A 72,089-nucleotide genomic window follows, 5' to 3' on the forward strand; every position below is an offset into this window, starting at 1 on the left:
GAATCTTTAGATTGATTGCATATTCCCTTGGAGAGAGCTAAGATGTCCAAGTATCTTAGGAGGAGACATATCCATGATGTCCTTGACCTTTTTGGGGTCAATCTCAATACCACAATAAATCGTAGGAGCTTTCTAGATGTAACACCAAAGACACATTTCTTATGGTTGAGCATGAGATAGTACTTGGCCAACTAATCAAACACTTTCTCAAGGTGAGATAAGTGATCAAGAGCATTAAGAGACTTGACTAGGATGTCATCAACATAATCCTCAAGAGTTTAATGGATAAGATCATGAAAAATGACTTTCATGGCTCACTGATAGGTTGCCTCAGGATTCTTTAATGCAAATGGCATCATGTTATAACAAAATGTTCCCCAAGGGTAGAAAATATTGTCTTTTGTTGGTTTGCCTCTATTATCTAGATCTGATTGTACTCAAAAAAGCCATCCATGAGAGATAAAAGATCATGACCTATGGTAAGATTAACAATCATGTCTATATTTGGAAAAGGGAAATCATCTTTAGGACAAGCTTTATTGAGGTCTCTAAAATCTTTGCAAATCTTGATGTCACTAGAGGTTTTGGTGATAGGTGCCATGTTAGAGATCTAGTCTGAATAGTTAATTGGGTTTATGATATTTGCATCTAGCAATTTTTTCTAACTCCGCTTTGGAATGCATCTTGTAGAGATTTTGCTTGACTAGTGGTTTAACTTGTGGATCTACAACCAAATTGTGTACCACTAACTTAGGATCTAAACCTGACATATCTTGATAGGACCATGCAAAGAGACCAATATTTTCTTGAAGTACCTTAATGAGAAGGTCCACTTGTTCAGGTGGTAAAGATGTTACAATATTTATGATTCATAGTGTCTCTATTAAACTGATTTTGATTGGTCTAGCTTACTCTATTAGGATTGATGAAACTGTAGACCAAAGATCTAGTGTGGGAAGGATGAGATATTCATCCTCAGGTGCCTCAAAAAGGTTTTCATTGTTGAATACTACTTATATTTTCATTTCATTTTTTTAATGATCTAATCATTCCCTAGAAGAGTTTTCACTAGGGGATACTTTTTCTTTTCTTTTTTTCTTTTTGTTTTCTTTCTTTTGTTCATTTTGTGACTAGAGATTTCCTCCTCCCCAAAATAAACTTTTGGATCCAACTTGTAGACATAATCTAATTGCAACAGTGGCTTTTTGTGTGGTTTTTTAGCTCCCATGAATTCGAGGGGTACATGATCCATAGAGAACTTTTCAACATGGATAAATCTTGGTTGGGCCCAATCAATGAGTTTGGGATGAGTGAGGGGTAAGTCTATGAGGTTATTGGATAGTTGATAGAGCATAGAGACTCCTAAGATAATTTCATCAAGGAAAATCTCATCATAGGCTTTCTTTTCAACTTCCTCAGGGATGTCTTCAACATCAACAAGATTGTTCTAGATATTTATAAAACCATGACCATCTTTTGTGGTGCATCTAGTTGTAGGGAGTACATAGCCTAAAAATTTATTTTTCATCTCTTTATTTTCTTCTATATATTTTTGGATGCATGATTCCTCATGACCTAGACCACCTCCTTGTTAATGCCTTTTTTTAGTAGCAAGGCGACGTGACTATGGATATTTCTTTTTGAAACAGTCAAGGAGTTCTTCACCTTTTGGAGGTGGATCTTTGTACAATCATTTACTAATATCAAGAGTTATTTCCACTCCATCATGGATCCCATTAGCAACAAATGTGGTAGTTTTAAGTTGTTTGAGTTGGGGAGTTGTGTCTAGCTTTGGCCCTAGATAGGTTGGGCACCCTTGAATATGTATGTCAAGAGGTAGAGCACCAACAAAAAAATCATTTGAAAGACTATATTCCCCACAACCATGGAAAGAGTGGAAGCTAAAATGGTATCTCAATGATGACAAGTGTCAAAGGAGCTAACCATGGTGCTGCTAATATCAGTTTTAGGACAATGATTTTCATAGGAGACTTCTACCACATTTCAATAAGAAAAGGGTTCATGTTTAGTGTGGATGGTTATCATAGTTTGATGATGTGGAAATTTTACACACTAATGATAAGTAAAGGGAACTGCTTGCATGGCATGAATCCATGGGAAATTGAGGAGTATGTTGAAGGGAAGATTCACTACATGACAAATTGTCTCTTGAGTGGTGGGGACAACTTTGATAGGTAGAAATATAGTTCCTTTGGTGGTCCTCTCTAAGTTGTCATAGGCTTTGATAGTGATGAACTCATTTAGAATATCTACCTTAGTGTATCCTACCTATTTGATGAACTTTAGGGTACATAGTTTTAACATCGACCCATTATCTATCATGACCCATTTGAAAGAAAAGTTGAAAATCATGATGATGATGTGAAGTGGAAGGATATGATCTGGCTTGGAGTTGGAATATCAAAAGGTTTGAAGGACAAGGTGCATGATGCAAAAAGGTTTCCTACCAAGTTTTAGAACATAGTGGTATTGATATTAGTGGGAACACAAGACTCGTAAAGGGCATTGTCAAGGATTTCTTTATAAATGGGACTAGTACATAGAATATCTAAAATAGAAATTTTGGTTCATGTGCTTCCAATGTGTTCCAAGATATTATACCATGGTCATGATGGGGGTTTTCCTGATGAGGTAGTCATAGATGGTTTGGCTATGTTAAGTCAAGTTCTTCTTGTAGTTATTTCACATTGGTTATCTAGGCCTTTGATATTTATCACATTTATAGAAGACTTTTTCTATGATATGAAGCTAATCAAATTAATATAGTCTAAGTATGCTGATGTGTAGTTCTATGATTTATCAAAATTATCTCTTGATTTGTTTTGCACATTTTTTGGTTTGTTGGTGGTATTAGGAGTGACATTATTTATAGGTGTTTTTCCTGTGTTCTTAGCATGTGGAGGAAATGCATTTTGATATATTAGTAACCCTACATTTGGTGATGCTTGTGCCCCCACTTTGATCTCCTTTTGGTTGATGAGATCTTGTATATAGTCTTTGAATTACATACATTTAAAGGTGGGGTGCACTTTAACATGCTAAAATTTGAAAAACTCATTTTCTTTATACCAAAACACCCTTGATTGGTTGTGCTCTAATGGTTTCATTTGAGGATGTCAGATAAGATTATCCTTGGCCAATTTTTCAAAGATAACATCAAGTGGCTCTCCCAAAGGGGTGCATAGTTGAGACTTCCTTTGGATAAGTGGCCTTGTCCTAGCAACAATAGTAATTGTGTTGGCTTGATTTTGAGTGTTTTAGAGTGCTTGTGTATCATGCAGATTGTTTTGTAGTGGAATCTATTGGAATGCATTTTGATAGGTTGGTTGTTTTTGTTGGGGGCTTTTTTGATAGGTGGCATTTGGTGTATAAGGTGTTGCTCCAACTACCTAAACATGTCAACTATCTATGGCACTGTTAGTGACTATGTTCTTGTTTTTGTTTCAATTCCATGGTTTATCATGGTATTTCCCCCACTCTTGAGTGTTCTTCTTGTAAATTTTAATAATCCCATCTTTGATAAGTTCTTCTTCAATGCCCATGCCCTTTTTTTTAATATCTTTGTATGTTAGGAGGAAATTCATTATCATATGATGAGGAAGATTTAGATGAGAGTTATCAATAAATATTTTGACAAGGTGATCCTCTGGGATGGTGCAAGAAACTCAAGTGGTAAGAATTTTCCATCTTTCTAGATAATCAACAAGGCCTTCACTTGATTTTTGTTTGGTATAAACCAAATCAACAATGGATAATTTAGTCTCCACTAGGTGGGCATATTGAGCTACAAAGGTTTCTAAAAGTTTTACAAAAAATTTAATGGTGTCATAGGGTATTTGATAGAACCATCCCAGAGTAGGACATCCTAAGCTTTTAGGTAAAGAAAAGTGAGAAATACATCACTATAAGCCACTTATTGGAAGTGCATGTAGAATTATTTAACACAGGTGACAAAATCTCCCTTTCCCCTAAATTTATCAAATTTAGGGACCTCAAGATGTTTGGGAAGAGGTATAATTGTTATTGTTCTATCAAATGGATATGGATAGAAAGTTTCAAATTTGAAAGTCTTGGTTTTTGTTCCATATTTGAGTTCTTTGAGATCATTTTTCATCTCTTCCCATTAAAAATTAACATGTGGTGTGGTTGGTGCCCCTAGTGTAGGGTATGCAATGGATGATGTAGGTTGAGATGGATAACCTTGTCTTTGATAGTGTGATGGTTGGAATATAGGTTGTGTGACTATTGGGATAAGAGTTATGGTTTGTGGGAATGGTTTTCGGGCATATAGTTGCACCTACTAGGTAGATAGTTCATACTAGCATTGCAGTTGGGGTGTATATGTATGTGATTGGTGTTCAAATGAATAACTTTGCTTAGGTTCCTAGACATACTTCTAGTGTGATGATTATGGTTGGAAAGGTAGTAGTGGAGGAAGTACATGGGGTATACTCTAAGAGTGTACAACTTTCCTAATATATGTTGGTTTTTCTCCTACTTGAGAAAGCAACTAGGTGTTAATGGGTGCTAAATAGTTGGTGTAAGGAATGGTTCTTATGCCTAGTTATTGTAGCAGTGGGATTGGTTGGCTAATTCCTAGGGGTAGCATAGAAAAATAGTTGGTGATGGGTGGTAATGAGTAGATTGATGGTGGGAGGGATTGATGTGTTTTGAACATAGGTATGGATGAAGTATTAAAGGGAAAACTTGTGGCAGGTCCTTGTGCTTGCCCAAAACTCCAAGGTTTGAGGGAAAATGAAGTAGCAATCTCCAACATCTAAGGGAAAATGAAGTAGCAATACTTTGGCTAGTGGTTAATAGTTTGATAGTGATGTTGGGTGAGATTGAAGATGAAATTTTTGACCCTAATGAAGGCATTCTTGTAGTGTATTGAGATGTGGATTGGATGTTTTGTTGGGTAGAATTGGTTGTGGCACTAGTGAATGGATGTCATGTGGAAAATGGAGGAAGGGACGACATAATATTGCTAGATAGAAAAGGGATGTATTGAAAAAATGGGATAGGGTGATGGAAATATTTTTGGATGTAGATGGTATAGTTGTGGTTATTTGGGATGTGGTGTGGATTAAAGATTGAGTGATGATGGGATGATTTATTTGTGGGATAGGAGAACTAATTTAGTTTGAGGCAATATTTGGATTTTTAGGCTCTATTTGTGTTGATTGATATCCTCCACTTAGTAAAAAGAGGGGGTCATGAGGTTTAGATGGCCCCATAGGTGGTGGTGTACATCCAAACAAAGGATGTGTATGATCTATAATGTCAATGGGTGGTGGTCTTCAACAATCAAAGGCATCAATATCATCCCTAAAGAAATTTTGCATGATGGTCTCTCTATTTTGATCTATAATGGTATTAACAATGGTTGTGTGAATAGGTTAGTTCATAAAAGCATCTACATCCAGTGTAGGACCTGATTCTTCTAGATTTTTTGGTGGTAGATCATGTGGTGTTGAGGAGACTGTGGGATATGATTATGTACCAGCTGAACTACTACGAAGACTAGGATCCATGTCCTTCATCTTCCATATTTTATTACTGAGACATGTGGTAGGTGGCATGCAATGATAGTTTTCCTAAGGAGGCAATGCAAGGTGTAACGATAAATGGATGGATGATTTTATGAAAATGCTCTGAAGTATATCACAACAATGATGCAAGGATACTCTAGGATGTACAAAGATGTATAATATATGTACAAGGAGGATCCTATGTCTAATGATATGATGCCAAATTGATAAAGATGACTTTTTCCCTATGGGTAAGCTTGAGATATGAGGGTGATGTCAACTCTAACATAGACTGATGACCTTTGGGAAGACAAAATAATGATCAAGTGTGGAGCCCAACCTTTTTCTCAAGGTGATGAGGGACACACATTAAAAAGCTAGATTACCCCAAATAATGCTTAGTTAATGAATAACCAAGATAGTGTGATGGATGTAGGATATAGGGTATATAATTCTCAACAATGGGACACTAAGTGTTTTAAGTATGATGGGGATGGTGTAGGACTTTGATCTATGATGTGTGATTTAGATGGGTTTGGATTTCTAAAACATGGTCAAAGGATGACAAAATTAAAATGCCTACGGAGAATAAAGACCTATATGAAGACCTAAATCTATGATGGATACCTAAGCTATGATATGATAAGTGTAAAAAAGTGTGTGGAAGAAGGAGACCCTAGTCAAAGTGGGTATAGCTAGTGTAGTCAATAAGGTTGTGATTGACTCCATGTCTTAAGTTTAAGTTTTGAACTTTATGGTCCCACTCAATTTGTAAAGGAACTTCAACACCTTCCTTCTCAATTTGATCTAGTTTGGCAAGCCATAGATTAGGTGTATTCTTTTTATGTTCTACTTCTATCTCTCTATACACTTTTGTTTGTGAAAGCTTGACCTTTTTGAACTTGGTTTTCGGTTGCTCTAACATAAGGTATTCTGAATAGGTTTATCACAACTTTTGGTTAAGGTAGTGGCTATGCTAAGTATACCTTTCACTTTAGGTTGGATGACATAGATCTCTTGGATGGAAAATAGGGTCTAAGTAGGTAGGATGTGGTGTTTGAAGGTAAGGAATGAAGTAGGATAAACTAGACTTAGGGTTGTTGCAAATAGACTTCCTATCAATTGTTTTTAAGGATAGTAAAAAACAAGCTTTCTTTGTTTTGAAGGAAATAGTGAATTTTTATCAAAAGATGGAGTAACAACTTTTTTTTTGGAAGAGGTGAAGTAAAAACCAACTAGATCTAGAGTTGTTGTGAATAGACTTGCTAACACCTTGATTAGCATCTCAAAAATCCCCAAAATGAATGCTTGACTATGGAAAATTTTATTTTATATTTTTTAGTTAGTTTTTATATATGTAAATCAAATTAGAATTTCTCATATCATACTAAATACAATAGATGAGAGTTGATAGGTGTAGATGCCAAAACTCACTATAATCAGAAAAATGCAGTTGCCAAAATAACATTTACTAGGAAAACAAAACATAGACGCAGACACCAAAACAACATAGACCATAAAAATTGGAGATGATAGAACTACGAAGATGAAAAAACTCAAAATTTTCAGAAAAAAATAGATGCAAAAACTCGTAGTTACTAGGAAATCATAGACACCAACCTTATTATTGTAGGGAAGTCATAGTGTGAATCCAACAAGTGCAGACAAAAAACTACTTACATAGATACCAAAATAATGGATATTATGAAACTTCAATATGGAGATGAAAGTACTTTAGAGATGAAAAAATGATGGAAATGATAGTGTTGAGATGACAAAATCTTAGAGATGAAAGTATGGAGAAAAAAACAATTTAGAGAAAATAGTATGGAGATGCAAAAATTTAGAGATGACAGTGTATTTGCGCAAATGACACTATGCATAAACACAATGGATAGGTCACAAGTTTTTTCTAGATTTTATTTTATTTTATTTAAGGATATACCTTCTTCCAAAATGTGTCCTCCAACCTACACAAGCAATCCACTTCGCAATGCAATCAAACAACAAATAACATTATATTGTTAGTGCAAAATAGATTAAAACATATGAACGAATGACCCATAGTGGGGTTCCAATGGGTATCCCAAAATGTAGAGCTATGGAATTTAGTATGCTAAGAACATCAAATCTAATCTAATATTCACAACTAAATAACAAGAAGTACATATAATAAAATGAAGGGAACACTATGGAGGAAGGAAAACCAAGAATCGTAAGCTCCTTGAGTGTAGCCTTGATAACTTTGATATGTCTAGAAATTGAGGGATGTATGCTTAGATGTGATCAAGCTTCAAGTGTTAGGTTTGTGATCAAGTTTGGAGATGGCTAAAAGATTCAACAATGGTGGTGTGTGTGGATTTTGACATGGTAAGGATGTGAATGGATATGATGTGGTGGTTGATGGAGCATTATAAGTTTGTATTAAAAGATGATGATTTGTGAGAGGGAAAGGGCTCAATTTATAGGCTAATGGGTGGTTTGATGGATAATTGAGATGCATGATTGAAGTTTTGGTTAAGGAGGGATAGGATGCAAGGAAGCAGGAGCACATGGATTGTGCTTCTTCAAAGCTTTAGCCATGTGACAAGTGTCACAAGGGGATTGGATAGTCAAAGTGGATTGTCAAATGGATTAATGAGGGAGGAGTGTGTAAGAGGGATGTAAGAAGTAGTTAAGGGTCATTACGACATATAAAAGCCATAAATTCTCTTAGATAGGAATATAAAGAATAGGGATGACTTTTGACTTTGGTTTGGGTTAGAAACTCTTAACACATGCTTAAAGTTGTGCTCATGTTTAGGAGAGAGATTTGGCTTATCTTAGGATGGGGGTTAGGAGGTAAGTGGCTTAGCATTGATGGGATGGGTTAGTTAGCTACCTAAGCAAGGTTAGCAAGGGTGAATGAGTTGGTTTTGGATTTTGGGATTGATTTAGGGTTTTGGGATTGATTTATTAAATGTTTTATTTGATAAATGGGGATGTGGGATTAAATCAATAATATTTATTCTTTTAGTTAATTTAATAGATGAACAGGGATTAAATTGATAAATTTATTTTGGTTTATCATTTGATTTTATGAATTGTACTATGCTTAATTTAATTAATTAATTAACTAGGGGATGAAAATTAATTAATTAAATATAAAATATTTAATCAATAATGTCTTAGAGGATGACCAAATATGATTTCTTTGCGATGTAATTAGATTTAGGTGTCTACAAATGGAATAATTATTCAAAGGAATCATCTCATATTAGTCCTAGTTAGCAAGCAAGAAGATCAAAATCAGCATTTAAGACACATTATGATCACCAAGGTGGATGATAGCTAAAATAATGTTTAAGACCTTACCAAGAAAAGTCAAGTTACAAGACCTATCTGAGCTCAAATGTAGATGGCAAGTTTGGAGTTCTTACTAAGTATTGATGAAGTATACTAAGTTGAAATGTATCTATCGAGTTGATGAACTTAACTGAGCATCTTATGTCTATTGAGTTCAATAGGTTGTCACTGAGTTGGCTATCATACTATCCATTAATGACAACTTAAAGACAAGTTTTTCGTTAAAAGATGAAATCAAAAGTTTATTCTTCACCATGAATTTTAGATAAAATAGAGAAAAGAATTCCTAATCCACTGAGAAATTCAGAGTAATTAAGCACAAAGTTTTCAAAGGTTTTATCGATCAATTACCAAGCACAATGACATCTTCGTCCAATAGTAAAATCAAGGAAGGATCTGAGATGTTGGTCAAAGGTGTTGAGCATTAAACCTCGATGTTCAAACTTTATCTAATGACTGCAAAAGAAATTCCTACTGGTGCACATTTATAAATTCAACCTAAGTTTTTCTTAATTCATGACATTAGGACATTTTACCATTGTTCAAAAAAAAAGAACTAGGAACCCTAGAGATGAACCAAGCATTTGAGGTGTTATGTGTGGATGGAAGTTTATGACTTGAGCATAAACATTTGGAAAGAAATAATTTAACCCATATTTTAGATATGGATTTCCAAATCAAATGGATTAGATTCATATAAACTGGGTACTAATGAAAATCCTAAAATGGTAAGAGTTGGCAAGGTGTACAATGCTCTGGAAAGGGAAGATATGCTTAAATTACTCACTGAATATAAGGATTTCATTTCTTGGAGCTATGAAGAGCTAAAAACATATGATCCTAAAATCATTATGCATGACACTCCATTAAAGTTGGACACCAAGCCTTTTTGATAGAGGCAAAGACTTGTTAATCCTATTATTGAATCCTTGATAATAAAGGAAGTCAAGAAGTTCCTTGATGCCAAGATCATCTTTCCCATACTCCATTCTACATGGATGGCTAATTTAGTCCTAGTGAGGAAAAAGATAGGAGAGATTCATCTTTGTGTGGATTTCCATAACTTGAACTTAGTGTCTCAAAAGGACAATTATCCTTTACCCTTACTGGATGAAGTACTACAAATTATCAATGGATCCAAGATGATGTATTTCTTGGATGGATATTTAGGATATAACTAGGTAATGGTTGAGGCAGAAGATAGGCTAAAGACTACTTTCATGACTAAATGGGGAACTTTTTCTTATAGATGAATGTTGTTTGGGCTAATTAATGCAGGGGGCTACATTTTAATGAGCCATGGATGAAGCTTTTAAGGGATAATAAACAAGTGTATATTCATCTACATGGATGACTTAAATTTCTTTCCAAAGGATTGAAGCACTCATATTATTGACTTAAGATAGGTATTCAGTAGATGTCATAAATATGGCATATCACTCAACCCCGGGAAATGTTCGTTTGGAATTACTAAAGGAAATTGTCTTGGCCATATCATCTCTAAGGCTAGAATATCCATTGATCCTAATAGAATTGAATCCATTCTGAAATTTTCACCTCCTCACAGTATAAAAGAACTTAAATATTTCTTTAGGATGATAAATTTGGTACAAAAGTTCATAAGCGGATTTTTAGAAATAGTTTTCCCCCTTAATGATGTACTCAAAAAGGGAGCAAAAATGGAATGGGTTCCTTAGATTAAGAAATCATTTAAGGATATCAAAGTGGCCCTTTCCATAGCCCTAATACTAGTGAATCCAAACTATAGACTACCTTTCAAAATATACTATTTTGCTTTAGGACATTCATGTGTTGGGATTCTTACACAGAAGAAGGAAAAATAATATGAAAGGCCTATTTCCTTTATGAGTTTCCCTCTAAAAAATGCTAAGTTAAATTATTCTAACCTTGAAAAATAGTACTTTCCTTTAATCAAAGCAATAAATAAATTCCACCATTATATACTAAGGAGCTAGGTATATGCAATTGTGCCTAATCCAGCATTTAAGACATTACTAATGTAAAATGAAATGGCTGAAAGGCGAGAAAAGTGAATGGTAATCCTTCAAGAATGTGATTTAGAAATTCAAACCATGAAGTTGGTAAGAGGCCAAGGATTATCAAGAATGATAGTAGATAACTAGATCAAAGATGAAAAGGAATTTAGATTTGAAGGTGGAATAGAGGTGGGATATCAAAATAAAATTGTAGTATCACAAGTTGATATTAACCAAGGTATAATAACAGATGTCTGGTACCAAGATATTGTTTACTACCTTTTGCAAAATCAATACCCCAATTAGATGAATAGTTCATAGTGTAGGGGACTCAAAATGAATGTTAATCCTACATGCTACATGATAGGAAATTATACAAAAGGAACTATGAAGGGATTTACTTAAAATGCTTGGGACAAGAATAAGTAAATGAAGTTTTGGAATAATTCCTCAATAAATTTAGTACAGGACATGGTTCAACAAAAGCTACTACTCATATGATTTTAAGATCAGGTTATTTTTGGCCTACGATCTTGAGGGATACTTTTGAACATGTTTGTACTTGCCACATTTCTCAGACTAGTGCTAATAGAGAAAGATATCCTACAATGCCATTAAAACCAGTATTTGAGGTGCACCCCTTTGCAATGTGGGGGCTAGATTTCATTGATCCACTGAATCTACCATCATCAACTAGACATACATTTTTTCTCACTACTAATAATTAATACACACGTTGGATAGAAGATGAGACTTTCAAAAATTGCATGGAAAAGGTGGTTATGGATTTCTTGGAGGAATACATTGTTACCAGATTTGGGATGCCATTATTTCTAGTTTGTGATAATGGATCAGCTTTTGCATCAGTATTCATTACTCAATGGGCGCTATAAAATCAAGTTATTATCAAGTTCTCTTCAAACTATTATCTACAAGGAAATGGTGTAGTTGAATCTACAAATAAGAACTTGATCACAGTAATAAGATGATTGTTGAAGGAAAATCCTAAAGACTAGCATACTCAAGTCAAATATGCGCTATGGGAAAATCAAATCAGGGTCAACAATGCTTTGGGAAAATCTCCATATCTTCTCAATTATGAGCAAGGGATAATATTCCCACATAACCTTAGGATTCATGTATTGAAATTCATGAATGTGTATGCTAAAGATTTTGACATGGTTCAAATTAGATTGATGAATCTTGTGGAGATGGACAAAAAATGGATAGTTGCTTTGTAGGATATGGTGAAACATCAAGTGGTCATCAAGAGGTTGTTTGACAAGAGGGCCATGATAAAATCTTTTAGAATATCTAACCTTGTTCTACTTTGGGAAAAAGGAAAAGAAAAGTTGGGCATCCACACTAATTTTTAAGCCTTGTGGATTGGTCCTTATCAGATCACAAAAATTCTAGGAGGAATACTTTTAGGCTAAGTTATTTACAAGGGGAATTGGTTGTGTTGCCAGTCAATGCGCAATTCCTAAAACATTACTTTGAGGCCTAAATGCACATAAAAAATAGTTCTACAAGTGTATTTATTTCTACAAGTGTGTTTATTTCTACAACTGTGTCTTCTTTCAATGTAACATTAGTCTAGGGGTTAGGTGCACTCAACATTTTATCTTGATTTATCTCATTAAAAAATAATTTTGATTTCAACTTTTGGGAATAGGTATCTTTTTATCAAAAAATTTAAATGATTTTTTTTATTATACCAAATAAGGATCAGATGATACTTGCAATAATATAGGACTTTCTATCTTGAATTCAAAATTGTAGATTGATGAGTTCTCAACACTTTGCAAATTTAAAGATCGATTATCTTAGGCATTTTCGAACCAAGGTTGATGGTAGCAAAGTACTATCCAAACCCTATTAGTTCAAACAAAAGGTCCTTCTTGAAGGAATTTCTAAGATCATTGTTTGGCATGATAGTTTCCAAAAAAAATTTAAAAGAGGAATGCAAGGGATGTCAACTAAAGATTGAATATGAGAAATGACACAATTGTCTTGGCCACATAGTCTAAGTGTGGTCAGGGTATAGAAAGAAAAGAAAAAAGAAAAAATGGTGTTAGGAATGAAAGATTCTATGAAATCTAAGAAAGAGAATTGGGCTAAATGCACTCCAAATAAGCTATCTAGTATCAAAACAATTGCTTCACAAAAAATCAAATGGCAACATGCAAGCTACGTGAAGCAAATATTCAAAAGATTACACAAAACTTCAAATGAAAAGTTACAACCCATTGAGACCCCTCAAGACTAATTCTCTCATCTAGTCAAACAAGGGATTGATAAAAATCTTTTGTGCAGATTCCCAATGAATGGACTAAGAGGTTGGAAGATCATTTCCAAGTTTGCATAGAAAAGGAAGATTGTTTCCAAGTTGTAAGAGGCTTTTGATAGATTTCATCTTGAGATGTCAAAAGAAAATGGATATGTTGAACACACACTAAGCTTGGAGATTTAAGATTATGAGGTCTTGACTATAAAGTGACTCAAAATATGATTGGAGTATTCAGGATTCAATTGGTGTTTGACACATATTAGAGGAATGGTTGCTGATGAAGAAATGTCTTTGTCATTATTTCCCCTTTTGTTGGGGCTATTTTTGTGGTTTCACAATGCACACCCCATTTTTCTTAGAAATGGGGACCCCCTAGTGTATTTTTTAGCTTTTCAAATCCCTAGTTTGGGATTTGAGTCTTTTCTAAGGTGTTTTTACCTAGTTTGGGTCTTTGCTGAAGAAATCATTTTTCCAAAAACTAGAGGTTCTAAGGAGGAAAATTCATGTTTTAATAGAGTTGCAATAATGCACTTGGAACACTTAGCACACCCCAAAATGTTCGCTATTGTGCCAAAAAACACTAGTGGTCTAGGACTTCGCTTTGGAAGTATGCACCTATGCATGTTCCCACCTCCAAAGGTGGGCTTTTCCCCAGGCCTATAAAATCATGAGGCTCCTCCCTCTTTCCTTACATTATTTTCTCTTTTTTCCTCTAGCAAGCACACCTCCACATCTCCAAAGTTGTGCTAAAAAATTCAGCACCTACACACATCAACATAAAAACATGTTAAATCATCCAAGGTAAACATGCACACCTTGCACACCTCCAAAGGTGCCCAAGGTGTGTAATTTTTTTACTAAGTAAACCAAAAACACTAAAAAGAACCTAAATTAAACCTTCATGTAAGTGAAAGTTGCATACATGTACACCTTTCAATAAGCTAAAACATTCCTATCTATTGAAAGGGAACACATATAGCACACCACATAAGGTGCACTATGTGCACACCCTTCATTTCACACTTAACATGGGATTTTGCACTATAAGGGTGTGCACCTAGTTCACCCCACAAGGTGTGCTAGGTGCTCACCCTTAGTATTGAGGGTTTTTGTTTTGGGTAGATTAAATGGCTTCCTCCTTGTCCTCCTTCACTACAAAGATGGTTCTAAAACTAGTGGTCTTCAAATTCCAAGGTGTTCCAACAAAATCCTTTTTCCAAGATGAGTATTCAGAAATCCAAGATACTAAGCTAGGTCATATTGAATGGAACACATTCCTAGTGTTATGTAAAAAACCAATTGAGAGGTCTCCTATGATGTCTACACTTATCAAATTAGGGTTAGGAAATGTAGCATCACACCCAGTGTCAATATAGTCTTCTAAATTGATCATGGCATTAGTAGAGAGCTTTTTTTTAGAGAATGTTAGATGAGGTAGTGGAAATGATTACAAAACTCAATGCCAATTACATCTAATTTAATTCATTCATTTATTTAAGGGTAGTGGGTATGGTTTTTAATTCAAAGAAGCTCCCTAGGTATCCATGTGATAGAGTTATATTTTTGAAGATTGCATGAAAAATCTTGTCTCCATATGAGAGGGTAAGGAAGCAACATAAGAAGACCTAGGTATGGCCCATCACCATAGGTCCATTTAGTGTTAGTAGAAAGTGGGATATTGTGACTTTTGAGTTTGAGTGAGATTAGTATCCCCTGGAGGAATATAACTCTCCTTGTTCTTATTTTGATAACATTGGTAGAGTTCAGTACTTGGTGGGAAAACAATTCCAACATGAGGATGCCATAGAGGATCATTGGATGAATGTAGTGGATGACTACAAAATATAAATTAGGGATTATTGTACGATGACTCTTTTTTATGTAGGTATTACTTTGAAAATGAAGATCCCATTAAAGATAGTGCAATAAGATACTATAGATGTTTGGGATCCCTTATATAATAGAGATAATATAAATGATTGGCCTATTATGAATGTAGAGATTAATAGAGAAGAAAACTCAGATATCAACCACAAGGTGTGACATGTTATTTAGTTAACTAAGGATTGGATCAAGAGACCATTCAAGCTAGATTTTATTTCATGAATTATAGTTTTCTAAGCTACATCTTGCCAAGTGAAAGGTTGAGGAGCAAAGGTGACAGTGCCAACATTCATAGCCTAGTCTCTGGTAAGGCTAAAAATAGTGCATTATCTTGAAAGATGAGTTGGATACTTTAGGGAATATAAGGGTAAAGTTAAAAGGAAAAGGAATTCTCCTCAACAAGTTGAGCCTAAAGAAGAGGCAACTTAAGCACCAAACCACCAAGGGGTGGAGAATATACAAGGGGCAAAGAATGTGAAAGTCACATAGACTCAGGATAACCTACTAGTACCACTTCCAAAACAAGGGCAAGAAGCTAAAGAAGAAGCACATGAAGTGTCTCCACATGCACAAGAGGAACAAGCCTCCCCATCATCTCCGCAGAAAATAAAGATGAAAACTCTAATTAGGACATAAAGACACAAGGTGATAAGAAAGGTTATTCCTTTTCCATCAATCTAGGAAGTTATTCCTAAAGAGGAAGAAGAGGATGATGAAGATGAAGAAGATGGCCTTCCCCTAAGTCAAAGGGCTCATCTTGCTAGGGCTACAAAGATAGAATGGAGGAGAAGCTCCACTTTTACAAAACCATCCATTCCTACATAGCCAATTTAGGTTACAACTTCAAAGGATAAGTTACAACAATAGATTGATGAGAAAGAAGAGCAAGGGGCTAATGTCTTTCAGATGTCAGATTTTGATTCCATGTCAGTAGGCAATGAGTTGGTAGGATATAAGATAAGGGATACACTAACAAATCAACCTCAACAAGAGGATTGGAGTCAATTATCGCCTTAGCCACAAGGACCTAAAATTGATCCACCATCGCCCACCATTGCTAAATCAAGATTTACCTTGCATGGATAAAGGTTCAGTCACTCCTCTCCCTCCAATTAATGAAGAATAGGTGCAAACTAAATTGGAAGAAGAGCCACAATAAATATCCCCCAATGAAGTGTTAGAAGAGGGACAAATATATGAGGAACCTCAATAGACTTCCCAAGATATAGAAATGCCTGATGTGGATCTCTTAAAAAAAGAGAAGACTATAGAGAGGAGTGATAAAGGAAAAAGCATAGAAATATAGAGTCCCTCTTCATCTAAAGATAAATCTCCAATGGAAGATGCTCCAAGATGGTTAATAAAAGAGATGATCATTAGACATAAAAGGAAGTTTTATTGTACTAAGAAAGAGGAAATGAGAGAATTAGTTGAAGCTCTCAAGAAACTAGAGCCACCTATTAGTGATTCATGAACATTGGCCTTTGTTTGACTGATCAAAATTAGGACTTTCTTTCTCATGTTGGTATCCCTCTTTTATATGTAGATATTGAGAACTTAACTCCAAAATATGATCAAATCAAGGAGGTCTTGTTTGGAAAACCCACTATGGATATTGCCAAACCGATGGTTACTATAGGGATGAAAGAAGTGTTTAGGCAATTAGAATAGGATGATTTTGAACTATTAAACCTTTAGAAGTAGAATGAAATCTTAAGAGTTTATTTGAATGAAGTTGTTGATCCATTGGATCAAGAAAGTCCTGAGGAGACTTTAGAAGCAACACTTGATAAGAGGGATAAGGAGACAATGTAGCTAGATCCATTTTTGAAGGCTTGTCGACAATGGCAAGAGAGTTTTGAAGATAAGGGTGTGCAAATTATGCAAGGAAATCTTAAATTGCTACACCACATGTAGAGTAATGTAGATAAGCTATTTGCTATATTAAACAAAATTTTTGGGTTAATGGATAAAGTTCATACCTGGGTTAAAGACCTGCAAGAATTATAGTTAATAAAAGGTCAAAGGTATCAGATGTTGATGGATATATATACAATAGATGAGTTAGATATGATAGATAATTGGATAGAGAAGATTTTGGATGGAAATAAAGTAATAGAAACATTACATACAAATATTCATAAGCTTAAGGATCAAACCCAAGAGAAAATTTTGGAAGCAAAGAAACATTATAGTGATGCTTGCTTGGACATTTTAGAATATGAGTCAAGGGATAGACTTATGATTGTACACGAAGTTGGAGAAATTTTTTGAAAAACTTTTGAAGAAGCTTCCACTGATGAGGATATCAGACAATCATTTAAGACCAAAGAGGCATTGGTAAAATTAGATGTGAAATTGGGAGATTTTGCAGAGACTTGCATAAAGGTAGGCAATTATCAAAAAAAAATGAATGATAAATATGAAGCTTTATATTTTTTGGATGCGACCCAAGTGATGGAGATTATAGATAAATTCAAGAGAAAATGCCTAGACATAGCTTTGATATGAAGGGCAACAAAAGCCAAATGCTAGAATTTTAGTTTTGACACTTGGTAAAATTTCGCATTTTTTGACCCATTGAGCTTCTGAGGCATGCTAGGTGCACTTCTTTTGAGGTGCACTTCTCCAAAGGTACACTAGAATTTTTTGAAGGTTCAGAGGTGTAATGACAGTTAACTACTAGTTCCAAATTTAGAGCATTCCATTCATCAAAAACACATTCTAATGGCAATTTAACTCCTACAAACACTTAGTGAAGATGAAGCTTCTATTTTTGGTATCTTTGGAGACTCCTACATCATCTAATGGCTTTCTTTTTCTTATTTTCTCATGCTTTCTTTTTTCTAAGACATATAAAGGCTCATGTAGTCATTAAATGATATAAACAAGGGTGGAATCTACTTAGCACCAATTAGAGAGTCAATTTGTACATTAATAGATTTACTAGTTTAGAAGCATATTTTTGCATAGATATCTCTCACTCTCAACACAAATTGAGCATAGAATTTCGTGTCAATTTAGGAATGTAATATATATTCTAGGCTGTTATTATAATATATGTTATTAGTGCTTGCATTCAGAGTGAGGTTTTTCTTGCCTAAGTGTGTTATATTTTGTGAATATATTTTCATGGAGTGTAATTGAGCCAATAGTTATATTGCATTATTTTGATTGAGAAATCTTTTAGTTCTGGTATTTTCCATATGTTTATGAATTCTACTGACATACTTAGTTGGAGAAGAGATCTCTATATTGTTTCTACATAGCTTTTTGTCTCACGTGACTACACTTTCTATGGCCTTGTGATCTAATAAAAAGTGAAACATCTTATGGTTATTGAATTCCAATCGATAATTGCATCACTAGAATAATTCTCATCGAGAATTACATCACTAGAATTAAGGAAGTGTTGCTCCTATTTTCATTGGTTACCTACCTATCTTTTCAAAGGCTTAACTCACAGACATGTTATTTTTGTGGCTTATGTCCATTAGGAATTTACTATTTCAAGATATTTTCTTAAAATTCTTGTTAACCTATCTTTTTAATTTTCTTTTAAAAACACTTGGTTAATTTAGGAATTCATATAGTTGCATTGTTAAAATTGCATACATTAAAAATACAAAAAATATATTTCATTGTGTGTGGTTACTTTTTGATATCACAAGTAGATTCAACATCTTATTTAAAATTGCTTAGAACTAGCAAAGGTGTCTTCTATTGAGCAGATTCTAGTAGGTCACAAGATCACCCAAAACCATGGAATTGATCTCAAATTAGTTTTTCAAGAGAGGAGTTCAAAATGATTCCTATCATTAAGCATCGTGCAAAATGACAGCTCAACAAGGTCAAGCAACTATTGGAAGGTATGAAGATAGAAATCAAGGATCTAGTGGTTATATTCTGTGATAACACTAGTTTAATTAATATGTCAAAGAATCATGTGATGTATACCAAAACAAGCACATTGCTATAAAATATCATTTTTTAAGAGAATTGGTATAGGATAAAGAGATAAGATTGGAATATGTGAATGCTAAAGAAAAAATTGTAGAAATATTCACTATCATTACCTAAGCATGCATTTTTGTATCTAAGAGGTAAGTTAGGGTTCATTCCCCTATCTTTAAGCTCACTAAAATGATGTTTAGTGATGCATCAACTAGAGCATGTTGAAGATCAGTTAGTTGATGCAGTATTCAAAAGAACACATTGCATATGAATCAATACATAAGGTACATTGATATTCATTGAACATTGTCTATGGCATAAGATGTGAAAGAGGGAGAAGTTTGCTATCATATCTCAGAATTTTTTTTATCAAACAAGAAGAGTATATATTTCCAAAGATATCAAAGAAGGAGAATGTAGTGTCTACCCCTAGTTTGCATTTTATTATTATTGCCAAACTCTTTTAGGTCAGTTTATGCTTATTGATAAGTATCACTATCTTATAGATTATCAGATATTGTTTCATATTCAATTCATTTTATGATGATTATTACACTGATTTTAGTTATTGATGATGATTAGTTAGATGGATTACCATATGATTTTTCTTATGGATTCTTACTCCATACTACATGTGTATGGTGTGCAAGGATATTTTATTTATGCATGACATTTCTAATGTGGTTAAAGAAGGGAGTCGTAGTCACCTACTAGTTGGGATCTACACAATGCACCACTTTCTACAATTGCCTATTTAGTTTAGCATATATGTGTTTTGTACATGCATGAATTTTATGTAGATTGCAAGTACCAGGTGTCAACTTCCCTGAATTGTCAGAATGAGTATACCCTATTACATTATCTCAATGGTAAGAGAGGGGAGATAAATTCTTATGTCCAAATCCTAACCTTTAAACCCATTTTTCCTAGAAAAAAAGACAAGTATTTAAGCTATTTTACCCATCTAAAATCATGAAATGATGTGAATTTGTCATTTTGACCCCTGGAGTTTGATTATGTTCTTTGCCTTCAGTTGAGTTGTCATTTTTGGTTTTGTGGTTATGTGGTGAATTTTAGTTATAATTAAATCAAATTAAAAGATAATTTAATGATTTAGTTTAATTGAAATTTTATAAAGAAATTTGATATTTAATTATATTTAATTAATCAATAATTAATTAATTAAAATAATTAAATTTAAAATATTATATTAAAGTTTTATTTTTGACATATTAATATTTATTTAATTTAATGATAATTATTTAGGAGTTTTCTTTTAATAATAAACTCTAAATAATTTTATTAATTAAGTTAATAAATATATTATTAAAAAAAATCTCATGATTTAATTAAATAAAAGAATTCAACTTAAAGATAAAGTTTTGGTTCTAATTTAGGAGTAATTATATTTATTTAAATTAATTATATTTATGTAGACACTTAAAATTTTCATAAACACTATATTAATTTATTTAATATTTCTCTTGACATTATAATTAATTATTTACTAATTAATTATATTTGTCATATTCTTCTACTTATTTAATTAAATATATTTAATTAAATAGGTTCACTTTCCTAATCTATTAAATTTATTTAATACATGATCCCCCACAAATCCCCTTTTAAATTCCATTCCTAATGTATTAAATTTATTTAATCCATGATCCCCCACAAATCCCCTTTTAAATAAATTCATTTATTTAATTCCCTCCATTTCCATTAAATTCTCTAAACAGTGATTAAATTAAATCCTATTTATTTTAGTCTTAAACCTATCCTAAAACCTAGTCTACACCCATCACTTTCATCTTTCTAAGCCTACTCACTACTTAATCTCACTTATTAATCTTAAACACCTTGCTAAACTCTTTTTAGTTCCTAAGTGTGTGCTCACACATGTGTGAGACACCCTTCACACTTCTCACACCTCTCATACCTTCCACACTTCTTACACCTTTGTCCCCCATTCATTCCTTCAAGTTTTCTCACACATTTGTAAGAAAACTTTGAATGTTGACCCTTGCATGACTTGTCTTTGTGTCTTCCTTGTGGCACCTATGTGGATGCCACATAGATGCCACCTCCCCAAGGCCTCTCTTAATCCTATAAATAAAAACCTTGTCTCAAGCATTATACATCTCCCTCATGTGCATTGTTATCATGCTAGTTTATTATTAGAGCTTTTAGTGATTTTTAGAGTTGCATTTGTTACTAACCTTTGGTAGTTGTTAGATTTTCATCTCATTTGCATTGTTAGGTTAGTTTGTTTCTTGCATTTCCATACTCATATCTTTTGAATGCTCTCAAGCATGGTTGATTCCATAGCCATTGTTTGAAGCATTCTCCACTCATTTAGCATAGTATCATTTTCACATTGCATTACATATCAAGGGATTCACATAGTTGTGTTTTCAGAGAGCACACCACATTCCTGTAATCTAAAGCACAGCAATAGGGTCTCTCATGGATGCCTTTTTTGAGCTACTTTGAGGTTGCATGGGGACTTTTCTTTTTGGTTGCATTGAGTTGTAAAACTCGAGCATACTATTAGTTGTGTTTTGTTTTGTTTTGAATATTTGATATGCTTATGCAACTAATGTGTTCTTTTTTACTCTTGCTCCCAATAGGTTAGATTTTCTTCCATACATTTTGGCATGCTTGGTGGGACCCACATCCCTTTTCCATTTGAAAAATCAGTCGAAAGCATAATATTTTTGGTAAAAAATTACACACTATCATCTCCATTAGGATGTAGTATTGTCTATGTAGATGATTTTTTGTCTCCATAGATTGTCATCTCTGCATTTTGGCATCTCCACCAGACTCAACATACCAAAATTGCTATAAAAAAATTGAATTTTTTTTTTGTTCTCTCATCTCTGTAGTTTAGCATCTCCACATATTGTCGTCTCCGTAGTTTGGTGTCTCCACTTGTTTAAAAACAATTTAAAATTATATTTGTCATCTTCATAGTTTTTTCATGCTCGAGTTATAGACTGTCATCTTTTCAATTTCATTATTTTTTTGTCTACATTGTGGGCGGCTAAAAATTAGTATTTTTTTATAAACTGTCATCTCTGTCATTGAAGTAGCATCTTTGCTATAGACTGTCATCTACATTTTTCTAGTGACCCACTATTTTGGCATCTGTGATTTTCTAGCAACTCTTAGTTTTATCATCTGCAAATTTTTCTATCTTCAAGTTCTGTCGTTTGCATGTTTTGGTGTCTCTGATCTATACTCTATCATTTGCAATCTGTAAGTGTAAGTATTAAGTATATCACACTTCTTTTTATTCTATCATCTCTGATTTTTGTAATCTCTATTGTCTATCATCTTTGCCTACATTCTATCATCTCTAATTTATAAAAAAAAATTAAAAGAAGAACGAAAAAAAGAGTATAAATCAAATTTTGAATTTTGGTGGTTCCATAGGATTGGAGTCATTCTAAGCTTATTTAAATATAGAAAAAAGAACAAAAAAATTTAAAATAATTTTCCCCATAGTAAAACCTTCATTTTGGAGAATTTTTGTGATGTTAATCAAGTTGTTTATTGTAGCTTTTGTAGATTGAAGCATTCTAGAAATAACTAATCATGTTTCTTGCAAGCTTTTCTTAATATTTTATTGCTCTTGGGAATGAACTTGAATACTTAATCATTTGTCTTGGAATGTATGTTGCAATTAATTTGATAAATCTAACACACTCTTGAATGCTTTAAGGTGAAACATTACATCCAATCTTGAGTGCCTTAAGGGAAATTTACACACATTTCATTGGAATGAATAATGCTCAAAACACACTCTTGAATGCCTAAGGTCAATGAAGCTTGCTATGAAATATTTGGATTTAGTGCTTAAAATGAATTCACTCAATCTTGAATGACTTAAAGGAAATTGGTTTTATTTTCAGCAATTTTCTTATGTTCATGATTGATTTACTTTTGTTGATGAATCCTTGCTTTTTATTATGTTGACGACATTGTCAAGTTGGAAAGAACAATGCATGCTTAAGCGCGAGTGTCTTCAAGAGTAGATTACAAAAACTAAAGCTCCATTAGGAAAGAACAAGTGTCTTTTAAGCCCTGAGGCCCCTTACATATTCTCTCCTCTTGCGCCTTTGGGTGATCTTGAGTGCACAAGAAATAAGTGGCCTTATTTTACACTTTTTAGGAGGCCTACTTGGAGATTTCATCACCCCTTGGGATGACCTCAACTTTAGTGTTCTAGTGGAGTATAAATATCAGGAGGTGAATTGAAAGACACCTCTCTTAGAAGCATAATCTTGTCACTCTTCGCTAAGCCCATAAGAAGTTAATACCCTCGAAAAGTGAAGGTGGAGATTTGGGTTACCATCTCCTCTTAGAAACATCCCCATTTGAAGGGGGCACACACCATCTAAACTTTTCTTATATATATTTCATTGTATACTTTGCATGTTATGTTTCAAAAAATTCAAAAACATCATAAAAGTTCAAAATCCAAAATTATTTTTAAAAAACAACAAAATAACAAAAAGAAGCTCTTGTTTTCCACATCACTTCTTCTATCCATCAAATTCATCACCATCATACATATCTTGTCTTAATCATTCAAATCATTTATCAAAATCTTAATCATCTCTAATCATTCTAATCATTACCTCATCTTCTTAATCATTTAAATCAAATTCCTAATCTTCATTCTAGTCATGATTCGCAAGCCTCATCAAGATCCAATTTTCTTAGCCAATCTCATCATTCATCCATAATTACATCCTTCAAAGCATTATCCTTCCAATCCAATCCCTTTTCAAACTCATTCATTTGTCATCAATTCTTAATCCAATCTATTTACATCATCCAAAATAAATCTTTCTAATTTCATCCATTCAAATCTTCTTCTAATTCAAATTTCCATAAAATCTTCTACTTCAGGCTTAGGAGCACCATCATAATTCTTGGACTTTAATCCTAGTTATCTTAAATGACCCAAATCTTATCAAGGTTATCTCAAACCTTCATCAATATCAAATCAAATCAAATCCAATAAATATCAAGTCAAATCCAATCCAAATTAAATTTTAAAAAAGTCCAAAATTGCTCCTAGTCCTACGGTCATATTTCATCCATTATCAAATCTTTCATTACTATTTGGCTAAGTTCCATGGATACAAACTAGCTTAATTAAATGGTTGAACATCTTTAAAAGAAATCTGTAGTTATACCTCCCATTCAACCTACATATCAAATCACTCCTCAAAACTTCATATCCAATTCTAATCCATCTCACATTTTTAATTCTTCCTCTACCTTTGACAAGGGAAATCCACCTTATTATCCTTCATCCACATATGATTCCATTCATAGCTCACATAATTCCTCAAATAGAAATGTCATTGCCAAAGAAATTGAGGAATTGAAGAATTCCATCTTGAGCCTAGCAAATCAAAAGGAAAAGTCCACCTTCCATGACATATGTCCTCTTCCCCCATGTTTTGAAGACCATAATCCACATGTACCATCCAATCCAAATCTTCCATGTATTTCACCACACTTCCAGCTTAATTTCCAAAACCATCATCCCAATCACATACCCATGCCTCAATCTCCACAAAATATCAATCCTCCAAAATCAACATCATCGCCACCTTGTAATAAGTGTGTCTTTGTTCCACAATCATTGGTAGAAAGCTTGTCTAAATACAAAACTAAAAATGAAGTGATCCAATCACCCAAAGTCATACATCCAATACCATCTCAAGAACTTGTTCCAAAGAATGTCAAATTATAGATTCTTCTTCTCCTCTAGATCCAAGAATTTCTACATCCCATTATCCCCTTATCACTCAAGATCCATTTATCCCTCTTAGTCCATCTTGTAATCCCTGTCCTAATTAGGATAAAGAAATTCCATATACCATGCACATTATTAATTCCATTCCATCTCAAGAGTTAGCATCCATAGATCCTCCACTTTGTGAAGATTCTCCTTCCACTCCAGCCACTAGCTCCCCTCCATGTCAAGATCAAATCACTCCATCTCATGGCTCCATTCCATCCACTCCATTATATTATTCTATTCCATTATATGATCCAATAATTCCTTCCATTCCACTACATGATCCTTTTTTAAGTCAAGATCAAAGTACCCCTTCATCCATATTTCATGATCCAAAACCATTTCATGATCCTTTTATCCCTCATAATCCCCCTCATGATCCTCATCCTCCACAAGATCTCACCACACCTATCCAATCCACTCATGAACCCCATATACATGTAATCACATCTTGTATTGAAAATGATGAGTATCCCATTGAAAAAATAATGTCTCAAGATGTCAATATGCCTTCAACTCTTTGCGAATATGAAATTCCTCTATCCAAACCCAAATGTAACCATCATCCATATTCCAAGTCCATTTTGGGCCCTTATATCCATATTCCCATTCCTTCCTCATGTTCATCCATTTTGGGTCCTTATGTTTCAAGGCCAAACCCTTCATTACTCCCATCCATTTTGGGTCCTTACATATATCCATCCACCATATCCATGTTTTCCACTTCATCCCCTCATGCTCTTAATGAAGATCAAAAAAGGCACACATCCTTGAATTCCTTCCAATGTTCACCCTCCATAACTTCATCCACTATATCTCCATACCATTTATCTTCATGCACCCATACCATGACCAATGGAAGCAAATTGGATGCCAAAGATAAAGTGAATCAAGCCAAATATCCACAAAAATCCAAAGATCAACATGTCCCCTCTAAAAGACATGTTCAAGAAAAGAAAAATATGATCCAAAACAAAATCAAAAGGCCACAAAGCCTGAAAATAAAAAACACAAAAATTATGTGGATTCAATAGCTACTCAATAAAGAAATGAATCTGAAAGAAAAGTCCAACACGACATCCAATTTTGCTAAGCCAAACGCTTCCCTCATTCATAAGTCATCCAAACTGGAATCTTCCATCTCCATTTTGAGTCCTTATGCCCCAAGATCCACCATCCTAAATCCATCATCTCCTTCATCCATTTTGGGTCCCTATATCCCAAAATTCAAACTTTCTCCTATGTATCCTCCGAATTTTCCTCCTTTCCATCACACTTCAAGGTGTGTGTCAATGAAAATATTTCCACCTCCTTCATCCACTCATTCACAATTCTTCCAACCTATCATCCATTACCCATGTCTTCCTCCCAACCACTCCACCCCATTAATCTAAACCTTTTCATTAGTCCTTAACCTCCATTTCCCAATCCATTTCACTATTCTTTTCACTATCCTACAAACATCTATGAGAAAATAGTAAAAATTCCTTGAAAATAACAAAGAAAAATAAAAAATATATCAACGGATCCCATCCATATATCTTGATGCTTGAGACCTCCCTTTATTTTCCTATCATGTATCCATTATCTTCCAATTCCACATATCCTTCCATTGACTTATCCTCTTCCACTTACACTCTACACTGGGGGCAAGCTCCAACTATACCACACTTAAATACATATCTTCCATACTTCCATCTACCATTCATCATCCTTTTCCATCTTTGATCTTGACTATCATTTCTTTCTATCCATCCATATGCTCACTTGACATATCCTTTATGCATTATACATACATTATCCTATATAATCACATAATCCTTTCATATATTTGATCTTGACATTCTATCCATATCTTACATCCCATGCTCCTATATATTTCCATCCTTCTTTCATATGTCCTTGGTCTTGGTTATCCCATCCATTTCATCCACTTCATATCCACATTTCATCCATATCCTTCATTTCATTACCCATATCATATTCATACCCTCCCTTCTATATCCCATATTCATTCCCCTTTCATGCCCATGCTCATGATCTATACTAGAAGCACAACAAAAAAGTATTCATTCATGCTTTGGACATTCACATGCCTTCCTTTCCTCCATACAATAGCCTTTACACCATCTTTCCATTTCCACAAATCCTTTCCCACCATATTTTCTTCCATTTTTCTATCCTTGGTATGGGGCATTCAAACTCCTTTGAAGCATGGTCCTTGGTTCCCCATTTTCTGATACCATATCCTTTGGTCATCCATAGTATTCCTCCATTTAGATATCTCCACCCATCCCATCCATTTACCATTCCTTGGTTATCCCTTGTGATTGGTTCTAATATATTCCACCTTCCATCAATTTTTAATTCTTCCAATCCATTCAATCAATTCATTTCTCCTCTAATCTAATCATATTCCCTTCTTCTAATTATTTCATTCATATCATTTTCATAATCAATTCCTTCATTTTTTCATCTATTTACATATACCTTGATCAAATTTCTAGTCTTCCATTAAACACACTTTCCTCTAGAGAACATTTATCACTTTCTCTCTAGCATTCCCCTTCCATTCCAATTCAATTCATCCATTATCTTATCATATCTTATCCAAATTCTTCTATTCGTCTCATGACACTAAGCTTCACCCCATCAAACTTAGCTTATCAAATAGTGATTGCAAATTAACTTACAAAAATTTACATTGAAACTAAATGATTTAAGAACATCGTTCCTTTCACCATAATTACCAGCAAACAATCACAAACATTTCAATACAATTCAATCAAACAATTAAATTTCTCCTTATAGGATACATCCTTCCTATATAGGCTTAACAAATTCACCATCAAAATAAAGTTCATGGCAAGAATTGTGGACTGAATGACCACTTGGTCATAAAGTCTTTTTGTTGAATTTATCTTTGTGTATTAGTGATGGCCTTCTTGAGTGTGCCTTGATCTTCAATATCTTGGTATCATTTGAATGACTTAACATGATTACATGTGTCATTTTTCAATATGATCTATTTTCATGATTCTTTAGTGCATCTATGTCACTTTCAAGTTATGATTATGCATTGATCACTAGGGGAAATGGGTAAGCACACTTTCCACCAAGATCCCAAACAATAATTCGGGTGTGCCCAAACCTCTGGAATGCATATATGTCATATTTCACCCATCATGAATTTGAAGCCTACATATATGTTCCTAAAGTCTCTATTTTGTTGAGAGTCTAGTCCATGTAAAGGAATATTGTCATTTATGCTTCTATAGCATTTGGTGCATAAGTCCTCTTGCAATATCAAACTAGGGTGTGTTCTTCGATATGAACACAACTAAATCTCATTCATTCATGTAGTTCAACAACATTTAGATTAATCATTATCCAATTAACCTTGCTTCATTCTAGTCTTACCAACAAGTCATGCAAGGTCATCTTTTAAGCCTTTTCTCTTTCCCTTTTCCTTCCCATGTCTATTTTCGAGAAAATGGGGCAAAATATATTCCTTTTTCACCCAATTTCCTCAAGAGGGCACTCTCCTCCCTTGATGTTTCTACAACACAAATCCTAGGACTCCTATCCTTTCTAGGGCAACCTATATTTTTTTTTCTTTGATAAATATCATCCCAACATCACATCAAATAGGGGCAAAATGTAGACACTTAAAATTTTCCTAAACACTATATTAATTTATTTAATATTACCCTTGACATTATAATTGATTATTTACTAATTAATTATATTCGTCATATTCTTCTACTTATTTAATTAAATTTATTTAATTAAATAGGTTCACTTTCGTAATGTATTTAAATACTTCCATTCCTAATGCATTAAATTTATTTAATGAATGATCCCCCACAAATCCCCTTTTAAATAAATCTCATTTATTTAATTCTCTCCATTTCTATTAAATTCTCTAAGCCTATGATTAAATTAAATCCTGTTTTATTTAGTCTTAAACCTATCCTAAAACATAGTTTGCACCCATCACATTTATCCTTCTAAGCTTACCCACTACGTAGTCCTACTTATTTCTCCTAAACACCTTGCTAAAACCCTTTTAGTTCCTAAGTGTGTGCTCACACATGTGTGAGACACCCTTCACACTTCTCACACCTTCCACACTTCTTACACCTTTGTCCCCCACTCCTTCCTTCAAGTTTTCTCACACATGTGTGAGCAAACTTTGAATGTTGACCCTTGCATGACTTGTCTCCATGTCTCCCTTGTGGCACCTATGTAGATGCCACATAGATTCCACCTCCCCAAGGCCTCTTTCAAGACTATAAATAGAGCCCTTGTATCAAGCATTATACGTCTCCTTCATTTGAATTGTTATCATGCTAGTTTGCTAATAGAGATTTTAGTAATTGCTAGAGTTGCATTTGTTACTAACCTTTGGTAGTTGTTAGATTTTCATCTCATTTGCATTGTTCCCTTAGTTTATTTCTTTCATTTCTATACTCATATCCTTTGAATGCTCTCAAGCATGGTTGATTCCATAGCCATTATTTGAAGCATTCTCCACTCATTTAGCATAGTATCATTTTCACATTATATTGCATAACAAAGGATTCACATAGTTGTGTTTTGGGAGAGCACACCACATTCCTCCAATCTAAAGCACACCAACTGGGCCTCTCATGGGTGCCTTTGTTGAGCTTCTTTGAGGTTGCATTAGGACATTTCTTTTTGGTTGCATTGAGTTGTAAAACTCAAACATAGTATTAGTTGTGTTTTGTTTTATTTTGAATATTTGATATGCCCATGCAACTAACATGTGCTTGTTTACTCTTGCTCCCAACATGTTAGGTTTTCTTGGATACAATTTACTTAAGAGATTTTTTTTTAAATAATGAACTCTAAATAATATTATTAGTTGAATTAATAAATATATTATTAAAACATCTTATAATTAACTAGAGAGAGAACATAAATTTAATAAAGTTACTTTAATTAAATTGCATACAGTGTATGTATGAAATTAAAATATAATAAATTAATAAGAACATCCACTATGTTCTTGTTCAAATATGGTGTCTACTTGATTCATTTGATGAGGTTTTTCTTACTCATGTTTTTTGTGAAGGTAACTTTGTTGCCGATTTACTTGCAAATTATGGTGCAGATAGCTGCCCTATTTTCTATCCATTTGATACTATCATTTCAGACACCTACTTATCGATTTTCCGCTTGATTTAGTCATAATCATCTTAATTATATTGGCATCATACTAGTAGCAGTTCTCACTTGTGACTTTATGACATGTTTCCACCTGGCATTATTCTCGTCCTTGCTAACTTTGATTAGATCTTGTCATATCTTTTGCTGCAATTTTTCTACATCATCTTACTCTCCTTCTGCCCTTGGATAATTTCTTTACTCGATTCCCTCTTGATGTTGTGGTCTAGTGAAAGGCCTTTGTACACACACATGCTATTCTTAGGCTGATTGCTCACTCCAATAATGATTTTGCATGCTCGGATGCTACACTTGGGTCTTCTTTTGCTAGGCCTGGGAGTCCCCCTTTTGATGTTTCCTCCTCGTCCTCCCCTGTTATCTCTCCCACTTCCCACACTACTATTGATCCCATCCTAGAGTAGGCTATTCTTTTCTCCACCATCTCAATTAGGTCTTGGAGGGTGATCTGATATATCTATTCCTTCTTTTTCTCTATGATGTTTGGTTCACCTTCTACTGCTAGTTCGATATGTAGCTTGGTGTTTCTTAGCTATCTTCTTTTTTTGGACATGCTAATTATTAGTTTGTTTACTATTATGATCCCTTTAGAATTTCATGTATCACTTGGCATTTTGTATAATTATCATGTAAATTGGGTTTTTAGTGCTTATTATTTCTCTCATGTCATCCTTGTCACATATATTGTAATTGAGTTTGGCTTGCCAACTCTCTTCTTGGATAGCTCTAGGTATTCTATATTTTTTGTAATGGGTTATGAACGGAGTTTTCTTTCTTGGTTCTTTCTCCAAGAGCCCCTTTTGAACCAGTTGACTATATTAATATAAATACAAATTTTTGATGAGAGAGAGAGAGAGAGAGAGAGAGAGAGAGAGAGAGAGAGAGAGAGAGAAATTATTTAATAAAGTTTACTTTAATTAAATTGCATAAAGTTTATGCATGAAATTAAAATATAATAAATTAATTAAAGAGAGATTAAGAAATTATTTAATAAATTTTATTTTAATTAAATTGTATCAAGTATATGCATGAAATTAAAATATAATAAATTAAATTAAAGAGAGAAAGCTAATTAATTTAATAAAGATATTTTGATTAAAATATCTAAAAGTTTATGCATGAAAGGGTAAAAGATAACAAGTAATAAACAGTAATTGATCAACAAGTTCCCTCACATGATTGCACAATTAGAGCCCTAAATTAAAGGAGAACTCTTTATCAAATATTGTGTGATTACACAATCAGAGCCCCAAATTAAGGGAGAACTCTTTATCAAAGATCTAGAGCTCATTATGCAATTACACAGGTTTTGGAGGAGGAATTTTGAAGAAGAAAGTTTTCAGAGAAAGGGGATTATTTTTGTGTTCTTCGTATGATTGTTGTTTTAGCATCAAATCTAGGTAGGATGTTGTGGTTTATCTGTATAATAGTTTTCTGTACTTTGAATTCATATCTTCTCCATGTCTATTTTGCTTTTGTTTTTAGAATTCATCTAGTTTGAGACCCTTGTTTTGCATATTTATTGTTCTTCATTTTCAAGAACTTTTGTAAGCAATTTAATGATTGAAAACCTTGTGTGTGGATTTTTTTGTCCATCATTCTTAGCAAACATCTATATACAAATTGGAAACTAGAAAACCCTCATGTTAAGGTTTATTGTTCTTTGTTCTTGAATACATCTGTGAAAGAGTTAAATTGAAATCTTTATCGTTAAATTGAGGTTATGTAAATTTAATTGTTAAATTGGGTTTTGGGTTCTAAAAAGAAAACAATTTCATTTTATAAAATTTGACTTGTTGGTTCGTATTTCTATATGGGAAATTTTCTACTTATAGTAGGTTTCTATTTTTAGCAAGTTTCTATTTTTAGAAAGTCTCTATTTTTAGTAAATTTCTAGTTTTGGAAAGTATCTATTTTTAGCAAGTTTTTATTTTAGAAAGTCTCTATTTTTAGCAGGTTTCTATTTTTAGAAAGTCTCTATTTTTAGTATATTTCTATTTTTAGAAAGTATCTATTTTTAGTAGGTTTCTATTTTAGAAAGTCTCTATTTTTAGTAGGTTTCTATTTTAGAAAGTCTCTATTTTTAGCAAGTTTCTATTTTTGAAAAAGTCTCTATTTTTAGCAAGTTTCTATTTCAAAAAAGTTTCTATTTTTAATAAGTTTCTTTTTTGGAAAGTTTATGTTCTTAGTAGGTTTCCATTTTGGAAAGTTTCCATTTTTAGCAAGTTTCTATTTTTTAGTAGGTTTCCTTTTTGGAATTTCTTTTCCAAAGTTTAATTAATTTAAAATTATTATGATAATAATTAATAATTATTATTATAAATAATTTTAATAAGTGTTGTGAAAATTTGAAAATGTGATTTATTTCTTTATTATTTAAATATAATTCTAAAGTAAATTAAAAATCAAAGAAATTAATTGGGAGAATTAATGTTTTCTTTTATAACTTGGATGTGTTATATGGTTTAGATATATGAAAATGATTTGTAATACTAATAAAATTTTAGTATTTGAAAACTTTATTAATTATAATACTTTGGGAAGATAAAAATTGAAACCTAGTTTTGAACATCAAATCTTGTGTTTGTTTGATAACAAATTGAACTATGAAACTATGTTTAAATAACTTTATATGAATTAGTTGAATCATCTAGTATTCTAGTGAACTCAAGAAAACCTTACCGAATCTGGTAACTAGAGACATTGGAAATTGAAACCCTAAGGGAGATTGAAAACATTAACTATAATATTTGGAAATGAAAATGAAAACTTGGAAACCTATAGTGAAGTTTGAACTTGTGTGTTTTCCAAAACAAAATGAATTATGAATGTTACTTTTGTATGTACTCTTTCTATGACATGCGATTTTATTGTTGGGTGTCAGGGTTTGACTTAGCTTTGACCAATCAAGCTATATTACCAGAGGCTTGGGATTTTTGTCTATGATGTCATGATGCATTGTATGTGACCTTTAATACTCAACTATGGTAATGTGTCTTGTATGCTCTATGAGGTGTTTTGATCTATTAATTGTTATTACTTTCTAGTGTTCTTGTGTGAAACTGAGGTGAATAGTATGATCTATCTGATATAACCTTTGAGTCTTTGATCAATTGTATTTAGATTACTTTCTAGTCACTTCTATAGGACTGAGGTATTTGGTATGATATATTCTTGGTGATTTCATGTTATGACATGTTTGAGTTAACCATTTTGAGTCTTCAATCAATATTTTTAGGATACTTTTCAGGTTCTTGTAGAGAACTAATGTGTTATTATCTTTTGATGCTTTGTAGTCACTTGTATAGGACTGAGGTAATTTTATATGATTTTTTGATTTATACTTCTATGAGCCTAGGGTAGGTTATCTATATGTAATGTCAGGAAGTGGCTTGCAATGGAGGTTGGGGCCCTAAGTGGCTACCAGGGTAACCCATTGTAACTTGTTTAATAAGTGAAAACACTACACTAACTAGGAATAAAATGAACCTAATAAGAGTCTTTTTATGTTCTTGCCCATTCCTCAAGTGCTAGTACAAACTAGGATGGGAGTAGAGAGAATGTTTGGTTGTGACCATGCATCATTAGTATGCCTTGTCAGTACAAGAGGATACTAGTGAAACATACGGATCACTAGGGGGTTGAGGTCTTGAGAGACTACCAAGATAACTCTAACATTGATTCATGTGATAACACTTGCCCACTTACATAGTAGATTCCCTACGTGTCTTTGTGTGCCTCTAGATCTAGATGTCAATTTATCTTGGTACCTTTGAGTTAGATTACTTTTAGGGTTCCCTAAACATAGAGATTACTTTTGATATTTGGATTGATATCCTATATGGGACTTGAGAATATCTCCTTAGCATGGTGGAAGTGGGACTTTTTGGGTTACCACATGGTTGAGTGGTAGTTCGTTTTACTCTTACCATTGAGATCTATCCATTGATGCCATGGCTAGAGTTCCTTGTCTGCATTTTCTTTCATTCTATCATTATGAATTATGATAGATGGTTGTATCTTTATGATGCATAGTTATGTCTTTATGATGGATGGTTTCACTTATTGAATTTTACTTTTTTTCATGGATCTGAAAGGGATGATGTAACCTAATTTTATAAATGTATATTCTTTTAGCCTTTCATACCCTATGACATGTACAATGGATGATTGAGCATTCCAAATTTTATTTCCAAGTTGCATTTGGAACAAATGTATATTATTTAAATGGACTTTGGACTTTTAATTATTTTTTCATGTGGATGTGTTATTTATTAGACTTAGTATTAATTAAAAATTAAATGTGACTCAACATTTTGGGATCCTTAAAGAATGTAATCTGTTATGTTTGCTTATCTATGATTGTATGTTATTGCTTCTGCTACTCTATGTTTGATGTGTATTCTATTCTTTCTTAATAATTTTTTTTGGAAAACTTAATCAAAACTTTAGGTTAATTCTTTTGGGTCACATGGTAGGGCATAACAGAGAACTTGGTTTGATATCAAAGAAAGAAAGCTTGCTATCAAAAGAAAGAAAGCTTGCTATCAAAAGAAGATGTTGAAGATAGAGTTTTGCTGATAGAGGGAGAAACTAAAGGTAAAGGGAGTTCTCATGGATGAGAATCAAAATGAAACTAAGGATATGTACTTTATTCTTGCCGTAAAAATTTCATTGTATTATGACATGTATTTCCATCAATTCCATAGAGGGAGATTGTTAAAAATAATTGATTAATTGTGTATTGTGTTTAATGTTGCAGAAAATGTCATATCATTGCTAGTCAGTGTATGTTGAGCTCACTTAGGCATTGAAGATAGTTTCCTATGTTCACTAAGCATTCTAAAGTTTTCCAAGTTTAGAAGAAAATGTTTACCATATTCACTCAAGCATCAAAGAGAAGTTTGCTTGTAATGCCCTGCCAAGGGATCCAAAGAATTAACCTAAAATTTCACTAAGTTTAGTAGCATTTTTTTTTTCATGAAAGTAAATACCACATATAACTTATGCATGATAACGGAAGCAATAGTAATGTCCATCTGAAAGTAAACATAACATATATAATCATATTACATTCTTTAAGATCCCTTAACGTTGAATTACATCTACAGACATCTAACATATATGAATCCATCTAGTACAACATCCACATGAAATAATAATGATAAGTCCAACGTTTATAAATTACATTTCAAAATGCTCAATCATCCACTGCACATTTCATAGGGTATGACAAGCTCAAAGAATACACAGACATAGAATAAGGTACATCATCCATTCTAATCCATGATTCATCAAAGTAAAGATAATCACATGATACATCATCATAGAAGACATATACATCCATCATAAAGATCAAACATAATAAACTAAGTGCACGGTTCCTCCCAACCGTTAATAGCATCATTAGACCATCGTGGATCCTAGCCATCCCTTTGTGCATAACATTCCAAATCGCCGAAGAGATCATCGGTATTAACATAGTAGGAATTTCACTCCTAACATCCACAACATCATATGTAGAAAGTAATCTAACATGCAAATAAAAGCATAAGATAACATCATCCAACATATGCTAATCATCAATAAAAAGGATACATATACACCATCATGAAGGACGCATCAGTCACGATGTCTCAATGAATCTCAAATGATAAGAGTGGAAAATACACTACCACCCGACCACGTGGTACCTAAGTGGTCCACTCCCACCGTGCTGAGGAGATAATCTCAAGTCCCAAACAGGCTATCTAAATTACATAGCATAAATCTCTATAAGTCCAGGAATCCTAAAAGTATACTAACTCAAAGGTTCCTAACACAAAATCTGACATCTAATACCAGAGGCACACAATGACATGTAGGAACCTACTATGCAAGTGGGAAAGTGTCATCAGAATTATCATGTACAAGTTACCCTGGCAGTTAGCTAAACTCCACACATCCATACTGATTTCATGCGGCCACTAGTATCCTCTCATATTGATGAGGCATACTAAAGAATGCAAGGTCGCAACCATGCATCTCACTACTCCCATCCTAGCCTATACAAGAACTCAAGGCATGGGCGAGAACAAAAAACTTATCTTTTTAGGTTCATTCAGTTAGTATTAGGTGTGAACGTTATCACTTATTAATCCAACTTACAATGAGTTACCCTAGCAGCCTCTTAGGGCCCCGGCCCCCATTGCAAGCCACTTCCCATCACTACATGCAGATATCCTACCCTAATGCTCATGGAATCATAAATCTAAAAATCACAAAAGATAATCCATAATAAAATCATCAAATATGCATAAAAGCATAAAATCTCCATGAGCAAACATCCATAGAAAATCATGATCACAATAGCTCTCTATTAGCAACTGAGGTATCACTGATAATCAAAGTATCCAATGGTTCTCAATAACCAAAATATATCTCAATCAAACTGATCGAAGACTCCAAAAATGGTTGAGTCAAACATGTCACAACATGACATCATCAAGAATAAATCCACATCACAGTCCCATCATGGCGACTAGAAAATAATCAAGGATAACTGATCGATCAACAAAAATAATGGTTAAGTCAAGTATCTCATACACAAGAATTCTCAACTATCAATAATCACATCCAATACATAGAGCATTCCATCACATAACCATGGTTGGGTTTATAAAGATCAAAATTTAAACATCATCATGACATCACAATCACATAACTCCCAAGCCTCTCGTAGATGTCCTATAACTGGTCAACACTAGTCAACCCAAAACCCAAAACAATAGCATAAAGAATACACAATGCAAACATATGTTTTGGTTTTGCTAAGTTTACAAATTTGAATTTAAATGCAAAAGTCTTGGTTTACATTTTTTCCAATTTAAATATCAAGTGGAGAAATTTCATGTTTAACTTAACCCATGTTTTTGTATTGGTAGATAAAAGTTTCTCCAAAAAACCATTAGACTCAATTTTTCTAAATGTTCTATATTTCCATTTAGACCCCCATCATTTTCAAAATAATATTTGAAATTCTTTCCATATTCATCTTTCCAAATTAAAGATTGTATTAAATCTATATTGCTCACCATTATAAAATATCTTGTTATTAAAGAATTTCTCTTTAAATTCCAAACATCAATTAATATATCAATTATTTATTACTGATAATGTATATATATACTTATTCACACACACATATATATATACACATACATATATATATAGCATTTAATAACAATGCAACATTGAAAAGCCAAAATTCATATAACATATGAAATTCAATTTCATGTAAGATAAACGTTTTAACTTAAACGATTTTAATTTTATTTTTAAAAAAAATTACACAACGAATTGTTTGAATGACCCCCCACCCTTGTTGTGGTATGTAGTACTTGCGATCACAGGCACTGTGTTGATAGCAGGTGCGTAGTACCCCTGTCGTCACAGACCTGTGACAGTAGGCCTCTGCCTTCCGCAGGCATGGGGTACAAATCGTGCCCAAGCAAATGTTATTATATATTTTTTAAAACATTGTTTTCAAATGCCGATTTGCAATATGAATCGCGTCGCGTTTTATTAAGTTTTCCCCACTGCGATTTACCAATCGATCATTCAATGAATTATATATATACGTATGTATATATATATCAGTATATATATATATATATATGTATGTATATATATATATATTCAATTTTGTACTACAATAAATTCACACATATATATATATACATATATATATATATGTTTATATATGTATATATATATGTGTGTATATATGTATATATGTATGTATGTATATATGTATGTATGTATATATATATTTATGTATCTATATATGTATATATATATATGTATATATATATGTGTATATATATATGTGTATATATATATATGTATATATATATATATGTATATATATATATATGTATATATATATATATATATATATATATGCAAATCCAAATATATAAACATGTATGTTTTTCTCACAAGGAATTATATCCACAATTTCAGAAGTTCCTATAAAATATTTGCACTCTAAATTCATTCAATTAATTTTCTAATGGATTTGGCTATAAATTTAAACTCTAGCCCCATGATCTCTTTAGATCTATGCATGTAAGGTTTCTCAAAATCAATTTAACTACCCATAATGAAAATGCATACAATTAAAATAGGAAATCCTCATAAGACATATGGAAGACATGAAGAAAACAGGGAATGCAAGATGCAAAAATAGCATAAATAAAATCAGAAGAATCTACCCGAATTCTGATGCTAATTCGCTCTTTCTCAGAAAACTCGCAGAGCAAGCTCCCTTCTATAGAGTTCTCGAATCCTCCAATGCTCCAATTGCACTCCAAACGCTATATCTAAGCCTCTATGAATGCCTGAATATAAAGAGCTTTCAGGAAACATCCAAAATGCTTCTAGAAATAGCTAGAAGGTGTCACCAACTAAGCATGGGTCTTTTTCCAACCTTCAAGATGAGCCATAGGGTTGTAGACACCATGTGCTTAATTGATGCACTAACCCCCGTGTTGTTGACACATGAGAAATAGAAAAGTGCATTAACTCCCATGCAAGCTTATAACTCCATTTCACTTTTATATAATTTCCATTTAAATATTTATAACTTCCATTTTAATTTTTATAACTTTTATTATTATTATTTATTTACTACTTTATTATTATTTTATTATTATTATTAATTTTAATTTCTAATTTTCTTTTATTTAATTATTTTCCTTAATCAATTTTCCATTTAATTAATTATAATCAAAATATCAAATAATATGATATTTATAGTAATTTTCTCAAATAATTAATTTATTAATCAAATCTATTTATTAAGATTTAATTAATAGAAAATTCACCATAAACCTCCAAGAATAAAATATTGAAACCTATCAGAGAGCAATTCACACAAAATTAGTCTAAAGGGTTAAAAATCATGAATCATGTCATCCGACACATTCGGTGGGTAAAATATCCAGATACTTGTCCTACCTCACTAGGACAATTGGCTTGAGGGTTTGGGATTTGGACTTGAGAATTTATCTCCCTTCTCTTATCATTGAGATAGTATAATAGGGTACGCTCATCCTGCAATTTAGGGAAGTCGATACCCAGTACCTACAACCTGCGTAAAACTATGCATGTACATACAATATATATAATGCTAAGGTAAACAAACAATGGCAGGAAGTGGTGCATCGTGTAGATCCCAACTAAGCAGGTGAATATGACTCCCATCCTTAACCACATCAAAAATGCCATACAATAAGAAAACACGCACACCATACACATGCAAGTATGGGGTAAGTATCCATAATAAAACACATGAGATAATAAACTATATAACTAATCATCAACAATAACTGAAAACAATGTAATGGTCATCATGCATGCATGAAATGTAAAGTCTAAATGATCTCATCACATAACCTCTGAATCCATAACATAATATTTGATAGTCTCAAAACAATACCACTAATCCATCAACATAAAACTAGTCCATCATAATCTGATAATAATAGCAACAATATGCCCAGAAAAGATGTGAACGAGAGTAGGCACTACATCCACCCCCCCTGGGTTAGGCTTACTCCTAGAAGCCTTCAAACAAGTAGGGATATAACTCCCTCAATCTAGCTGCATCCTCCCATGTAGCTGAAGAATCATCACTAGGTTTCCATTGGAACCTTACCTGCTTGATTGTTCAACCCCTAAGGGTCAACTCCAGCTGCTCCAAAATACAAACCGGCTCCAAAGCTAGCTGCCCATCCTCTACTTGCAATGCATTCCAATCAAGAACATGTACAATATTAGGAATATACTCCTGAAGCACTAGAACATGGAAAATGTCATGAATGCGAGCTAGGCTGGGCGGTAGAGCAAGGCAGTAAACAACCAGGCCAATTCTCTCTAAAATCTCAAATGGTCCCACAAAGCGAGGTGCTAGCTTAGAACCCTTTCCATATCAGATCGAACTCTTTCACGGATGCACTCTCAAGAAAACCTTATCACCCATAGAAAACTACTTATTAGTCCTATGAGCATCAGCATACTTCTTCTATCTATCCTGTGTCGTAGTCAAGTGTTCATGGATACGCACTACCTGTTGCTCCATATCACGAAGCATCTCAGGACCCAACAGGATGCGATCCTCAAGACTGTCCCAACTCAATGGTGTATGACAAGGAAGTCCATATAATGCCTGGAATGGTGCCATGCCAATAGAACTATGATACCCATTGTTGTAAGAAAATTCCACTAGGTAGAGATAATCCTCCTAATGTGTCTGCCTATCCATCATATACATTCGTAACATATCCTCCAAAACCTGATTCACCCTCTCTGTCTGACCATCAGTCTCTGGATGATATACCAAATTGAAGTTTAACTGTGCTCCAAGCTCATGCTGCAGCAATGTCCAGAATGCAGATGTGAATACAAGATCTCTGTGAGAAATGATCTTTCTTGGAATACCATGTAACCTCACAATGTCATGCATAGAGACATTAGCTACAGAAGCTGCTGTGTAGGAAGACCTAATCGGTGAAAAATGTGCCACCTTAGTCAACCAATCAATAGTGACCATGATAGCATCATGACGTCGAATTGTCATAGGTAATCCTACAATGAAGTCCATGGAGATAATATCCCATTTCCAAGAAGGAATGAGATTAGGCTACAAAAGTCCAGTCGAGTGCTGATGTTCTACCTTAACTCTCTGACACTCAAGGCTCCTAGCCACAAAATCAGCAATATATTGCTTCATCCTAGACCAAAAGAACAAATGTCTCAAATTAGCATGCATCTTCTTGACACCTGGATGTGCTGAGTAAGGTGTACGATGGGCTTCTGCCAGTATCAAGGTGTGAAGCTCATCTAAAAATGGCACATATATCCTCCCTAGATGTCTTAAAAGTTCATCTGATTCTCGAATATAACCTGCAAACTTTCCTTCCAAAGATCTCCCTGAATCTATCTCTTTGCACACTTCCTGATACCAGGAGTTTGTGGGAAGTGCCTGAAGAATCTAACTCCTCAAATCCACACTAAAGGTCATCAATGATACCACATGTCTCCTACGACTCAAAGCATCTGCCACCACATTCTCCTTACCCTGAATGTACTTAACCTCAAAATCATATTCGCATAGAAACTCCATCCATCGCCTTTGGCGGGCATTCAAATTAGGCTGAGTAAAAATGTACTGTAGACTACGATGATTACTGTGTAGCTCAAATCTATGCCCCAACAAGAAATGTCTCCATCTAGTCAAAGCATGAACTACTACTGCTAACTCAAGATCATGTGTAGGATAGTTTAACTCATGATCCTTGAGCTTGCGTGATTCATACGCAATCACCTATCCATTTTGCATCAACACTACCCCAATCCCTTCAAAAGAAGCATCTGTACACACCATGAAATCACCTTCTAGATTAGGTACAGCTAGAATCGATGCACTGGCCAAAAGCTTCTTGAGCTTCTAGAAAGCTTCTTCACATTTCTTTGTCCATACAAACTTCTTTCCTTTCCTTTGAAGAGAAGTGATAGGATGTGCTATCGTAGAGAAGTTCTAGAAAAATCTACTATAATAACTAGCTAAACCCATGAAACTATGAATCTCTGACACATTAGTCAGTGTTGGCCAATCTATTATTGCCTAAATCTTTGCAGGATCCACTGAAATACCATCACCTAAAATAACATGCCCTAAATACTGAATCTCTGACTTGAAGAATTTACACTTAGCTGCATTGGCATAAAGCTGATTGTCTCTCAAACACTATGATACCAACCGCAGGTGTTCCTCATGCTCCTTTTGAGTCCTAGAATATATCAATATGTCATCAAGAAACATGAGTATAAACCTATCCAAATAAGATTGAAACACACCATTCATCAAACTCATGAAAACTGATGGAGCATTAGTCAACCCAAAAGGTACCATTGTGAACTCATAATGCCCATAGCACGTTCAAAAAGCGGTCTTGTGAATATCTACTTCCTTAATGCGAAGCTAGTGGTATCCTGACTTAAGATCAATCTTGGAGAATACTGTAGCTCCCTTGATCTGATCAAATAAGTCATCAATCCTAGGCAAGGTATACCTATTCTTAATAGTCACCTTATTCAACTGTCTATAGTCAATACAAAGGTGCAAAGAACCATCTTTCTTCTTCATAAAGAGCACTGGAGCTCCCCATGGTGATACACTAGGTCGAATGCTCCCTTTGGCCAAAAGTTCCTCTAGCTAATGATGTAGCTCACCCAATTCCTATGTAGTCATGCAATAAGGAGCTTTAGAGATATGCTCCACTCCAGGAATCAGATCAATACTAAAATCAATGTCCCTCTTCGAAGGCATGCCTAGAAGCTCACTTGGAAAGACATCTGCGTACTCCTGCAAAATCAGATGATCTAAAGTCTTCCTCACAGGATCTTCCTCATCAAGATCATTTACCATAACAGAAAATATTTGACATCCCTTATGAAAACTTTGCTTCAATTACATAGCAGAAATCATCCGTAGAGATATGGGCCTCGATATCCCAACTATCTACACATCATTCCCTTGGTCATCTTGGCACATAATAATCTTCTTCCTGCAATCTATACTGGCTCTATGAGATCCAAGATAGTCCATGCCTAAAACCACATCATAGGAACCAAGGGGTATGACTCGAAGATCCACTACAATATCAAAGCTTCCTAAGCTAAGCCCACACTTATGAACTATAGAATATATGGAGACCTTAATGCTTGAGGCTAGTTCCACTTGCCAACCATGATCCTGCTTCACCGCATCCAGCTTACACTTAGAAACTATAGATGGTGAAATAAATGAATCTATAGCTCCTAAATCAAACAATACTGAAAGAGATATACCTCTAATAGCACCTGTGGTCTCAACCACTATTCCTTGATGATCTGCTTGACGCTGATCAACTGTTGCAAAAACTCTATGAGCTCTACCTGGATCACCCATTGTAGGCTCTAAAACTGTAGTTCTAGGTCCTAAAAACTAAGGTGCTCGCTAAGGACACTAAGCTGCATAATGTCCAATCTGACCACATGAAAAATATTCTATATTTCTGCCAAAACCTCTTCCCATAGGTGGTACATTTGATTGCCAATGACTATTCTTGCTCACAAAAGACTGGCTACTCTGAGCTGGTTGATTGGACTGATTCTATTTATTGCATTGAGCATTGTAGTTGCTCTTATTTTTAGAACCTTTTCCACCACCTTGAGCCTGAGAATTTGAGCCCTTCTATTGCTGTGTCTGCTAAGACTGCTGCTAATACTGTTTCCCCTTAGAGAAAGAAAACTTCTTGTTACCACCTGAATTGTAGTTTCTTTTAGATCCTGATGCTACGGGCGCTCCTACAAAAGCACTTTGACCAAGGTTGACACTTTTGTCAACAAGGATAGCTCAATGCACTACATCCTTGAGGGTTTTTGGCTCAAATACCTTGACACCCCCAATTATATGGTTATTCAAACCCCTAATAAAATGTTGTGTGAACTGAGCTGAATTTTCACTGAACCCTGAAAAAGACATGAGCTCATAAAACTTATGCTCATACTTGGTCACTGACATAGTGTACTATCTAAGATTATGAAATTTATCATCCCTTTATTGTTTCCATTCCTCTAGTAGGAATTTTTCACGAAAACTTTCTAGGAATAACTCCCATGTAACACTGCTCATATCGATTCCCAACTTCTTCTCCTCAATCGTCCACCAAGTGGCCCCAAAATTCTCTAAATTAGTGATCGCAAATCTTGCCTTAACATTGCTATCAAACTCTTGCATCGCAAAAATCCTATCAAGAGAAATAAGCCACTGCTCGGCACATAACCAGAACCTTGCCCATTGAAAGGCTTAACCTTGGATCTTGAAAGATCCTTCATCTGAGTGGACACAATGGAACTATGACGATCCTTTCGAGGACTTCTAGATCTGAGTCTATGCTCTTGTTCTACCTAGTACACTTTGGGCTATTCTTGAATAGGAGGTAGACGTTCTAGAATAGTCTGCATCATCTGCCTCAAACCAACCTCTTCAGACTCAGCTTGATCCTCTCTATGGTTCTCTTCCTGCTCCCTCCTAGAGTGCTCTTCCCTGCTCTCTACGTGAGTTGATCCATCATGGGAAGACTCATGGACACTGATAGCTCTACCAAGACCATGGCCTCTACCACGACCTCTAATAGAAGACCTAGTCCCAGATACCATCCTACAATAGTACAAGGTACTAAGTTCAGTTATATATTTAGGTATAAGTAAAATTTCCAATTTTGAAAACTAAGTGTTGGAGTATGAAATAATACAAGTATCAGTTTCAAATTCTATTTTGTTTTAGTTCACCTAGTTCAAGTTCGAAAAGATACACTTAATAGTTCAAAGTTCTAGTTGTTCCAAAATACCCAGAGCTCCCAATGTAGAAACTCGGGCTCTGATACCAAATGTAATGCCCCACCAAGGGATCCAAAGAATTAACCTAAAATTTCACTAAGTTTAGTAGCACTTTTTTTTCATGAAAGTAAATACCACATATAACTTATGCATGATAACGGAAGCAATAGTAATGTCCATCTAAAAGTAAACATAACATATATAATTAGATTACATTCTTTAAGATCCCTTAACGTTGAATTACATCTATAGACATCTAACATATATGAATCCATCTAGTACAAAATCCACATGAAATAATAATGATAAGTCCAATGTTTATACATTACATTTCAAAATGCTCAATCATCCACTGCACATGTCACAGGGTATGACAAGCACAAAGAATACACATACATAAAATAAGGTACATCATCCCATTCTAATCCATGATTCATCAAAGTAAAGATAATCACATGATACATCATCATATAAGACATATACATCCATCATAAAGATCAAACATAATAAACTAAGTGCACGGTTCCTCCCAACCATTAATAGCATCATTAGACCATCATGGATCCTAGCCATCCCTCCATGCGTAATATTCCAAATCACCGAAGAGATCATTGATATTAACATAGTAGGAATGTCACTCCTAACATACACAACATCATATGTAGAAAGTAATCTAACATGCAGATAAAAGCATAAGATAACATTATCTAACATATGCTAATCATCAATAAAAAGGATACATATCCACCATCATCAAGGACACATCAGTCATGATGTCTCAATGAATCTCAAATGATAAGAGTGGAAAATACACTACCACCCGACCACGTGGTACCTAAGTGGTCCACTCCCACCATGCTGAGGAGATAATCTCAAGTCCCAAATAGGCTATCTAAATCACATAGCATAAATCTCTATAAGTCTAAAAATCCTAAGAGTATACTAACTTAAAGGTTCCTAACACAAAATCTAACATCTAATCCTAGAGGCACACAATGACATGTAGGAACCTACTATGCAAGCAGGAAAGTGTCATCACAATTATCACATACAAGTTACCCTGGCAATTAGCTAAACTCCATGGGTATATACTGATTTCATGCGGCTACTAGTATCCTCTCATACTGACGAGGCATACTACAGAATGCAAGGTCACAACCATGCGTCTCAGTACTCCCATTCTAGCCTGTACAAGCACTCAAGGCATGGGCAAGAACAAAACACTTATCTTTTTAGGTTCATTCAGTTAGTATTAGGTGTGAATGTTATCACTTATTAATCCAACTTACAATGAGTTACCCTAGCAGCCTCTTAGAGCCCCGGACCCCATTGCAAGCCACTTCCCATCACTACATGCAGATATCCTACCCTAATGCTCATGGAATCATAAATCTCAAAATCACAACAGATAATTCATAATAAAATCATCAAATATGCATAAAAGCATCAAATCTCCATGAGCAAACATCCATAGAAAATCATGATCACAACAACTCTCTATTGGCAACTGAGGTATCACTGATAATCAAAGTATCCAATGGTTCTCAATAACCAAAATATATCTCAATCAAACTGATCGAAGACTCCAAAAATGGTTGAGTCAAACATGTCACAACATGACATCATCAAGAATAAATCCACATCACAGTCCCATCATGGTGACTAGAAAATAACCAAGGATAACTGATCGATGACCAAAAATAATGGTTAAGTCAAGTTTCTCATAAACAAGAATTCTCAACTATCAATAATCACATCCAATACATAGAACATTCCATCACATAGCCATGGTTGGGTTTATAAAGATCAAAATTTAAACATCATCATGACATCACAATCACATAACTCCCAAGCCTCTCGTAGATGTCCTATAACTGGTCAACACTAGTCAACCCAAAATCCGAAACAATAGCATAAAGAATACACAATGCAAACATATGTTTTGGTTTTTCTAAGTTTACAAATTTGAATTTAAATGCAAAAGTCTTGGTTTACATTTTTTCCAATTTAAGTATCAAGTGGAGAATTTCACGTTTAACCTAACCCATGTTTTTGTGTTGGTAGATAAAACTTTCTCTAGAAAACCATTAGACTCAATTTTTCTAAATGTTCTATATTTCCATTTAGACCCCCATCATTTTCAAAATAATATTTAAAATTCTTTCCATATTCATCTTTCCAAATTAAAGATTGTATTAAATCTATATTGCTCACCATTATAAAATATCTTGTTATTAGAGAATTTCTCTTTAAATTCCAAACATCAATTAATATATCAATTATTTATTATTGATAACGTATATATATACTTATATATATATATATAGACACACACACACACACACACACACACACACACACACACACACACACACACACACACACACACACACACACACACACACACACACACGCACGCACGCACACACACATATATATGGCATTTAATAACAATGCAACATTGAAAAGCCAAAATTCATATAACATATGAAATTCAATTTCGTGTATGATAAACATTTTAACTTAAACATTTTAATATTTATTTATTTTTTAAATTACACAACGAATTGTTTGAATGACCCTCCACCCTTGCTGCGGTACGCAATACCTGTGGTCACAGGCACTGCGTCGATAGCGGGTACGTAGTACCCCTTTCTTCATAGACCTGTGATGGCAGGCCTCTGCCTTCCGCAAGCATGGGGTACAAATCATGCCAAAGCAAATGTTATTATATTTTTTTTTAAACATTGTTTTCAAACGCCGATTCACAATACGAATCGCATCGCATTTTATTAAGTTTTTCCCCACTACAATTTATCAATCGATCATTTAGTGAATTATATATACATATGTATATATATCAGTATATATATATATATATATATATATATATATATATATATATATATATATATATATATATATATATATATATATATATATATATTCAATTTTGTACTACAATATATATATATATATATATATGCATATCCAAATATATAAACATGTATGTTTTTTCCACAAGGAATTATATCCACAATTTAAGAATTTCCTATAAAATATTTTCACTCTAAATTCATTCAATTAATTTTCTAATGGATTTGGCTATAAATTTAAACTCTAGCCCCGTGATCTCTTTAGATCTATGCATATAAGGTTTCTCAAAATCAATTTAACTACCCATAATGAAAATGCATACAATTAAAATAGGAAATCCTCAGAAGACATATGGAAGACACGAAGAAGATAGGGAATGCAAGATGCGAAAATAGCATAGATAAAATTACAAGAATCTACCCGGATTCTGATGCTAATTCGCTCTTTCTCAGTAAACCCACAGAGCAAGCTCCCTTCTTTAGAGTTCTCAAATCCTCCGATGCTCCAATTGCACTCCAAACGCTATATCTAAGCCTCTATGAATGCTTGAATATAAAGAGCTTTTAGGAAACATCTAGAATACTTCTAGAAATAGCTAGAAGGTGTCACCAACTAAGCATGGGTATTTTTCCAACCTTCAAGATGAGCCATAGGGTTGTAGACACCATGTGCTTAATTGATGCACTAACCCCCATGTTGTTGACACATGAGAAATAGAAAAGTGTGTTAACTCCCATGCAAGCTTATAACTCCATTTCACTTTTATATAATTTCCATTTAAATATTTATAACTTCCATTTTAATTTTTATAACTTTTATTATTATTATTTATTTACTACTTTATTATTATTTTATTATTATTATTAATTTTAATTTCTAATTTTCTTTTATTTAATTATTTTCCTTAATCAATTTTCCATTTAATTAATTATAATCAAAATATCAAATAATATGATATTTTATAGTAATTTTCTCAAAAAATTAATTTATTAATCAAATCTATTTATTAAGATTTAATTAATAGAAAATTCACCATAATCTCCAAGAATAAAATATGAAAACCCATTGTAGAGTAATTCACACAAAATCAGTCTAAAGGTTTAAAAATCACGAATCATGTCATCCGACACATTCGATGGGTAAAATATCCAGATACTTGTCCTACCTCACTAGGACAATTGGCTTAAGGGTTTGAGATTTGGACTTGAGAATTTATCTCCCTTATCTTATCATTGAGATAGTATAATAAGGTATGCTCATCCTGGCAATTCAGGGAAGTCGATACCTGGTACTTGTAACCTACAAAAAACCATGCATGTACATACAATATATATAATGCTAAGCTAAACAGACAGTGGAAGGAAGTGGTGCATCATGTAGATCTCAACTAAGAAGGTGACTATGACTTCCTTCCTTAACCACATCAGAAATGCCATACAATAAGAAAACACGCACACCATACACATGCAAGTATGGGGTAATTATCCATAATAAAACACATGAGATAATAAACCATCTAACTAATCATCAACAATAACTGAAAATAATGTGATGATCATCATGCATGCATGAAATGTAAAGTCTAAATGATCTCATCACATAACCTCTAAATCCATAACATAATATCTGATAGTCTCAAAACAATACCACTAATCCATCAACATAAAACTAGTCCATCATAGTCTGATAATAATAGTGACAATATGTACAGAAAAGATGTGAACGAGAGTAGGCACTACATTGCAAAAGTTGAGGATTAGCCCAACTCACTTAGTTAATGAAGGAAATGTTGGATGGAACCAGTATTAACTAAGATCACTTTGTTACCAAAGGAACTTTGTGAATATGCAGTGTTAACCAAATTCACTTAGTTAACATAGGAAAATCATTATTGAGTTAGTGTTTTACTGAGCAAGGTCAGCTAATGAAGGATTTTCTTGTTTTGGCATATTGAGTTCAATTAATTTGTTTGTTGGTTCTATCTGATTAAATAAATAAATATTAAGCATTCTAAGTTGTATTCAAACAAACTTGACATTGTCTAAAAATATAAATATAAGGTAAAATTGAGGATTGAATGTGTGGAATATAATAGAAGATTTGAAGATACTTAGGGGAAGTAAATTGGAAGGATAAGTACAATATCCTTTTTGAGCTACAAAGATACATTCGATCAAAAGTGATCAAGTATACAAGCTAGAATTGAGATCTGTAATCAACAATTCACATGCATCAAAAATTAGGTCATCCCCTTATTACATTCTAACCACTGTAGTAGTGATCTAAAATCTCTTAACAAAGTTGGGTTAGTTCAACTATTTGTAAATCCTCAAACAAAGTGGCATTTCAAAATTTAATTGTTTAAGGACCTCTAATAAGGCCACTCCTAATAGGGTCACATTTAACAGTGTATTTTTTAACTTTAACAGGGTTGGCTCCTAACAAGGATCACTTCAGAAGAGTGAAAATCAATAACTAGTTGCAATTGATAATTTTTCCCAAATTAGGTTTCCATATTAAATCTTGGTGTCAATTGTGTTCAAGCTATTTCCTTTATGTGTTTGCAACTAAGTTAAAGTAAGATTAATCATAGATAATATCTTAAGAATTTCATGTTAAGCAATCACCAAGTTATTTCATTATCTATCGAGATACAACATTTTCTAGTGTAAATTAGTTCATGTGTGTTTGTCGAGTTACAAAAGAATATATTTTAATCACAATTATGATTTGTATTCACATCTAAGGGATTTGGGATTTATTTTTGTAGTAACTAATTCACCCCTCCTCTCTCAGTTACTCTTATATTTCCAACAAGATCAATTACAAGGTAGAAGTTGAGAAATGATACATGTTTTCTTAGCATACAAGAACATAAAATAATGAAAGATTCCTTAAAGAAGATGTGGATTGGAATAAAGCCATGAAATAAGAGATTGAACAGATTGAAAAAAAAAAAAGACATTGACTCTAGTTCCTAGACCAGAAGATAAAAATGTGATTGGTACCAAGTGGGTGTATAGAAACAAGTTAGATGAAAATGGTGAAGTCACAAGGAACAAGGAAATATTAGTTTGTAAACACTCTCATAAAATGGATTATATTAGAAGAATCTATAACCAATTTGGGTTTATAGTCCCTGCAAATGTAAAAGCCCCAATTTGTGCCTCCAAACCCTCAAGAATTAGGGTTTTCTCAATCTACACTCCTCCAATGATTTATCAAATAACTAAAGGATGAAACACTTTGTCTTCAATATGCATAACTAGAATCTAACATAGAACTAACCTCTCCTTGAGGCCAAAGTACTACTCTTGTAGTAACAATTTCAATGTAAAATCCTCAAATTAGCATGGTGATAACCAAGAAACTTATCTCCTCCTTCAAAAAAGTATGTTAAATTGTTAGTAGTCTATAATAAAAGCCTATGAAATTTCATTCCATGAGAACCAGGCCTTAAATTAATGGAATGACAATTCCACAATAAAATTATCAAAACTCTCAAGGAAATCTAAACAATGTTATTATAGTCAGCACAATATGATTGAAAAACTAATGAAAAACATTCAAAAAAAGTGTATTATGGAAGATAAAAACATGTAACAATGTTTTTTATTCATCCAAGATCCAATGGATTTCAAATAACACCCAAAGAAATGAACAAACTCATGAAACTTGGAAAATTAGAGGTTTTCCTTATTGACTTTGTGTGCAGTCCGTACAAAATCACTTCTCCCTCATACAAATGGATTCCCTACATTATGTAACCTTCCAAATAAATTTTCTAACCAACCTTTGTTAGTGTAGGGATGATTAAAAGCCTACAACACTACTAAAAAACTTTTCCCTCCTAAAACCTTCTAACCATTGTAATTCAAAATTTTGAATTTATAACATTACAAAATTTAGCTTTTAAGAAAATTTAGACTAATTCAACCTTTCCAAATGACTAATATGGTCTTAGTAAGCATTCCTAAATACTAACCTATCCTAGTATTATCCCTTTTAAATCCTTATTACCATTTACTCTCTTTTTGAGCCTTCAGGAACTAGGATTTACATATTTTTTCATTTTTAATACCATAATGGGTTTCAATATTGCATTGTTGATTCCACCATGATTCATATTCATGCTTGAAATTCTCTAGTTATCCCTATATTCATGGAATAGCTTAGGTGCACTTGCACCATGCTCCCCACCTTTAAAAGGATTCTGATCACAAGAATCAAATTTGCCAAATTGTTGTTGTTTTCCATGATATTGTTGTCTTGATGGATTGCTTCCCCTCTAGGTTCATGCCTATCCTTCTCCAAGGTTTCAATACTTGCAATATTTATCTTCTTAATTTTCTCTCTGCACTTTCCTCAGATGCTTCTAGTTCCCTTTTCTCTCTTCTTTCCCTTTCCAATTCCAGTCTCAACTCTTCCATCTCCCTACCAATTTGCCCCTTAGGAGGTATGTTTGCTAACTATTTCTTCTCCCTACACAATGACCTACTAACTAAAGCTCAAATACCACTTGATGTAGGGAGTTATGGTGGGATGAAAGGCCCAATCAGCAAGAGTAAGGAAAATGCAAAAATCCATAAGTTTCAATGCAATGTAAAGACTTTTAATGGCTCCAACACTCCAACACCTAAATGATTTTTCAATACCTATAAAATGATCTGAGGTCATTTAAATAGTCTAAAAATATCACTTACAAGATGACTCAGCTAGTTTTTCCCTTTCACAAACTCACTGTGATCATAAACTATAAATGCACAAGTTAGGCCTAGTAGCCCTACCAATTAGGTCTCTAGAAAGCTTCTAAAATGCATAACTATTAAGACTTCCAAAACACCAAGAAAAAAATTGCCTTTTCAAATACCTTTACTGATTACTTCAACATATCAAAAAGGAAGGTAGGGTTACTTTGGAGAATATTCCTTGTTTCAACACATGATCAGAAATTTAGTCTTTCAAAATGGTGGGTTTGCAAAGAAACCATCACTCAAACTTACTCCTAGACCTCAAGACTCTCAAAAATCTAATAAAATGGATGAAATTAGAGGAATTTACAACCAATTTAGGTTTTTAGTCCCTGTAAATACAAAAGCCCCAATTTGTGCCTCAAAACCCTCAAGAACTAGGGTTTTCTCAATCTCCACTAATCCAATGCTTTCTCAAAGAACTAAAGGATGAAACATTTTGTATTCAATATGTATAACTAGAATCTAACAAAATAAACTTCTCCTTGAGGCCAAAGTGCTACTAATGTAGCATTCTTATCAATTTTAATGTAAAATCCTCAAATCGGCATGGTGATCACTATGAAACTTATCTCCTCCTTCACAAATACATTTTAAATTGTTGGTAGAATATAATACAAGCCTAGATATTTTAATTCCATTGGAATTAGTCCTTATATTCATGGAATGACCATTCCACAATAAAATTATCAACATTGTCAAGGAAATCTAAATAGTGTTATGATAGTCAGTCTAATATGAATGGAATACTAATGAAAAAAATTCAAAAAAAGTGTATAATGGAAGATGCAAAAATGTAATAATAAATTTGATTCATCCATGATAAAATGGCTTTTAAATTACACCCAAAGAAAAGAACAAATTCATGAAACTTACAAAAATAGAGGTTTTCCTTATTAAATCTATGTGCAATCCATACAAAATCACTTCTCCCTCATAGAATGGATTCCCTACATTATATAACCATCCAAATAACTTTCCTAACCACCCTTGGTCAATACAGGGATGCTTAAAAGTGTAAAAAAATACTAAAAAACTTTTCCCTCCTCAAACCTACTAACAATTGTAATTCAAAAAATTGAATTTATAGCATTACAAACATCAAATTTTAAGAGCTTTTAGACTAATCCAACCTTTCCAAATGACATAGATGGTCTTATTAAGAATTCTTGAAGACTTGTTGAAATTCAAGTCAATTTTTCTATTAGTTACTCACACTTAGTAAATATTCATTTGTTAGTGAGCTATATAATTGCTACTAAGTTTCCCAATTGCTACCAAGCTTTAGAATCTATGTACAATTTATGCCAAGTGTAGCAGTGTTTAGCAAGTTGATGGAAAATCTAGTGTTAACCTAGTGTCATAGTGTTAACCAAGTTCCATAGTGATTAACTAAGTTTTATAGTGTTAACCATGTTCCCCAGTGTCTACTAAGCTAGTAGCATTAGTAATATGAATCTAGCATTGAGTGAGCCATGGAGTCTCAACTAAGTGATTTAATATGTTCTGAGTTTCATAGTGTTTGCTAAGTCACACAGTGCTAACCAAGTTCAAGCTACATAGAAGTGATCATTATGAATAGTCCCTTCATCAACCTAGTGCTAGATGATACTGAGTGTTGATAGCGGTTGCTGAGTATCAAAACATCACTGAGTGTGTCTTCAGAACCCAAGTTACAACAATTGGGGCAACTTTGTGAATTTTGGTGAAACTTGTATTGTAGCTGACTCTAGTAAGTTATGTTTTGGATTGGTATATATGTATTGCATTGTATTATATCAAAAGAAGAAGTAGAAGTATATGATGAGAAAAGGTGTGAATTAAAGAAGGCTACAAGAAATTAAAGGGACAACCAAGTATTATCTATCATTGCAAGGTGATAATTACAATGCAAGGAATCTCAACTAGCAAATTAGAGCTACAGATTAGGGATTAGCCATTGGTTCATCCTAACAAGTGGATCAGTCAAATCTTTTAATATGGTAGACTTAACAATCTTTGATAAATCTCTTTACTGAGTGCATGTTTCATTGTATATTTTGTAAATACTTTATCAAGGTGGACCTCACAATCCTTATTTCTACTAATAGGGAAGATCATTAGAAGTAATCAATTGTAAGCCTTAACATGATAACTTTATCCTATAGTACTAAAGCTTGTGGGTATCATCCCCCACCCAATTTTACTTTCCGTTTTGGAAGGTTTTTGGGTCACCATATCTTGTGTTAAATTGCTATGAATGTCTATTTTCTTTCATTATTTCATGCATTCAATTAGATTAGAATATTATATTAAGGAATAATTGGAGAAGTAAGATTTATATTATTTGTTCATGATTCACCCTCCTCTCTCAATAACCTTTCCTACCTCATATTTCCAACAATTGGTATCAGAGCCTTATGGTTCTCATAGAAGAAGTTTAACAACTTGAGAAAAGATCAGAGATAATGGAGGTATATAGACTAGATAAGGCTATTGAAAATGAAAATTTAGAACTTGAATTAGCCATTGGAAAACTAAAGAAAGCAAAGGAACAACTCTATCAATCATTGAAAAGAAGGAAATATCTTATAGCACAAATGAATGACAATATCTACACTAAATAAAGGATTGAAGATATCTATATAGAAAGAAACTTAGATGAAGTTGATGAAGCAATCAAAGACCTATTAGAAAAGAATTCTAATCTTTAAGAAGAAGTTAGAATACTAAAAAGAGAACAACAAATCCAATTAGTAATATTATGTGAAGTCATGGAAGAAAAGAACAAAACCAGAGAAAGGATAAAATAAAAGAACAATGAAATTCAACATCTATCCCTTCAGCAAATAGACTTCATTGATCAACTTACAAATTCAAAGGAAGAACTTATGAATCTTAGGTTAGAAAATGAAAGACTATAGAATTATCTAAACATTGAAAAGAAAAAAAATTAAAGGATGTTGAAATCTCAAGAAAACATGAATCAGTTAAATAAGAAAAATTAGTATAGACACAAAGGCAAAGCAAGATTAGGTAATACAGAAGAAGAAAAATCATCTAAATGTGGAGCTCAAAAGAATCAAAGGCCTAATTGAAATCATTGTGGTAAGATAGGTCATACATCAAAAAAATATTGGAGTAATGGTAAAGAAAAATTCAATGGAAAGTTTTATAGCTGCAATAAGCATGGTTATAGAGAAAGTTAATGTAAGGAGAAACCTAAGTTTGAGGGTGGATGTCACAATTGCAAGAAAAAAGGACACAAATATTCAAAATGCAAAAAAAAAGATATTGAATCCAATAGAACAAATTGTGAAAGAAATATTTGGATGGGATTACAAAACATTGTGTAGATGCCACTACTATGCTGAATTTGGGCACATTGGAAAAAGCTAAGTAAAACATCATATAAGGACAAGAGATACCACTGAAGAAAAAAAATTATTTATACAAAACTTGGACATATTGCAAAGAACTATATGAACACATGAAGAATTGAAGATGAAAAGAAAGACAAGGCTGACAATGTTAGAAAGAAAATGAAGCAACAATAGATACCAAAATCTCCTGAGAATACAAGTTTGAGTCATGAAGTAGATGTCATTGAAGAGTTGGGTGACTCAATCATCTCAACTTCAATTCCTATGAGAATAATTGGAATTGAGACTCTGAAGCAAATATCTCTCATCAGTTCCAACTAGCAAGAAGAAGAGATCCATATTAGGATTTAAGATGCACAAGGATCACCGAGTGGTCATGAAAATCGTAAACCTGACTAAGCTAGGTCAAGTTATAAGACCCTACCAAGCAAGGTCAGGAGACACTAAAGTATTGTATGTAGACACCAAGTTTTTTAAGGACTCTATTAAGTGATAATGTCTCTTCCAATCTATGAATGTCTCCCGAGCATTAAAAAATAAAGCAAGTGGAAGATAGCTTGTCACTGATTAAATAAATTTACTAAGCATTAATGGTGATTGTAAAGAGGAAATTTGTTAAAAGGAAGAAAGTAAATGCATTATTTCAGCACAAATTTCTAAAGCTAGTTGTGAAGGGCGATTTTAGAGCTTAAGAATGATTTTAATGTTTGTTATTGAAGAAATTTTGAGTATTCCAAAACCCTACCTAGCATGGAATCTTCTAGAAGTAAAACCAAGAGCAGGTCTAAAATATTGGATCAAGGAGTTGATTACAGGGCACCAAACTTCAAATTGAGTCTGACAATTGCAAAAACACTAGACCCTGCTGGTGCATAATTGTAAATTCCACCCAAGGTATTTATCATACATGATATCTATTCATATTTTAAATGTTCTATCTAAGAGCTATGCACACATGAGATGAATGAAGCATTAAACAACTCAAGTGTGAATAATGCTCTCAAACCTAAGCATCAACATTTGGAAGCTAAGAGATTAATGCATATTTCACATATGCCAAGGAACTTTGAGTCAAAATGGATATGATTTATCCTGAGTTAAGATTACAATGGAAAGTTATGTTAGACTAACCCATTCTAATCACAAGGAAAATGATTCAAAAAATTACTGGTCTTCCAATGTTGGACAAAGACAAAGAGACCAAAACCCTAGGTTGTGTACAACTAGAAAAGAAAACCCTTGTCAAGTGGGATGGTAGAGTAAGGAAGATTAGTAATGTAACTATTATAGAATTTAAATTTGGCATCCATATAATTAATCATAAAATATATAGCTCGAGTTGTCTCAATAGTGTGCCATGTGAAGTAGTTGATCTGGCTCTCAAAGTAGTGAAGAATAACATGTCATTCAAACTTGTTGAGTTGTTATTGAACCAGTTCAATAAGAACATTTAAAGCATTAGGGGTTCCAAGAATAATCTATGTAAGTTTGGTTCACTCTTGACTTGTTTATTTTTCTTTTTTCAAAAGTTCTTCCCTTCTAAAGGATTAGTAGTATGGAGAAAAGATGTCATGTTCTATACTAATAAATGGGTATATAGTAGAAATCCAAGTGAAAACTTTGATAGCATCATGGACAACTACTTTGAAACATTCAAAGAGAAGATATAAAATAGATATAGGATGCTTGTGAAGATTTTAGAAGACTACAAGGATGATATCTATTTTATGGTAGATTGTGACAAGGTATATATTCAGGCAGTCAAGCCTAGAATAACATGGGTTAAACCTTTGGAGTACGAGGTTAACATAGATGAGACTAGAGATATCATTGAGGCCTTTTTGAATGAGCCTGTGATCCTAAGGAACCATGTTTTGGGACTTATGAAGAAGACAATGCAAGAATAGAACTTAAAATTAAGCTTCCTCAAGTAGTTTCCAAAGGAAGAAAGAGGATAGAAAAACTAAAGCAAGTTCTACTCTCATACTAATGGGAGGAAAAGGTGATGATGTGGAAGAAGACAATGCAAGGGATGAAGATGAAGAATCCAAATCTAAGGAAGAAGACCCAATAAGAAAGAAAGATAATGTTATCATAACCAACCCTACTAAGTCATCCACTATTGTATTCATGAGAAGGGAACCAAAATCCATGAAGAAATTCAAGTTAGGTGAGGAAGATGCCAAGAAAATTATCTTCAAAAGGCTTGCACCTATACTTCAACAAAAGTCAAAGGAATTGGAAGATGGAACTATTAGAATGGGATTTTCATTGTACCAAAAGACTGATCTCTCAATGCTTGATACAACCACTCAACTTATAGTATAGAGGAGGTGGTTAATCGCTTGTCAAGAGTCCTGAGTGGGGCACTAAAAAAATTTCCAACAATCTCCCCCTCAGTTTTACCCGAGGGTCTAAGGAGTCAAACCTATGACCAATATTTGATACCACTTGTTATAATGTGGGTTGTTTTTGCAACAAAAGACTAAACTAACAATGCTCGATACAACCACTCAACTTATAGTACATAGGAGGTGATTAAGCCCTTGTCAAGAATCTTGAGGGGAGAATTGAACAAATTTCCAATAGGAAATGGTATGACACGTTTCAAATACATCAAATATGAATCACAGAATGCAAATGAAAAAAGATAGATTGAAGACACCATTATAAACAGCATGCAAAGAAGACTACAAAAGAAATCTTTGAATAGACTTTGAGGCAACACATGCCAATTTTTACTGAAAAAGAGGTGAAAGAATCTTTGAAGAAGAATGAATAGAAGTTCACTCTCAAGATGAACACTTGCACGATACTTCTCAATAACATTGAATATGTTGTGAAGGTTGCTACATCAACATGGAAGAATATTTACAACTTGCATCAACCTAAAAAATTAATTATTCATGTTAATGAAAAAGATGGTGATGGTGATGAGTAAGAGGATGTGGAAATAAAATATGATGAATTAAATTATGTAAATTCAAATTATGAGGATGAAGAACATGAAGCTACTAGAGGAAGTCTTCTAGAGATTCAAAGCATTGAGGAAATTGATGTAGAAAATATTGTAACAATAGTACTAGATTCATTTCCTCATTCTCTAAGAAAAGCCTCAGTGTAATCTAGTTCCAAGAAAGATTCTATTGAGTTGGTTGTGACTACAACTACAATTCCATGCACCAAACCAAACTCAAGACTTGTTTAGTTGGATATTCCATCAATTGAAGTGGCCAACACTTCATTTACCAAGCAACAAGCACCTCCATCATCAATTTTTATCATAAAAAAATAATTTATTTCTACTATCAGTGCCATATCTACATTTTTTTATAGCCCCTCTGTATCTAATATTGTTTCTATTCCACATATAGCTAGTAGAATCATAGTTGAGATTAAGTCTCAACCGAGTACTAAAGTTTCAAATAAGGATAAGCATAAAGAAGAGAATATTGATCTATATGAGGATATAGTTATTTTGAACTAGGATATACCTCTACTCTCAATCATGGTCAAATGAATATCATGGCTGAATTATTGCAAAAGAGAGCTAAGTAATAGAAGCTAAGAGAAGAGAAGAAAAAGAAAGCCCAAGTGCTTGAAGATGTATAGGACATATTTCTAAATGCACTAAGTATTGAGATTGATAGTATACAATCTATTTTAGATCAATTAGTAGAAATTTTCTAGAAATTCAATCAAGACTTGAATGGATGAGATAAGTTGCTACAAAGATTATAAAGAAAATTTGAGAAGAAGGTATTGGAACAAGTAGCATAGAAAATTTCAACCAACCAAGTAGAATTGTCTACTACTCTTGTTTCATTGGAGATATCTATAAATAATATAACTTCATTATTTGTTAAGTTATGTGACACATCTATTTTCACACAAGAAATTAAAAATAATCTATCAAATATAGATGAAGATATGAAGGCAAGTGCATAGAAGTTGTCACTTGATCGAAGCTATAATTCTTGTCATTAATCAAAGATCATATTTCTGACAAATTTGGAACTAGAATTACAAAAGAAAGAAGCTAGGATAAGGGCCACACTTCAAGAAATCCAAGGCATGATTCTTCCAAACATGGATGCACTATAGACACACATTGTGCATGCTAAGACACTCATCCATGACAGTTACTTCTCCATAACTGATCACATGATCGAGCTATTAGTAGAAGTTGAAATTGCATTGCATGTAAGTAAGGTGTTCCAAGAAAATTGGAACAAGAAAATTTAAATTCATCCTTAAGGTACACTCTAAATTCTTGTCAAATTTTGGTGTTCACATATAGTATACACCTTTGGCATTTATGTCAAAAATGGGGAGAAGTATAGATGGAGAAGTATAGATGAATGTACATATGTGTAAAGAGGGAGATGTATATGCAAATATATGTAAAATGTATATGTATGGTGGAGCAATATGCTAGGTATATGCATGGGAGAATAGTATTTTATTGAATGTATACGCACAAAACATCCTTTAAAAAAGAAATTTTGAAAATATCTAAAAATAGAGTATTCTACTGAGATGTAGACACAGAATGGAGATAAAAAGAATGTTTTTGACTTGTAATTTTGAGTATTCAGTTTTAGGATGATAAGTGTTTTTTTTTTTTGTCACTAATGCCAAAGGGGGATATTATTGACATAAATGTCAATTTTCTATTAGTGATTCACACTTAGTCAATATTCAGTTACTACTAAGCTATATAGTTACTAATGAGCTTCAAAATCTATGTAGAGTTTATGACAAGTGTAGCAATGTTTACTGAGTAGATGCAAAATCTAGTGTTAATCAAGTTCTATAGTGTTAACCAAGTTCCATAGTGATTAACTAATTTCCACAGTGTTAACCATGTTCTCCAGTGTCTATTGAGCCAACAATGTTAGTGATATGAATCTAGTGTTGACTGAGCCATGGAGTGTTAATCGGGTAATTTAGTATATTGCAAGTTTCATAGTGTTCACCAAGTCACACAGTGTTGACTAAGTTCAAGATACTTAGAAGTGATCATTATGAACTAAGCCCCTTTTCCAACTAAGTGTCAGGTGATGCCAAGTGTTGATAGTGATTTCCAAGTATCAAAATAGTACTGATTTTTCTTCAGAACCTGAGTTATAGCAGTTGGGCTTACTTTGTGAATTTTGGTGAAACTTGTATTGTAGCAAACTCTAGTAAGTTTTGTTTTGGATTGGTATATATTTAATGCATTGTATCTATTGGTGCTCAAAATTGTGTTCTCATTTTGAGTGTCTTTTTAAAATTTTGAGTCAATTTAAGCCCTTTAAATGCCCATAAATGAGATTGTATCTGACTATACTTTTGAGCCCCATAAGGTGTTTAACGTTTCTACCACCTTTCATTTAGTGCATCTACCTATTTCATGAAGTTAAATCATCATTCCGAGTCATTTCATGAAGTCCCATTTTAAGCTAGTGTAAAATTCTCATTTTACCCACTGTCAAACAATGTCAAGAGGTTGTGTTTGCAAGTGAAAATCTCGTACCTAGAAATGTGTCATGACCTGCCGCTTTGGGAGTGTAAAGTTTCCATACCAAAGAAGCTATGTTTTAGATATTCAATCATTTTAAATCCATTTGACTATGTTTTGAACCCCTCAAAGTTGGTTATGTACTATTTTGCACATTGCACACAATTCTAGGAAGCCCTGTTTGACAAGCTATAATTTTGACCCAGTTGAACAAAATGTGAAAATTCCTTTTTTGTTGCATTATAGACATCAAATACTTGTTATGTTTCAAGTTTCAGTTTATGACGAGTCAATTTGATTAGATTTCAAATGTGATTCCAAATGCAAATTCTATCTTTTTACTGGTGTCAGCATTTACAAATATATTTGTACCCCTGTTCGGGACATTATAACTTGAGATCTCTAATTTTTTAGATCAAATGGATTGTACCATTGTGTTTTCCTCCAAAAATACTTTAATTTTTTTAGTTTGTAAGTCATGACAAATCCATATGCACACTTTTCTAGGTCAATTCCATTTGCAAAAAATGTTTTCTGTCAATGTTTATAGTTTGCAAAATTTGAGTAGCCCACTTTGACTAATTGCCATTTGCTTCCTGATATTCATCATGAACCCAAATTTCAGATCCATAATGTCCTCATGAAAAAGAACCAATGTCCCAATTTTTGTTTCCCTAAGTATCATTTTGCCTAGTTTTGAAAGCCAAATCTGAACCCAGTTTATTACTTTTTGACATGTTTATCTGCAGGTGATTCAGAGAAGGCAACTTTGACGGTCAATATATTTTGTCCCTAAATTCATCATGAGATGAGATTCAACATGGCGTAGGAGTGTAGAGTGAGCAATTAGTATGTTAGTTTTTAGAGCTCGATTAGGTTTCTTGGTCATTTTTTAACACTAGTCAAAGGACTTCCTGGCATGAAATTGACAAGTTGAAATAAAGTGGTAAAATGAGTTTTAATTGGCAATTCAGTGATTCATTCTGATCTAGACCTATATTAGGTAATTAATGGATCAATTTGAAAGGTTAGGTGTTTGAAAATGAAATTCTTTTAACCGGACCCGCCTAGGGCCCTAGTTAAATTGTATCTAATTGATAAGGTATCATGAAGTTTTCAAAGTGACTAAAATGGATTTGAATGAACATGATTTTTCTAGAATTATGAAGGTAGAAGAGAAAGATAAACTTATGGTGCAGAGCGTAAGGAATATGTGGCAACTTGGATAGCTGATAAAAGCAAGTTAGTGGCTATTCCTTGAAATTGCAATAGATCAATAATGATGTTACAATACCTCTTTTTGGATGAATGATTCTCTATGGGAGATGAAAATGGGATGGAATAGGAGGCAATGATCACACTGTTCAGCATTATAATGAAATAAAATACCTTCTAGTAGTAAAGCTTGGACATGAGTTGTTGTCTAGAAAGTATTCCTCTCTAGTAGAGAAGGATAACAACATAAGAGATTTTAGAGAACATGAATCCAAAACCCAAGGCAAGATGGTACATCACCTTGCAAGTCTAAGACACTAATAGGTACTGGACACCTAGAGTTTTCAAGCACTAGACAACTGGATGCTATGGATTTCTAAAAGTCAAGGCACCTAGTAAAATTTCATTTCAATCTGAAAGCAACACTATAAAAATGGAACCCAAGGATTCTCTAAAATTAGAAAAGTTAACACCGAAGGGTGGTTTGTACAAAGGATGTGCTTATTGTGTTTGAAAGAAAGAGTCTATAAGTGAAGTATGATTGTTCCATTATATTGTAACAAAATGGTTTATAGCTCCTAGCCAAGGAGTTAAAAGGTTAAACTAGTTTTTCAAATACACTCCAAATTTAGAGAAGAAATGAGAATGAAGATCGGCTTGCAAATTTGAAGACCAGTGACAATGATAAATGGACCCACACATTCAAAACAAAGAGGAAGCTATTGAGCAGCTCCATTGCACCCACAACATGCAAGGAGCAGGCTATGTCTATAAGGTGGCATATGGAGGAAAGGAGTGACATAAAAGGGGAGGTGTCTCATAGCAAGTTGACCAAGTAAAGCCATTGTCAAAGTAAAGGGAAGAAGTTATTTGGAGCTTCAAGCTGAAGCAATTTCCACAGTCAAAGATGGAGAGAAGTTGGCAATGCAGAGGGGGAGGAACCCACACATTGAGAAGAATCAACATTTGAAGATAGTCAACACTAGAGTGGGGCATAGACTAGCACTAATTGTGAGTGGAAGATGACATTTATAAAGAGAACGTAGGCATGTTGAAAAGAGCCCATGCCTCTTAAAAATGCCACACATAGTTAAAGGAGGCTACAACTTATTAAAAAGAAAAGGAATCTATGCAGATGAAACATGAGGCCCACAAAAGTAGAGAGGTCAAGCTAGTAGTTAAAGAGCCTGCGCAAGCAATGAAAGAAGATGTGTTTTATAGCAGGTAAAGAGAGAACCCAAATTTCAAAGAGAAAGCCCATTGAAAATATAGCTAGTGTGTTCAAGAGCCTCCACATCCATAGTGAAAGGAAATAGTAGCTTTGTTGATAGGTAACCCATGTAGAAGCATGAATAGGGGAGAACAAAGAATAAACAATAGAGCCTATGCCAAATAAGAAGAAAACATTGAGTGGCATGCTAGCTTAATCCTTGCCTTTGCCCTGTTTGAATACAAATACAACAGACTTTCCTTTACTTTCCCCTGAATGTTTGAAGCAGAGAGCATTTGGGGCTCAATTTTAAAGCATGAGAGATTCAAATGAATGCATTTGGAATAAAAACATATAGCCTTGTTCAATTCCTTATCCCAAAAGCATTTGTTCCCTTCATTCCGTAATTCAAGCAAACTTTGAGCCAATGAAATGTCTTCCATTGTTTCCATCTGTTGAAAAAGCTTCAAGAGAAATGTAGGCTATAAAAGAAATGTGCAGGTCAAAGGCAAAAGCTATGTGAAGGCCATGATATATAAAAAGAGGAGCTGCCTCTAGAAGATAACACCCATAAAAAGATAGGGATCCATGCATTGTGAGGGAGTTCGCAATATAAAAGAACACTGACAAGTGAAGTCGCAGTCCAAGTAAGGCAGGGGCAGTGTTATGATTACAGATAAATCCCACATTGCCCACGTAATGTTTTTTGTAATGTTTAAATACTATCACACTCGATATGTGAGATTTCTAAAACTATTAGCTTTTACAAGCCAATGGAAAAGTGGTACGCATGTGGAGGGGCCTACCCAATGAGTTAAAGACAAAAATTCTAAACAAACATTGAACAATGCTAAGGTTGTGAGGATGCAATAAAATTTTGCCACATGTATACATCCAACGGATGGTGCAAATGCTCAAAATGAAAGTGATCAATGGTTAAATAATATAGGATTTTAGAAATGTGACAAGTGGCAGTGGGTCTTGGCTGGCGGTGAGGTGGTAGTCGTGAGCAGTTTCAACATGGATGCACTGGATCACAACACGTGTCATGATCTGATGGAAATGCAATCCTTCTTGATGAAGAGACTCTAGTTAAGAAATGTAGGTATGCAAGATTTTTACATGTTTCAACGGGTCTCAGGCATGATGATGTAGCAATTCAATGGTAGGTGTGTAGAGTAGCCAATCGCACAATGACACATAGCACTCGGTCAAACCCAATTGACCCCAAATTTGAAGGTAGAGGGAAAAAATAAAATGTCTTTTTAAATGCCAAATTTAATATTTTTTCTCAAAACTTGCAAGATTTTAAATCAAAATAGCATTTATTCTAAAGTTTTAACTTTAGATAATTTTAAAATTTTAAAATTTTAAAATGTAGACATGAGTTTTCTAATAGAGGGGAGCATTTTTAAACTGAGGTTTTAGAATTTTCTAAGAGGCAAAATATGTGATGTTATATATTGTTGGAATCATGAGAATACAAACTTTTTGATTATGGAGTTCGTCTCTACATAGGAATTCATGTGTTCAAGTTATAACTAGAAATGTGAAATTTGGGGCCTTCTCAGTGGAATGAGCTAAAAATTAAAATGCAGTTATAGGAACAGTAACAGACACTAAAAATGAAGTTGGGGTCATTTCTAATTTAGTTAAATGGGGTTTTCACCAGCATTTTCATTAAGTTATCAGGTATTTTGATAACTCAAAATATTTCATCATTGAAATGAAGATATTTTCAAATTAGTTACAAAGAAATGATGAAACCAAATTAGATAAAAATGGCAGAAGGAAGAGAGAGGTTTTTCAGTTGTAGAAGATTGAATTCCAAGTGGACAGATGTCAGACGCACAACAGATCTAGGAATTCATCTTCTTCTATATCTTTCTTTCTTTCTTTCATTGTTGTTGTTGGTAGTTTTCTCTGGGTAATACTAGCAAGGTTCTAGTTTTTCACTGTTTTGACCATTCATGGTTCCATTTTTTTGGAGAAAATTTGCTCATTGCTATGATACCAAGGTTTTGGATTTAGTTCTTGATGCATTCCAAATTTTGAGACACTATTTCTTTCAGCATTTTCTCTCTTGTATGAATGTCATTAGGAAGTTTAATATAGATAGTTTGGATCTGTTAGGTGTTTTCATATTTTCATTTTATGCATATGAATGTATTGTTTCAAGGAAATTAATACAAAGAACAATAGGTTGAATTTCAGTTGAATCTTCTCTCCTTTATCAGTAATCTTCAATGTTTTATAATCTTTGACATAGAGCTTAGGTTGTAATTGCAATCCCTTAAGGTTGTATGTGGTTTCATTGTTTCCTATAACTCAATGAGTTATGTAAATGCTTCAGGGAAATCAACAAGATTTCAATTTTACTAATGGAGGTATCATGTAAGAATGAGGTTTAGATTGAGCATAGGTGTCTATTTACAAGCTGAATAGATAGATCATATATTTGAATATATAAATAAGTATTAGATATCCATATGTATGTTTGTGATTCATGGATTTTCCCAATGGTTAAGGCACTAATTGGTTACAGGATCATTAGGTCTTATTGTTGTATATTAAGGGTATGCTAAAATCAACATTATTAATGAAATGTATTTTACCCTTTCATGTTGAAGGACCTAAATGTAATACCCTCACTTAGCTTTTGAAATTCATAGATTTGCATTTAGCTATTGTAGATCAATGTCATTTCATGAGTTATTAGGAGGTATAGGGGTTCTCATCTGCTTAATAGATTCATGGATATGTTTTTGCACTGGTATAGTATCAATTGAATCTAAGGTCCACCCACCTAGGTTTAGCAGAGCCTAAAGTAGAAGAAGGTTCATGCCTTATAGTTGGCCTAGTGTCTGAAATGGCATGTTGAAAATGGGAGCTAGCTACCCCTAGATATGTCATATTCTCATGGGGATAATTGAAAACCCTCCAGCATTTTCAAACACCAACAAAATGGTGACTCTGCTGGGGAATGTATTGAATTTGTCTGATGGAAAAATCTTGAGAATTTAAAGAAGATTCAATACATTAGAAAAGTGTTGCTACAATAGTAGGGTTGTGAGGTGTTTCTTATTTCCTTGCTGATGTTTCATGCACCCTAGAATGTTTTATCCATTTGTAGCAGTAATTTCAAGGTTGAATACAGATTGTGTTACTAAGTTTTATTTCTAGTCAATTCAACCAGTTGTGGTTTTCATAGTACTGCTTAAAATTCAGAGTCAAAATTATTTTAAAGTGGTTTCTCTCTTCCAAATATTTAGAGATTTGCAAATTTTACAAGTTGACAATCTAGTTTAGACCTACCATGTTATGAATTATGTTTTAAATCTTTCTCACAAGTGTGAGTGGTGACTCTCTAGAAGATCTCTATACTAGTGTAGATCAGTTATGTATACATTCGTTTAAAGAGTTTTTAGTTGAATTAGGTGGATTTGAAAGTTATGTGAAGTTTCAAGCAAGAAGAGAGATCTATATAAGTTCTTAACTAATGAGTTTTAAAGTGTTGTTTGATCTATTGTCATACGATTTCTGAATGTAAAAAATGAATCACATCGGTGATTTCATTTAGTTCTCCTCAAGAATATGGTGACTCTATAAGGATATGATCATTGGTGTGAGAAATTGAGCTTAGTACTAGGCCAATTAGCAGATCAATGTTTTCATGTAGCAACACTAAAGGTATTCTTATTTTCATGTATTTTTATTTTCATAAAAATTGATTGTGAAAAGTGTTCTCCATCAAGTGAATTTTAGCACTAAGAGGAGGAGAATAGTTTAATAGGTTTCATACACTTCATTTCATTGAGTTTTAGTTGTGTTTTTAAATTTGTGAAGTGTATTTAAAAAGTGATTCATGGGTAGAAGGGTATAAATCTACTGCAAATTGTAAAACAAATTTATTGGTGAATGAGTTTCATATTTGTTTAAAGGATGTAAAGTTTCATTTCACCTAATATGCAACTGGTTAGTGAAGTTCTTAGATCCATTTCTACCAAGTGGTATATGCCATTAAGTTTCAATGGTATTCATGGTTTCCCAAATGTCATTCCTAATGATGTTAGAAAATTTTTTCCTAAGTTTAATGGGAACCATCTTGTTTAACCGCTAGTCATCATGTTGAGTTGTTCATTGATTTGATGGGTGACTATGAGATTTCTCATGAAGCTATTTGTTCAAACCTTGGAAGGAGATGCTAGAGATTGGTTTTCCTTTTTACCTGCACGATCTATTTCATCTTGGAGTGAGTTGCATTTTGCCTTCGTGGAGCAATTTGGAGAATGGGTAAGCATGTCTAATTCTTATGATAAGTTTTTTAGGATTCACATTGAGGATGGTGAACTTGTGCCTCAATTCAATATCAGATTTGAAATATTTTTCAATGATATCCCTAAGAGTTATAGACCTGATGATCAAATGTGTTTAGTTGTTTACTTTGGTGCATTTGACAAGAAAATGAACTATCTACTAAGGGATAAAGAACCACAGGCATTGTACCAAGCTTTTATGACTACTAGAAATATTGAAAATAATTTGAAGTATGGACTAATGAGAGGTCATTTTTCTATAAATGATTGCCAATATAATGTGTTTGAAAGAAAGGATGAGTGTGGTATAGATATTTCAATCTCAAATCAGAATGTCAACACCCCTGTTGTAGGTTTTAATCATATTGAGAATTTAAATTAGAATATATGTATAAGGAAGGTTAGTCCAATTAAAAATGAAGTTACACATGTTTTTGATGCTACAACAATAAGAAATATCTCATACTTTGATAGGGTTCAGCATCGTATGGATTTTATAAATCAAGGTTTAGTTACACTAGTAAGTTCTTCTCATGATAATTATATGTATGATGATGTAACTAACGTTTCAAATTTTGAATTTGCTGCACCTAGATCTCATTCTTATGCAAGTGAGGAGCCTGAAAGTTATCTCTCTAATCATGAACTTGATATTGCTGATCTATCATGCCATGGAGAGATGGTACAAGATGAAGAATATGAGTCATAGTCCTCTCAGTCACAGTCAGAAGAACAGACTTCATATATTTCTAATGTTTCAATAGTAGAGGGTAAGATGCATTTTCTTGATCAATTGGATATGCAAGAAATGAATTATCTTATTGAGAGGTTTCATTATGTTGAGAATGAATTAAATGTTGAAATTGGAAATATATGCATCTCAATATGGGTATGAAGTAGTTGAAAGTTTTCTTCCAAGTGATAAAGGTGAAGTTACTGATCTGACATACTATGAAGAAGCCCCATGTGAAGATAATGATGAGAGTTGTCTCTCAAATCAAGAAGAAAGAAATGATGGTAGTCAACATTCATCCAAAGGTGAAGGTGTGACTTCTTTTTCTAATTCTGAAAAAGAAAGTGTATCTCAGTTTTTGCATTATACAAATCAGTTAGTCAGTGAAAAATTTGAAAGTGATTTGTCAGCAAAGTATGAAGATAAAGAGATGGTGAAGTCAGTTGATGCTAATGAATTTGAATATGAAGATTTTAGTGAAGATTCGTCAAGTGTTCTTACATTAGATAGTAAAGATTCAGCATGTAGTGAGGTATTTAGGAATGATTCAAGGTCTATTCATAATGGTTACCCTAAACAAGATGACAAAGAGAGTGTAATTATGGACACTATATGTTTGGTTGAAGAAATAGCAAGCAAGTCTTCATATAATTCTGACTTTTCTTCATATGCTAAAAGTTTCCATGAGGATGAAATGGATAGTGAATTTAAAGTATATAGTAACACTTTATATGACGAGGCTTGTGATGATGAGCAATGCATGTTTTGTCCAAATGTTCAAAGAGGATCCTTGCATGGAGTTATCAACCCTTTGTTTGAAGAAGAGGTGGAGGTTTTGGATTTAGCGAGGTTAGATGCAAATGGTGATACACTATCATACTACTGTGATAAATCAGAATATTGCTCTTCCACTTGTGATATTGAATCTTCTAATGATGTTGCATTTTGTGAGTTTGAAGATGAAGTGTTCGATGGAGTTGTCTTTGAAGAGAAACCAACACTTCATGGTAAATTTTATGATGATTGAAATGAGGTAAAAACTAATCAGCATTTCAATTATCAAGATACACCAGGTGGTTGTGAAATGATGTCAGATTTTGATGATGATGATGTTATGTGTGAATATGAATCTGACTGCTCATTCAAAATTTAGCTGGCAACATTTGAGGAAATGCAAGGTCAATGTACGAGTGACATATATAATTCATTTCATGAAGTTGAGTATAAGGCTTTTTGTATTTCCATTTGATGATGTTCATGACTTAGTTTCTAGAGATCAGTTTCAGTTTGATGTCAAGATTTATGAGCATGCTGATGTTCTTTTTCATAGTGAGCAAGAGGTTAAAGTGATGCCAAGTTTTTACATGCACTATGAAAGTAAGGATCATGATTTTGTTTTGCCAAGTGATTTGTTATATGATGATAATATGATTGGTGAAACTGACAGGACAAGTAATTCTAGTTTACCTTATGAAATTTTAGATGGGAATCATGTTTATGACAGAGGTAAATAATTTTGTTGAAGTTTGGTGGCCTAGGGTCATCATGTGTACATAGTAGTTGAGTTGTTTCTTGTTTTCAATAAAGTTGTTCGAGAGAGTTTTTTGAAGTTTTGGAATTGTCTTCTTCTTCTAGATATTTGAACCCTTGCGATGCCCACAAGGGGCATGCATCTTGAGATGAAGCCATTGTTGGTGCTCAAAATTGCATTCTCATTTTGAGTTTCTTTTCAAAATTTTGAGTCAATTTAAGCCCTTTAAAAGCCCATAAATGAGATTGTATCTGGCTGTACTTTTGAGCCCCATAAGGTGTTTAATGTTTCTAAAACCTTTCATTTAGTGCATCTACCTATTCCACATAGTTAAATCATCATTCCAAGTCATTTCATAAAGTCCCATTTTAAGCTAGTGTCAAATCTGCATTTTACCCAAGTGTCAAACAATGATAGGAGGCTATGTTTGAAAGTGAATACCTCACACCCAGAAATGTGTCATGACCTACTGGTTTGGGAGTGTTAAGTGTTTGTATGGTTTGGGAGTGTTAAGTTTCTATACCATAGAACCTATGTTTCAGATTTTGAGTCATTTCAAATTCATTTGACTAGGTTTCAAACCCCTCAAAGTTGGTTATTTACTATTTTGTACATTGCACACAATTCTAGGAAGCCCTTTTTGATGAGCTATAATTTTGACCCAGTTGATTAAAATGTGAAAATTCCTTTTATTTTGCATTGTAGATGTTAGAGACTTGTTATGTTTCAAGTTTCAACTTATGAAAAATCTGTTTGATTAGTTTTCAAACGCAATTCCAAATGCAATTTCTATTTTTTTACTGGTGTTAGCATTTACAGATTGATTTGTACCCCTGTTCGGGACATTATAACTTGAGATCTCTAATTTCCTAGATCAAATGGATTGTCCCATTGTGTTGTCCTCCAAAAATACTTTAAGTGTGTCAGTTTGTAAGTCATGACGAATTCGTATGCACAATTTTCTAGGTCAATTCCATTTGCAAAAAATGTTTTCTATGAGTGTTTCCAATTTGCAAAATTTGAGCAGCCCACTTTGATTTATTTCCATTTACATCCTGTTATTTTTCATGAGCCCAAATCATAGATCCATAATGTCCTCATGATAGAGAAACACTGTCCCAATTTTACTTTCCCTAAGTGTCAGCTACCCAATTTTCAAAGCCAAATCTGAGCCTAGTTTATTACTTTCTGACATGTTTATCTACAAGTGATTCTGAGAAGGCAAATTTGACGATCAATATATTTTGACCCCAAATTCATCATGAGATGAGATTTGACATGGTGTAGGAGTGCAGAGTAAGCAATTAGTATGCCAATTTTTAGAGCTTGATTAGGTGTTCTGGTTAGTTTTAAACACTAGTCAAAGGACTTCCTGGCATGAAATTGATAGGTTGAAATAAAGTGGTAAAATGAGTTTTAATTAGCAATTCAGTGATTTATTCTAATCTGGACCTGTATTAGGTAATTAATGGATCAATTTGAAAGGTCAGGTGTTTGAAAATGAAATTTTTTTAGCCGAACCCGCCTAAGGCCTAGCTAAATTTTATCTAATTGATAAGGCATCATGAAGTTTTCAAAGTGATTAAAATGTGTTTGAATGAATGTGATTTTTCTAGAATTATGAAGGTAGAAGAGCAAGATAACTTATGGTGTAGAGCATAAGGAAGAGGTGGCAGCTTGGATAGCTAATAAAAGCAAGTTAGTGGTTATGGCTTGAAATTGCAAGAGATCAATAATGGTGTTACAATACCTCTTTCTGGATGAATGATTCTCTATGGGAGATGAAAATGGGATGGAACATGAGGTAATGACCACACTATTCAACATTATAATGAAATAAAATACCTTCTAGTAGTAAAGCTTGTACATGAGGTTTTGTCCAAAAAGTATTCGTCTCCAATAGAGAAGGATAACAACATAAGAGATTTTAGAGAACATGACTCCAAAACCCAAGGCAAGAAGGCATGTCACCTTGCAAGTATAAGAAACTAATAGGTACTAGACACCCAAAGTTTTCAAGCACTAGACAACTAGATGATATGGAGTTCTAAAAGTCAAGGTACCTAGTAAAAGTTCATTTCAATTTGAAAACAACACTATAAAAGTGGAA

Source organism: Cupressus sempervirens, chromosome 2 (genome assembly GCF_028749045.1).
Source record: "Cupressus sempervirens isolate cs-2001-9-10 chromosome 2, ASM2874904v1, whole genome shotgun sequence".
Lineage (NCBI taxonomy): Eukaryota > Viridiplantae > Streptophyta > Pinopsida > Cupressales > Cupressaceae > Cupressus > Cupressus sempervirens.